Below are 72,089 nucleotides of genomic sequence, written 5' to 3'. Positions count from 1 at the left end.
ATTTTCTCCTACTGTGGTCTGGGACACAAGCATTCTTTCAAATATCTTCCTCTGTGTTCATGAGAACAAAGAAATGTTTACACATTTGAAACAACTTGACGTTGAATATTTAAAATTTTTGGGAAAATTGTTCCTTTCAGGAAAATGCTGTTTCCTTAAAATGGATTTGTGTCTTTAATGATTTGGAAAAGTCATGTTTCAGCGAGTCATTTAAATAGATACGTGATTCATTCTTGAGTTCAAATCAGCCGTTTTGAACAAATCTTTTGCATGATTCAGTGCTGCCTTAGTTTCACATATAAGACAATTTTTTGGGATAGATTGCTGTTCGCAGATTGGGGATTGTTCAGTAGCAATTGTTGGAAACTAACATATATTTGCAGCTCCATTGAGTGACGCTAGAGGTGAAGAATTCAAGCAAGTAGTTCAACAGTATAATCTTTATTTGTGTCCTATGAAAAATAATGGTCAACCTGTAGAAAATAACCTTTTAACATCTCAGTATGTTATCCTATATATGCTTGGTAATGGATCTTTTGCGGCCCAAACTACCTTATTTTAGTCGCTTTCTCTAAACTCAGCCACTGAGTCCAGGCCATTAGCAGAGACTGTTAAGTATTCTTATAAAGCTCATATGTGACAGCAGCGGTACTGTGTCAGGGGCCACTTTTTGCCTGATGGATCGGTGCAACAGAGACCCCATGAGCCGAGGTGATGGCATGCATAGTAGCAGATGGGGAAAAAAGAAACAATTACCTCGCTACAAAAACGTTAAACCTCATCAATATTTCAGCTCGCTTCTCGTCGTACAAGACTGTTGTTCCTCTTCGCTGGGTGAAAATACTTTCTTTCCGGGCTGCTTTTTACCTGAAAAGCATCCAGCTCCCGTGCCACAGTGCACTCGAGACAGGAGGGCAGTGGAGTGCGAAAGTGGACGTACTCATTGGCTATTCCCTCCATATAACCCCCCACCGCCTCCCCAGCCCAGGTCCCACATCACATCACAGGAAACCTCCTCATTTTGGTGGTAATTAGCTTATTGTTAATTCATGAGGCTGTATGGTTGCCCCTTTATATCCACAGACCCAGTCTGCCCGTTTCTCCCCACCTCTGTCAGACCATCTAGTCGCCCGTCCTGCAAGCCCCACACAGGCACGCTTCCACGTTTTTGGGCTCTGAGGCGCATTGATTTCTCCATTAAGCAGCACTCTGAAGCCACTGCCTCCCCTCATGAATTCTGGCCTCTCCTCCTATTTGACTCTCCCTCGGCCGATCTTCAGGGACCCGCTTAGAGACAAAATTGCTGTCAACACTTTGATTCACGTCACATCTCCAAGTGCTCCAGAACTGATCTACAGTGTGCTGAACACTATAAAAGATAGGTTATGCACAGCACCACCTGGAAAGCGGTGGGGACGTTCAACGATTAATTGCGATCAATCAAATTCAAAATAAACGTTAGCATATTTATTTGTTATTTATTAAAACATATATATATTTATATATATATATATATCAGGAAATATTTGCATGTTATATAAACATTTATTCATTTTTACATTTTCCTTAATATTTCACAGTACAAATTTGTACAGAAATTTTCAGTTTTTAAAAGATTTTTCACGTTTGGGTGGAAAGCGGTTGGGCTGTTCAACGATTAATTGCGATTAATCAAATGGGTGGAAAGTGGTGGGGCCGTTCAACAATTAATTCTAAAACGATTCTTTTAAAATTAATCAATTCATTTTTATATTTTCCTTAATTTTTCACAGTACAAATTTTGATAGAAATTTTCAGTTTTTAAAAGATTTTTCACGTTTGGGTGGAAAGCGGTGGGGCCGTTCAACGATTAATTGCGATTAATCAAATCCAAAATAAACGTTATCATATTTATTTGTTATTTATTAAATATATATATATATATATATATATATATCAGGAAATATTTGCATGTTATATAAACATTTATTCATTTTTACATTTTCATTAATATTTCACAGTACAAATTTTTACAGAAATGTTCAGTTTTTAAAAGATTTTTCACGTTTGGGTGGAAAGTGGTGGGGCCGTTCAACGATTAATTCTAAAACGATTCTTTTAAAATTAATCGATTCATTTTTATATTTTCCTTAATATTTCACAGTACAAATTTTTTCAGAAATTTTCTGTTTTTAAAAGATTTTTCACGGTTAATGTAAAAAATTGTAATTTATTTTTCTATTTTTTTTACAGATTTTCATGAATTTTTTAAATATGGTCAAAACCATAAAATTACAGAAAAATTATTTATTAGAAAAACGGGGAAAACATGTGATTTTACAGGGGAAAATGATGTCTAGTTTCTGGCACCCCAGCCATTGAAATATTTTTAGGTTTCGGTAATGAACTGTAAACAGCTTCTACAAATATGACTGCTTACCAATTCTCAGATACATGTCTCTCTTCCTGCAGACAAACAAAACATTGATCTAAAACACATCCAACTATTCCTACAGTTACCTTCAAACGTGAGTAGTAACATCAATAAAAATTATGTTATTTTGAGGCATGTATGGAGGTTTTGAATAAAAATAGCTAATTTGCCGTAAAGTTTGTCTTTACCCTGCACGTTTATTTGGGTTTGGGGGTGAAACTGGGGCCCATAGGCTTTAATAGATTTTTGCTGAGGCATGTTTTCTCGTGCCGAGCCTGTGGGCCATCTCACTGTATCAGGGCATGACTCTAATGACAGCAACAGGCACGTGCAACAGCCCATCCAGACTGAGGGAAAATCAATACACACCTGCCGCATGGGTTTAGGTAAGGAGAAACATTCTCAGATATGTATCCCGGTGCAATATTATTTCTCCTCCTTCCTCTTTTTTCCCCTGTAAGAGTGATCATAAAATCGTGTGCCCTCTTTACAGTATTGATCAGTCAATAAAGAGCTACTCCGACCAAATGCTGAGTACATTACCAGGTCATAAGTACATTTTAGCAGAAATAAAAGCTTTCCACACTGAGGCTGGGTGCACATGCCATTTTTAAAAAGTCAAGATCATGGGTTTAGTGTAGTCTGTATTTAGGTGCACGACACATAGTGTGCGAAACCTCAAAAATTGGCCCTGGAAGTGCAAAAATGTGTAAACATCCGACTTTTATGTATCCGAATTTACTTTAATAAACAGTGTCATGGATGAGTCCAAACTTGAAATATCATTTATTTAATTAATAAATATAGTATTTATTACCAATATATTGAACCATCTGTTTATATTTTACTAAATCACTGTTGATGGAGTCAAGACATCAGAAAAAATGTCAGTCTATGCGCAAATATTCCATATAAAAATGTACACAGGATCTTCTGTCATATCCCTGATGTATCAGTTAAAAAAAAAAAAAAAAAATACACTCATATTTGCCTGCCAAAAATCCTTGTTTTTCCAAACGTCCAGAAATAAAACTGCCCGCACTGGCTGATCGAAAATCTAAAATGGCGGCTTCGTGCAACAAGCCTATTGAGTGGTAAGTAACCGATAAGTCTTATTGAGCTTTGATAGAGATGTTCTTCAGGTTAGCCAAAGGGCCCTCACCTCCAATTGGGACCCCTGCGCAGCTTTTTTACACAGTTCGCTTAGCAGATAAAGAGGAGGAGACAGTGTTCCACTTTAAGGAGGTGCTAATTTGCATGGCTGACACACTGGGATCACCTTCAAAGCCGCTGGTAATGAGACGGCTTGACTTGAGGAGGGAGGCCGGCGGCTGCACGCTGTGCAGGGGACAACAAGCGAATGCTCTGAATTATAAATGAGCTTTCTGCACAAGAAATGTGACAGTTAGCTTTAATTCTCCGTTTAGCTGGAATGGGCTTAGACAAGACTGTGCTAACAAATCAATAGATTCCAGCTGCAAGTTCTCAGTGATTCTCTGAGCGAGACTCTGAGACATGGAACACCCGCTCTGATTTGTGTTTGTGTAACTGAGAATGTGCTCAGTTTGTATTTTCAGTTCCAAAGTTTAAGAGATAGGCACTCCATACCATACCATTTAGCTACGCAAAGGTCACAGTTTCGATCCCAGGGACCACACATACTCATTATGCAAATGATGCATAAATGTAAACCCATAAGTGAAATAAGACATTGACTACTACAGTACACTGTAGTTTTTGCTGTAGTTTTACCGTACTGCAAATTACTTCTGTTTGTTGTAAACTTGAAATATACATGACAAATCCCGATTTAAAGAATGCAAATTTTATCTGAACGCTCCCTACTGTATGTGCTGTGTGTTTGATTTTATTGAAGGGTGTATACATTTTTCACAGTGTAGACTGACACCGTCGAGTGCTGCCAACACTGTACTGTGTTTACACGATTCTACCACACTGAGAAGCTTGTTCTTATTATGTTGTACTTGGGTGCACAAATAGCAACGTAGAATAATTTGTAAGGATTAATACAAAACTGTAAGGTCTTACAATGAAGATCTTTATCGCATTTAATTCTTGGCCCTAAACCCTTATTTTAACATCTATTAAAGCAACAATGCGAATGTATTAGATATAGTGCTTATAGCTGACGAGTTAATGAATACCCAGTGGAGTCCTGAATTTATCTTGCGTTATAAATATTCAAATGTATGTGAATGTTGCAAAAATATTCTGCTGGCAGAGTTTTAGAAGTGCTAACAGCTAATGTTAAGCATCACAATGTGTGTCAGCTCACCAGGTAAATGTGAGAAGCGAGGCCACAGAGTTCAGGCATGTCAGTCGTCATAATTCCTAAAGGAAAGACTTCATTAAAAAGTGTTTGACGTTATAAAGATTTTTTTATGGTGTTTAAGTAAGGGATATATACAGGCAGCCAGTTGTTATCGCAGAAATAAGCCCTGATAGTGTGATCATACTGAAGGGGGCATAATTTGCATTAACAGCCGGCTTGTACATTATCCCGTTTATTACAAAGCTTCTTGCGGCATGAGAAAAAAACTGGACATGTAATGTGAATTTGAAATATTTAATTAGCTCATTTTAACCGAATGCAGACCTTCCATGAGGAAAAGCCGTATAGTTTTGGTCTTAGGGTAAGAAATGACATTAAAATGTCACAAATGGGCGATTTGGTAGAATAAATTGGAAATAAAATGTCATGTTATTAAAAGACATTTCTATTTCATTTTAAATAAATAAACCTGTCCAAAGGATTTGCAGCATCTGGGTTACAGTGTGTTATTCGTTTTGAGAGGTTGTTATCTGGGAATAACGAACCTGCAAATTTTGTGACTGACCAATCAGAATCGAGCATTCCAATGAGCCGTGTAATAACATACAGCAACATGAACTAACAATGAGCAATGTACTATTTCAGAAATGAATCATCTTTGTTTATAATAGTAAACATGTTTTTCTTACAATCAAGTTAACAGTTGGCCAATTCCATGCAAATGTCGACCTTAAGATAAACAAATCACGTTTTTACCAAATGTTTTCATCAAGCTGATAGGTCAGGTGTCAATATTTGGTGGTTTAAATCCCCATGTCAAGTCTCAACGTTTTTTTTTGTTTTTAAACCATGATTGTACATAGTCAGTTAAATATATCATCACATCCATAACAGAATTGTCACATTCCTTACGGTCCATATTCCTCAAACGGGCACATGAAAGTTAAAATAAAATAACAATTTTATGTTCTATGAAGTGCCATCTCTTCTCTCTGTGTTAGATGTTATTGCTTTTGGTTTGTGCTATTAAATTCACAGAAATCCTACAAAGTATATTGTCTCTCAAAAAGGTGCATCCTTAAGCAATTTTGTACGTTAAGGAGTGAAATTTTGTTCATTCTAATTGAAGATTGTCGACCTGTATTAGAACAGTATTTGTTATGTTCCTTTTTGTTTTAAAACCGGGATGTGTTGTCATTACTTGGTTAATTTCAGTCTTTGGTCACAGACTACTGCGCCCTGCTTTATCTAGTTATTTGTTCACAGTCTTTCTAGAACAACTTGAAACCCTGTTCGCTTTAGGAAGGTATAAATAGGCCAAACATTCTTCATAGTTGGACACGCAAAGGCTTTTCTCTGACCTTGGCTTCATCAACCGGGCTTGTGGGTTGTGTTGTGGTAGGGGAGAAAAAACTTCATCAAGTCTCCAATGACTTGTGTGAAATTCAAATGCGCTCCTGCAAGAGAGATGAAGCGGACTGCCTTTCACAGAGATGAGTGATGCGGCACTTGGCGCTCTGATGGGACGCAGATCGATCCCTGCAAACCTTGTCTTTATGAAAAGCTCACAAGAAGAAAACGTTAAAAAAACATGCTCTAATAAACATCTCTTTAACTTAGCTTGCTTACAACAAAGCTTCCCTTTCTGTCAGGCTGAGCTGCCTCAGAAAAAAGATGCTCAAGTGATCAATTATGGATGGGCTGTCTCCTACCCCTGGAGTTGGCGAACACATTAGGTAATGCAGGAGCTCAATTTAACTAGATGGGCTTGTTAATGTGTCCCGCTGGGAAAGGCCGACGGTTCCTTTGAGTTTCCTCTGGAGCGGAGAGAGAAAATAATGTTTAGAGATTGTAAATAAGAGAGTGCTTTGAGTTGGCACGGGAGGGTCACCCTTCCGTGTTTGAGTCAAGGACTTTGGTTGTGCTGTTTTAGAGATTGCCCAGCGGTCTTCTCACTTAACTCTTTCAATGGAGACTTCAATTAACAGCATCCATGTTCAAGTGGGGGATTCCCACGAAATCTTGGTTTCAAAGATGTCAAACAAGATTTAAAGATTAAAGATGCTTGCATCAACAAGTTTCCTTTTTAGTCATTAAAAACAAGGTTTGACATGTTTAAAGGCATTCTTTTAAAACTTTACTGACAATTTGAAAAAATTCTAACGAAAAATCTCATTACCATAACCCTATGAAAATGTCAATACCATAGTATGTTTTGCAAACAAAGACAAGCCAGGATGGCCTAAGTTTTTATTCACCATACATAATTAACGGTGAATAAAATATATTTCTATAGAAATTATATTTATAAATTCTATTATGATAATATATTAATCTCGAGAATATCGAGAAAAAATTCAACTTTTAGCTAAAACTATGTGTAAGCAGTCCATTAAAAATATTGCAGAGGATAAGAACATCCAACCCAGTCTCAAAGCAGTTTGTGGAATAGGAACAAAATATGGAATCAGTCGATTCGTGTTCATGGACACTAATTTCCCCCTTTTTTCGTGTCCCGCCTTTTGTGACTTTTGTACATTTATATATTTATAACTTGTAATCAGAAGTCTTATATATTTTAGGTGGTGGTTAACCAACACCTTCTCTCACCCCAAACCATAAAATCACAGTCGAAAAGGCTAATTTGGCTGAAAACGCAAGTTCCACAAGGTGGCAAAGCAAGATTAAAGGCTACTCAAACACCGCCCCTAAACCTTCAGTCACAGGGGCAAAGACAATTAGTTACAAAACATACAAATTAAATATAAGAAGCAGAAATGAGTCGCCTTGTTAAATAGGTATGAAGCCGATCAGATTACATTGATATATATTTATAAATATGAGATATATTAAAATACTTAAAACTGAATGTCGTGCTGAATCACACGCAAAAAAGGTGAAAATTCGTGTCACAAACACAAATTAATAGTTTGTGACAATGTCGCAAATTCCCTTGAGAGTTTTCTGGAACATCAGTCTTGGACACTTTCTTTTTCCGGCTACTTCTTCACTTTTCTTATTCTTATTATATTTTTGGTATAATAATTTATGATTCTTGTTATCATGAATATTCAACATGCATATGATGCACTCAGACATATTGGACATATTGCGGTAATGAGATCTTCAGCAGAAAATGCAATAAAATACAACGACAATTATTGATTCTTTGTGCGAGGTTTAACACATTTTTTTAAATGATTTACTTCATTTTTCCTGAATATATGTTTTATTTTTAAAATCATCACCGCCATGGTGTTTTATATTTTTTTCGTGAGAATGACCAAAGAATGTGGTTCGATTTATTTATTGTTTCACTTCAACTAAGCAGCAAGTAGCCACCGCAGGGTCTATTAATAATGCAAAATGTGTGCTTACTGTTTGTGATATATTAAATCAAACATGCCTGCAAGGTAATTGTTGTGTGTTACGCCGAAGACATTCTAGCAGAACTCCAAACCAGATCTCGTATTCTCTAGTGAGTGTCTTTTCTACATCATATTGATCTTTTTGTTTTACGACAGCGTGACATAAAGGTAAAGCTTTCGACTCAAAGTGGTGACCTACTGTACACTTGCAGTGTTCAGCATTAAAAAATGTCTGATCTCTTTCCTGTGCCTGCGCTTCATGATTGGCCTTTGACGAGAATCTAAAAGCACCTCGATTAATGGGCCTGATGGAATGAGTTCACTTTAAGACTCCAGCTCGGGTCCGTGCCCTCGGCTCTAATGCGTGCCCTGCTGCTCTTTGAGTGACACGTCATATGCAAAAGAAGAGAACGAGATCGGCACAGTGGAAGCTGGTCTGGGCTTTTAATGTGACCGGTTCCTCTGGAGCCGGACCTGAGTGGTAATTGCCGCCTGATGGAGGAGAGGTGGCAGGTGTGGCTGTCATCCCCAATCAAGTCCTCGTGCTCAAAACCCATGATCCTTCAGCAACTGCAAAAGAATAGAAAGAAAATAGAGCGATTCCTCTCTCATCCGGTCCATTTCCTCTCATCCCCCTTGCATTTCCCTCGACTCTGTCCTCACCTTTCTCTTCTCTACCTTGCCTGCGCTCTTTCACCCTTTCCACACCTGTCGACTCGATTATGGAAATTAGCGTTTGTGACGGACCCCTAAAAAGCAGATTAGTAAGAGGAAAGCCTTTATATTGTGACATGGCTATTCCGCTGGGGGACCAGAGGGTGGAATTTGCACATCATTTGGAGAGGGTCCATTATGTTTGCTGATTCTGGTAGAGAGGAGAGGCGGGTTGTGAATGTTTTAGGACTTTTTTATTCCTGACGGGGCGGGACAAGGGTGAATGTGGAAGTCTGCAACAGGACGTCCCATGTGTCGCCATCAGCATCTCAAATCAGTGCAATAGGATGTGTGTTAATATTTTTTATAAGATGGTCCAGCAAGTATAAAATGTATGGTTGTAAAACAGAAAAGCTGATCTGCTTGAGTTTTGTTTTGAGCTTTAGCTACAAATTTAATGGGAATGCAAAAACAGTAGGCACAAGTGTCCCTAATAATACACAATGTTTTGCTATTTTTTTAACACGGTACGTTTTAATAATTTTCGATCATTAATGATTTTTATGGTTTGTAATCTACCTAAACTCAAACTATACTTGTACAGGCAAAATAATAACAAGATGCAAGCTGAAGTCTTGGCTGATGATACTATTGTGTAAAGCTTACATTTTTTACAATGACTTGATTTATTAAAACGCACTCCATCCCATTTAGCTGACAATGTATTAATATCATAACTGCTGTACTGTGAGTCAGACTACATTTCACTTTAATGTGGTCTAAAATTTGGAAGTTGTTTAACCCAGGGTTATTCAAGGACATCACATTGGCCTTTTTCCCACATCATTTTCAGCATCTGAACAACAGTGGTCTGGGTTCTGGCTCTCTTTTGCATCTGCTGGTGGCTTTGTGAAGCCTGCGCTCGGCAGGAGGGCTCTGATCCACTGGTGACTTCACCTGTGCATCAAACACACAGTTTGACTCTGACCTCACCATGCTGCTGAGTAAATGCTGACGTCACGTCAAAATAAAAAATCCAAATAAAAAGTCAGTGTAGTGTTACTCGGTCGAAAAGCGATAGGTGCCATTATTCTTGATTATATGGACTGCAGACATTTACATTTACATTACATTTAGTCATTTGGCAGACGCTTTTATCCAAAGCGACTTACAGTGCACTTATTACAGGGACAATCCCCCTGGAGCAACATGGAGTAAAGTGTCTTGCTCAAGGACACACTGGTGGTGGCTGCTGGGATCGAACCAGCAACCTTTGATTTACCAGTTCAGTGGTTTAACCCACTAGACCCCCCAAATATAATAAAAACTGTTTATATATCCAGGTTAAAACCTTTGTGTTTAGTTTAATTGCTTATGTTTAATTACAAGTTTTGAAAAAAATAACCCAAACATGCACACAGAAATTCTATGTTTATTATTATAATTCATAGAGAATTATTTTCACAGGCATAAACCTGCACTTTGGGCTTTTGTCCTGTTGAATCTCTTTCCTTCACACTGTCGCAGGATCAGTCCTGAGGGGTTTGGATGTCGGATTAGCCAGGCTGCTCATGTCTGGTGCTTCGGTGAGCTACATGTGGAGGAAAGAGAGCATTGTGTAGAATATTTTATTCTTCTGCTGAGAAAGCCAGAAGGTCAATATCTCACGGCTTTGAAGATATGGAGATGGTGTTACTGCCTTTTCTGGATTTGGTAAAGTTGTTGATATGTTATTTGAAAATGTAATGCATTGTTTCAACTTAAACTACACTGTAAAAAACGGTAATCAAGTTTAGTTTTCATTTTATTATCTATTGGCACTTGTTCAGGAAAATATTGGGAAAATCTTGGGGGGAAGATTTGGTACGACCAAATTAAACGCATAACATCAAATATTGGTGTTATAGTCCAAGTATTGGAAAGAGTCAAAATTGATGCCACAACAGACGGTTTTCAAAAAAATAGCTTTAAATTTTACCAAGAATATGTTTTGTTCAGCTGCTGATAAGTGGCGTTAAGGGTAAAAATACACTTCAAAATCCTGTTTTTCTTTCCTATTTTCAGTAGTTCAATGACAGGGTTACCTGCAGCCTTCAGAAAATATTGATTTCAAATTCATAATTGGAATTGGATTTTTTTTTAAGCAGATATTAATGAAAGAGCTCAAATGTATATACAATTTACAAAATAAATACATGCGTTAAATGTTTGCAAGAATTACACATTCAGCGGTTTATCTGTTATTTTATATGTATTTAGTTTGGGACCCAATTTGGGTTGTGCAGTAGATATTGATAACTTTCTTTACATTTATCGTTGATTTATAAATAACTTTACAATACGGTCTCATTCATTAACATTAGACAACATGCTAACATTAACTAACAATTAGTCACAGAACTCATGTTTATTAAGACATACAGTATATGTTTGTATATTGTTCATTCATCTTAGTTGCATTGACTAATATTAACAAAAACAAATGTTGTATGAAATATGTGTTAGTTAATTTTAGTTCATCCGTCCATCCATCCATTTTCTACCGCTTATCCGGGGCCGGGTCGCGGGGGCAGAAGTCTAAGCAGGGATGCCCAGACTTCCCTCTCCCTAGACACTTCCTCCAGCTCTTCCGGGGGGACACCGAGGCGTTCCCAGGACGTATCCGGGTTCTTGTCCTTTCGGTCATGACCCACAGCTCATGACCATAGGTGAGAGTAGGAACGTAGATTGACCAGTAAATCGAGAGCTTCGCCTTGCGGCTCAGCTCCTTCTTCACCACGACAGACCTGTACAGCGACTGCATTACTGCAGAAGCTTCACCGATCCATCTGTCAATCTCCCGTTCCATCCTTCCCTCACTCGTGAACAAGACCCCCAGATACTTGAACTCCTCCACTTGAGGCAGGAACTCTCCACCAACCTGAAGTGAGCAAGCCACCCTTTTCCGACTGAGAACCATGGCCTCAGATTAACTAAAAATATTTAGTAAAGTGAAAAAGTATAAAAAGGAGTTTAATGATTGAGCTTTATTAATGGAGCCAACACTCCATTTCTTTTTGACGTTTAATGACATTCAATGGCGTTTTATCTTATAATATATTATAATAGTTTATCCAACATACAGTCGCGAAAAAAATTATTGAGACAACTTTTCATTTCAAATAAGGATTTTTAGATGTATTCTGTCCATTCCAGTCCACTGTTTGTTGAATTTCAAACCTCAGGACTGATGTATAATCATCCAACAGTAATGTGAAAGACTGACAGCATGACAAGATGGATGAAAACTGTGATACAATTGAGGTGATCAAGAATCTTTTTTGATCAAGAGAATATTTTTGAACTTTTCTAAATACAGAAATACTACTGTTGTATTGCTTAAAATTGAATATGAACTTGTTTTCTTAGCAGTATTTGAGGTCAAAAAAAAATACAGAGCATGTTTTCTGTCATTTTGACCTGTTTCTCCAGTTTTCAATTTCTGAAAATAAATGCAAAAAGAAACAATATTTTTAACATTAGGTAAAAATATTTGTTAGTAGTTCACAGAATGAAACAAAAATTATCATTTATTACATTTGAAAATTTAGAAAAACAATCTCTGGACATGGCGTCTTTTTATTTTCTGTGGCTGTATAATATTCTAAAATCATATGTCTAATAACATAATGAATATTTCTTATGCCTACATGTGGAAAGTTATATAAGTTTTTTCAATGAAGTGAACTGGGAAAGTTAACACAATTTCGTCTGTATCCTGACCGCACTTCCACGGATGAGCGAAAGTTTAATGGATGAATCATAAATCCTATGAAAGAGCATTAGGAGCAAGGCGAGTTGGGAGGGGGGGAGCAACGACACGGCAGTTAATTTGCTGACATGAGGGTGACGGAGAGGTTGGCCTCTGATAATATTGTTTCTTGAAGGAGCAGCGCAAGCCGTGAGAGGAACAAAAGTAACTGTGCCCCACAAATCCTGTAGCCAATTAGTCTGTATCAATAATTAATAGGCATTGTCTGTATAGGCCACAGCAGATTGAGTTTCTCTGTGCCTGCCTAGATTGTTATGACAAGTAGTGACTACATAATGATATTAGCGATTAATAATTCAGCGCAAGCAGTGTTGCTTCAGGTGACGGGGCTGGTCGGGCCTTCTCCGCGGACCACACAGTTGTAGGGTGGTCAAAAAGTCAACGGGTGTGTGTGTTTGGGGTTTTTCTAGGTGTGAATGGACATAGCAAACCAGTGAACTGGCAAAGAATGAAAACTAAGTATTGTCTGTGTTCACATAAAACAAGCACTTAAAATGTGAAGAAGTGCAGTGATAATATTGGTTTGTAATGTTGCGTCCCTGACCAGAAAGCCCATGATAATGGCTTCTGTACATCAGACAGTCTTCTGGGGGAATCTGGGACCTGCCTTGCTGAACCCACTTATGTGCTCCACTGTCAATGTGACAGATCGGTCTATGGTTGGCGTCCCAATGGTCCAGCTCCACATCTGGATAGTTTTGGCTGCATCAGAGTAAAAAAAATGCTTAAAGTGCTCGAAAAAGGTTCCCAAAGTGACGGCTCTCAGATCAGTTTTGTTTTGTATGATAGTCAAGTCTCCGGATGGAGAGCTCTTAAAAGAGCACTATAAAACTTTGAGGTAGTTTTGCAGCAGGTTTGCCAGTAACTTACTGTAGATTTAATTGCTTTCCTATCGTACTGTTTTCAATTTGAATTAAACTTTACTTTACTCAAAATTAAAACACTTTGAGTTTTGAGATTCAAAATGAGCAAGAAGAGCCTGGTCTCTTTAGTGGCATTAGTACAGCAACACAGCAAAAAATGAAAAACAATAGCATTTGTGTATTGTCTTCAATATAGTACAAATATTTAAAACTTCTTGAATTACGATACATTAACATGACAAGAAAAGTGACCTGTGATATTCAGTCTTGTTTATGAAAGAAGTTTTTTAAAAACAAAATAGCAAATGATATAAATATAATAACTTTATTTAATTTATGTTCATATTCATTTGAATTATTATTTTATTGTCTAATAATTGTATTAAAAAAACAGTTTGTAGAATTTTGCTGCATTTTGATTTTATTAAATAAACTATTTGTTTAATGAGTCCTGTAGTTCGGCGCATTGAAAGAAATGTATGGTACATTGACAACTAGCAGTTGAGACCGGTATCGCAGTCTAAATTTTAAATATTGGAGAGACAAGTTTAGCAAAGTAACAGTTCTTCTCGGTTTCTTTTGCTTGTTATTAGAAATAATCTACAAGCACTTTATTGTTTGTGAATGTTTACCAGAAGTTCAGTTGGGGTCACAAAAGTGCATATGCCCAGTAACGGTTGTTTATGTTGTTAAGATGAAACCGTCTATTAAATTGTCTTTTGTGGTTATGAAAGTACAAGATCAAAGTTTTTGCTTGACCAATTTAGCATTAAAGAGAATGAAAATTAAAAATAAATTTGTTTCTGTTTTAAATTCCCTTTTGTTGGGAAGTAGCATTATAAACAATGCAATTACTTGTTTTACATTTAAGCTTATATTTATTTTTGTATTCATTAATTTTCTTAACATTTGTGGTTCTCTGTCCTCTCCCTTTTTTCTCAGGAAAATGTGCATTTAACTTTGCTCTCTCCTCACTGAAGTGGTATGTTTCTCTACAGTTTACTTCCTTAATAAATTAATCACTTCCTATGCGTGTGAAGAGCTCTGATATTGTCTGATTGACGTTTAACCCACTCCATTATTACACAGGGGGTGATCAATAAATAAATGAGTCATCAATGTGAATTAATTGCTAGGGGATGCATTATTCATCTGCAGAGTTCATCTGTGAAGAGAGGAGATCCCTAGTGCTGTTTATGAAGTTCAGAGAAGAGCCTGGCAAGTTGAAATGTTTCTGTACACAAGTTATGAGAAGACTTCAACTCTTCAGGTACTGTGTAGTGGAACTGGTCAGCATTTACATACTTGGTTTCATACTGTGAGTTGTTTAGTATGGTCGGATAAAATGACATATAGTCTGAGTGCCTGATGATTAGGGTTGTGTTGTTTTACTTTTGTTGATGCTTTTGAAGAGTCATTTGATGGAATACTAAAGTTTGTAGCCCAGCAACTCTATTTAAGAGACTTTACCTGTACAGTTCTTTTTTTCTATTGAAAATTGTTTATGGTTTTCCCTGAATATAGGGTCGGGTAAAATTGAAATAACTGAAATATCAGGTCCATTTCAGTCCACAATTCACCCTACAGAACGTTGAATTAAAATGACAAGAAGTCAATTTAGGTAATACCATATAAGGCAATGAAGTGTTTAGCCCTATAAAATTACATTAAAAATAGGACTGTGAAACGATTAATCGCGATTAATCGCATCCAGACTAAAAGTCTGTTGCATAATGTATGTCTGTGTAATGTGCATAATAATTTATGTACACAAACATGTATATATTACGAAATGTTTACATGTATTTATTTATATTTGCCAATAATTTAAATGATAAGTAAATGTTTACTAATATTAATATATATTTTTTTCTTAAATAAATGCATATGTTTTTATAAAACCAAAATTTAAAAGCACAGTAACCAGACATACATTATATTGACCCAAACTTTTATTCTGGATGCGATTAATCGTGATGAATAGTTTGACAGCCCTAATATTTTTTTTATTAAAATGCACATCTAGTTAATACTAAGATGACATTTCAAAATCATCTGTCTGAGGCCAGTAGATCACTTTGGAGGATGTAAATAACGCAACACAGTGCAACACAGGTCCAGAAAAACTTGTTTCTGTTTTTAATCATTACACAAACTATTGAACAAAATACAACCACCAGAACATTTATAACCCAAACAAAATGTTAAATGAATATTTTTAAGATTTTTGTATGAACATGTGTGTAAGAGAATAATAATAATATCAGTGTTAATATTAAATAAACACGGGAAGTGTTTACATCATTTGAAGTTGTCTATACGTGCTCTAAACATTCAGTAAATCTTAGATCTTAAAAAAAAAATTTTTTGTTCATTTCTGCATATTTAGTTTTTATATTTACAGTTAAAATATTACTGCAGTTATGTATTTCTTTTAAACTTCCTTTAAATTTAAATCCTTTTTTCCAATCAGAATTTAATTGGAATTTAAAAGGCATTCTCAATTCTGCTGAAAACAAAAAAGAAACAACTTTTTAAATGATACTGTAGGGTCGTTTGCATCACTTGTTTATATAATCACGTTTCACATCTTCATAAGATTAGCATTATATTAGACATTACAAATCATATTTGGAGTAATAGCTAGCCCTAGCAGTGTCTAACATTACCAACTATGAACTTGCATCATACGTAGCTTGTGTCAGATGTTTGTGTAATACTTGAAATTTGAGGTTGAGAACTTTGTCATAAACGTAACTTTTGCATCATCATGTCATAAATTATCATGTCTTCAGGATAGGCTTTTAGCAAACAACATAGTTTTTCCTTATTAACTCAACACCACCAACCTAAATAATGATGTCTGTGTGTCCGAACACCAAATTTCAGTCCTCCCAAATTCTAGCGTTCATCATTTGCTAAATGTATTATATCCATTTAGGCACAGCATGTTTACTTGGGCCTCCCACTACTTTCCTGATACTGAGCGATTATTGCATAACGCAATGAAGGCGTATCGCCAACACGTACAACCTACACGCCAGCAACATCAGACTGCACCGCTTCCCCGCTGTTGTTGATTTCGTTTGATTCATTCAGCAAGTGTATTTACTCCCTCCAAAGCGAACCGGGAAGAGAAATGATCCAGACGTGCTGTGCTCCAGCCGCCACTAATTGCCGAGGATCTCTCCCACCACTGGCTTTCTTCTGTCCCGAGTAGAGAAAAAAACACTTCGTTTGTAGCTCACTGTTCAGCTTTTATCTATATTTTAAGCCACACACAAGGTGTAGAGTTGAGCTGGAGCTTGTTACAGGGGCCTGCGGCTGCATAATTCATGAGCGGGAGCTGGTTGCAGCAGCGGCTACATAAAAGATCTTTCTTTCAACGGCAGGACAGCAGCAGCTACCTGTCCGTGCTGCTGGTCCGTGTCGCGGAACATGCAAGAAGATCAATACGCATTTGTGTGACACAAATCGCTCGGTCGAGCGCGTATCTTGAAAGTGATCAGTCCCCCATTGCTTGTCGTTAATGTGGATCCTGTTTATGACGCCAAAAATACTTCCTTGTTCATAGCGGGCTTCAATCAACAACATCAAGACGAAAACTAACATGTCCTTCTTTAAACTCATCTGTGAAGCCAGTTATGGATTTTTCTGATGCTTTAGCCATTCCACGTAGCATATGTTTGGCGATTGGTAGCTCAGCTTGGTACTGTAGCTGCTTAATTTATGTCCGTATAGAGCCTCGGTTCACTTTATTAGCCATTGGCATTCAGCCTGTTACAGAACACCCCAGTCTGCAAGACTCAAACTCCCTTCCACTAGATTGCAGAGGATGGTGGATAAGGCAAGATTAAAAAATCATGTCAGGAGAAAAGACTTGATGTGCAGGCGGAGGCATAAAACCGCATACGGAAGGCGGCAGCTTCAAATTGGACAGCAGTCTTTGCTGTATCTTTACAAAATGCATGAATCCACTGAAGACCCGAGATCAACCCCTCCAACCCCCCACCCGTCTGCCTATCTTGGTTTCTCTTTTTGGACAAAGATGCTGAACAGCAGCAATGGTTCTGATGAAGGGCTTTGGAGGAGCATCTCTTGCAGCGTAAGAGCGACTGATCATGAAGATAGACAAGAGGGTATGAGGGTAGAGGTTGGACAGAACCGGGGGTATGAGATCTAAAGGCGCGTGCGAGTCGGACTGAAGTGCGCAGAGCTTCAGCAAATAGACTCTGGCTATGATTATATTGAGAGGGGGGATGATCTTTTAAAAGCCTTCGTTCTCCACCAGTGAAATGATTACCAGTATGTGAAAACAAGGCTGGCTTCAGGCTAGCCACCCAGGAGAATGCTCAGCCTCAGGGCGATTTCAGAAGAAAGTAACTCAGGAGAAATAATGGGACTGGTAATACAAGGGAAGGTAAAGGGAATTTTTATTGGGTTCACTCATAGTCTTGGTTCCCTCTCGAAACTCCACGACTCGCACGCTCACCACCTTTTCTGTGGCTTGCAGTCCTTTGGATGGCCTCTCTTTATTCTCCATTCCTGTACACCCTGTCTTCACAGATGCATCTTGACCGTTGGTGTGAAGTAAAAGGCTTCACAGGACCAGAGACGCTCCCTCTTACCTTGCTTTGCCCATTCACCTGATCTCAGACCCGCAGGGTGTCTGTTCCAGTTTTTCCAGAGGAAAAATTATTCAAAAGGCCATACGAATGAGATATGTAAAGACTGTTCTCTGTGGTCTTCTTCTCACCACAACACGTTCAGTTATGCTAGATTCATTATTGTGCAGGAAACCATAAATGTTGTGTGAATTTCTTTGGGTTTTATTGAATCTGAATAAGCATTTTGTCTGAAGGATCACTCAGGCAGTGAGACCTGAAATATTTACTGGAATCATAGCTGACTCCCAGCAAATATAAATCTTGCATAACATCATGAAGCAGGAAGAAATCTATCTCTTACTCCTCATTTTCTGAATGAGTTCTGTTCATCTTTGACATAATACAGACAGATTTTTGTTGGAAGAAAAAAACAAGATAATGCAGATTTAACCACAGATTTAACCACATCATTTTTAAATGAAATAATGTGTAAAACATGTCTACGGTATGTTGCATTTGTGACTTCCAACTAGAGTTTCCACAGATTTTATCTGTACGTTTAAACTGGCTGCTTTCATGTGGCTGTTCGTGAGCTGTATTGCCCACACACACACTTAAACTTGTATAGTTGCACCAGCTCTGACTGATATGAGTTTTGACATGTCAAAGGCAAGGCAGGGTGTTAGCCTGTGGCATCCGGGAGAACATGCTAATAGTGAGATGCATTAGTGCACTCAAGGGTCTGTGATGATAAAAAGCATGTGTATTTTTCAGCAGCCCCATCTCATGGCCTTGGAACGGTACAACTCATACAGACAATTCCTTGCTCTCTCAAACACATTTCTGGTTCCCTAGGTCAGAGTAAAGTTAACTTGGTACGCTTAAAACAAAAATGACTAGAAGAATAGTGTTTAGGTGTAAACTTATGAGAAACATACAAATTTAAATTGTTATTTTGGCAGATTCCACATTAATGTAATTCAAAGTGGTTTATATAAAATTGATTCACAGAAAATAAGTAACATTTGAAAACCTTTTAAAGGGAAAATTACAATCAAAGCTGAGGGTACATAAAATAACAATATAACAATAAAAAATGTCTATTTAAAAAGAAGTTAATGTGAAGTTAGGGCACAATTGTTTATGTTAAAGTTCACCTAAACATAAAAATGTCAATGTCGATTTTGTTTTCACACAATGGAAGTCAAAGGGAGACAGCGTAGCTAGGTTAAAGTGATACTTCACCCAAAAATGAAAATTCTGTCATCGTTTACTCACCTTCGATTAGTTCCAAATCTGTATACATTTCATTGTTCTGCTGAACAAAGAAAAAGATATTAGGAAAAATGCTTATACCCATAAAGATTTTGTCCCCATTGACTTCCATAATAGGATGAATTACTTGATATTTTTTGGATCAAAAGAAGAATGTAGGAGAGCAAACAGTTCTGGTGCGTGTTTGACTACACTACCATTGTATTTTTTCATACTATGGTAGTCAATGGGGGGGCGAAATATGTCTGGTTTCAAGCATTCTTCCAAATATCTTTCTCTGTGTTCATCAGAACAAAGAAATGTATACAGATTTGGAACAACTCGAAAGTGAGTAAATAAAGACAGATTTTTCAAAGTGAAGTATCCCTTTAACAACATTTATCAAAAAAGATTCGTTTGTGTTTTGCAGAAGAAAGAAAGTCATAAAGGTTTGGGACGACAAGGTAGTGAGTGAGAGAATGATAAATACGAATTTTTCTTTTTGGGGAACCAAAATCATATGTGTTTCATAAGATATTCCATCTTTGCCTTATTATGTTACAATAACATAACATTTTATGCTCGGATTTCAACATAAACCATCTTTTATAACATGTTCTTCACATTTGCTGCAATCGCGTTGACTCAACATTTGCTAACCATGAGGAGTCCATCTATCAATACTGTCACAGAGAATTAGATCTCCTTCGTTTGATTCCATTAGAGCTCTCATGAATATGAAAGTGTCAGGCTAATAAAATCCATGAATATTAAATTCACCATAATACGCACACTCTGCTCTGGTAGGCTAATGGTCCAGATATCGCCGGTGTTAATGTAAAGCCAATGCGACCTGCGGTATTCCTTTAGGTTTAATTAAGAACATAGCTTACTTGAATCTTTGCTGAAATAAATAAATAAATGTATTGGTCATCATAAAACCATGTTTATTATTTGTTGCTGTGCAGTAGCGCACACTGCTACTGTACACGCCTTTTTATCTTATAAGACCTTCTCTAAAAAGTGACATAAGAGGATTTGCACTATCCTCCTCCTCCTCGTACAAACACGTGCTGCGTTTCGTTTAACATTAAAACGATGGTTGATTATATAACGTCTGCAAGTTATTCAGGAGCGAACTTAAATCGAATTGGTTTAATATATTTACTCCTCTACAGTTTCACAATAAATGTGCAATGACAAATGAACGCTCCTTTTCAACACAGTTTTATTAAATAGGCAATGGAAGGTGTGGAGGATTGTTCAGCAAGCGTTTTCTCTGTATCGTGCATGTTAGGGAATTCCGTATGCCTAATCCTGTATTTTCATAGGTGTGAATTTTATTAGTGCACAAAAAAATGGAGAGGGGTGCCGAGGGCTGTTTAAATTTTAATGCCAAACCAAACAGACTTTCGCACTCTCCGTGGCCTCAACAGGTCGTTGAGTAAATCTCCGGTGCCTGTCCGAGCAAATACACTTACTGAAATGAACTGAATCCTGCCCAAAGACTGCGCGTGCCTTAGGTTGCGCAATTCAGATTTCATATAGGGCCTAATTCTCATTTTGTAAACGCTGAGCAAATTCTGACGTATAGGCTACTACTACATGCCAAGCGTGGCCTTGTCACAATCTGATGTCCATCCATGGTATTGTAGATAAATTCTACAAACCATATAAATCAGTTGCGGGCACATCCTCTCCAAACATGCCCAGAGCTGGAGTAATTACAGGGAACGTCAAATCCTTTAGTCACAGCTGATATTCATTAATAGATAGCGTGCTCATTAATATATCCGACTGTTGATGCGCTTATTAGCGCTCATCAATTCATTATTCATGACCTGAGTGAATACAAAGAGAGCGAGTTTCTGCATGGGACAACGCGGCCAGCAATTACCACCGTCCTTCCGCAGGTCTATTTCTTCTGCAAACAAGTTCCCTGCAATACCGGCGACGCCAAATCGAGACGGAACCCCTGTGACTCGGTTCGTTATTATCGTGAGCAGTCCGACGGGTTTAGGCACATACTGGCCCCTCAATGCCGCGGGTGAAATGTGAAATCATTGTGGAACGCTTGTTGGTAATTCTGTTAACAAAAGGTATCCTTAGAATGAATTAAATATTTATCGGTTCTATGAATAACAATTGGTAAGGGACGAATGACTTTGTTTACTCTGTATGGCACATTTGGACTGCGCCTTTCTGTTTTTAGAATTGAATGTGGGATGCGCGCTCATGTCTAGGGAGGAGTAAAGTTTGAATTGATGGTAGCTTTTGTAAAACTTGCGTGTGGTTGCGTTGCACAATTACGACACGATTATACTTGTTTATTCAAATATCCACAGTTGTTTGCATTTATTGTGTATATTTTGGTATTATCCCTATCCATTGACCTACGCGTATTTCGATGATTGCTTGGCAATGTTATAGGTTGATCGGGTATGTCAAGCGCATACACAATGTATCGGGCATGTAATGTGATGGAGAATTATGACATACATTTACGATCGACATATAAATATTTTCATATAGGATTACCGACACCAATGCTTTTAAGTGTTGTTCATCTCTTATTTGCAGAGCACCCACTTTAAACGATTGCTCTCAAATTTGTGTTGATGTACTAGTCGTGTTTTTATTTATCATTTTCCATCTGTGAAGGTGTTAACTCGCTGTTAATTACTTACACAAACCACCCAAAACTGGAGCGAGTAAGGCTGGCGGAGGATGAAAACACTGGTTAAGCAAATTGGTATTTAAATGTACTCGCTGGCCTTTCATGCCTTGCATTATTTATTGCCGATACAAAAAATGTTGCACTTCAAGCCGGGGGTTTACAGCAGGCGGACATGAGGCCCGTCTACAGGGAAGAGCAGAAATGTAGGGCAGAATATTGTGGTCTGTATATATACAGACACGAATGTTTTCTCCTCACTCCTCGTCGCACTGTAAAGACTGATCGCGGATGTTTAACCCAAACACGCTATTGACTTTTAGCAGATTTAGTTAGTTTATGTCCTTAAACTATTTGTCTCTCTTGGTCGGAAACTCCTGATGGTGTTGACTGCAGTTCGCTTGTGTGTCTCTTATGAATCAACTGTAATTGTGAAATGCGCCAGTGTATTTAATTTCATTAATTTTGTACCTCCGCTAAACGAATATGTTTAAGTGTGTCCGGTTACTGCGGGATTTTATTTTGTAGTACCGGACCATGCTAGGGTATCTTGTCAGTTTAGAATAAATTATGTATGGAACATGATTAGAAGCTTATACACATTTCTTTGAACATATTGCTTTGAATTTAATGGGAGAAACTCATTTTATCTATTTTAATTTACATATGAAGTGGAATATTTTTATTGGCATGGGCCTATAGATCTAATCACGGATCCCTTTTTGAATGATTGACAATCGGGAATAGAACAGTAAAGTGCAAAATAATGCAGAACAGCGATTTATTTTTTCTTTTTCTTCACCCATATTTTATTTATTATATGTTTTATTTGCTCCTTTCACTTGATATATTCTAAATATAGAATCTTATAACGGAGAATGCCTGCTCGCTTTTATTTGTGTTTTTCTTTAGGAATGTATTTTTGTTTGATACTTTCAAACGTAGGTTATAGTATTTACGTTCTGAAATACAGTAACTAAAACAGACAGGTATTGCATGGAAAAACGTGTTATCCTGACGTATTTTTGTCTTCACATAATATGGGAAAATAACATGAGAGCTGTCCGTGGTCCTGAATGAATAAAAAATGCTGAACGACAGTCAAGATAACTAAGCAACTTATCGACCAATGTAAATAGTTAATAAATGACGTTGTGTTTTTAACAGAATTAAATGTTTTAATATCTGTTTTTTTATTCATGACGATTTCAGCGAGACTGTAAAGGTTTAGCAAAGACATATACCTATCATTCAATTGCCCAACGAGAAGATGTTGAAATGCTAAACGTTATTTTGACAGTTGAATTGTAATAAATTAGGAAAAATATCGTTGTTTAGGTCGTAACTTTCACTACGTAACCCGCTTCACAGTGTATAGGAATGATCAAGATCTTCAGTGTTGGGAAACATCCCGCACCGAAGGGTTTCCGTATATATCGTCATTAAAAAAACATGCTTCCCACGCGCCTTAACTCTTGAGGACTCGTAATGCAGACGGTCAAATTCTAGTGTCTCCATCATTGGTTACTGCGGATAAAAAAATAGATGTTAATAAACTAAAGAATTTAATTAATTTTGTTAATACTAATTTGACGAACGGATAGCTTTGTTTAAACAGTTTTTTTGCGTGCCGGTTAAAACATAACTGATTTAATGAGGATGTAAAGATTTTATTGCTTTAAATGTGTTGACTAAATTGATTGATTCTGTTTTTTATAAATACACATTTTATAACTAATTTTGAAGTCATTTTATAATTTTTATCCTGGCAAATCAAAACTCATCGAGTTATGTCTCATATTTCTCTTTATTCCCCAAGGGATGAATAGAGTATCCCATATTAAATGTGTTTGAGCTATAATTGTCTTTGATTTACTGGAGCTGACATCTCCAATATAGTATAATGTAAAAGAAGAACACTTTACTTTGTCCATTTTAATTTAAATATAATTTACAATAGCGATAATGTTATAAAATATGAATATTACTTTAAATAATTATCAGAAAACAATACAAGCAGTTTCACTTAACAATTGCATATTAATTTGAATTTTGTTCATTTGTAACCTATTTCTAAGCACTCTACTTTGATGGCACCGAAACAAAAAGTCTGTAAAATGTGAGCGATATTTTAACTATGCTTTATTTTTAATTGGGGTTAACTAAAAATGAATTGATCATTTATTTTGGTCATGCACAGCAGTTCAAGGACAATGATCAAATTACCTGGGACATTAGATTCTGTTTATTACCTTCCCTTGACTGTTTTGATGGTCTGTCAGTCCGTTTGTCTTGGTGTTAAATATTCAGACATCTCTCTTTTGATGAGCCCCTCTGGTTCAGTCATTCATTAGTCTTAATTAAGAAAACAAGAATCTTAATTACAACACGCGTGTTCTAATCATTGTCGAATATGCATAATTTCAGACTGTCCTGTGGCATTCTCAAATACATTTTTATACATTAAAATACGCAGTTGTTGGCTATATTGAAAACTCTGCAGTGATCGCACCTCGTTCACTGGCCATCCCTTTGATTTCATTCAGGTCTTGTCTTTGAATTTATTAATTTAGCAGTATCTTTAACATCTTTTGCATCTTATACATTTTATAAGTGTGTGTGTTCTACTGGAATCGAATCCACAACCTTTGTGCTGCTAACGCAATATTCAATTCATTACGGGAGTACAAATCCACAGGAACTGGCGAAACAAAACCAGCAACTGTTAACAGCTGTTAAGAGCCTTAGAATGCTTTCGCTTCTCTCGACGTAAGCACTCTGATATCTCGAGCGCTGTATTGGCTTCATATATTAACTCGGTTGATAAATATTGCATTGTACTGATTTAGAGCTTCCAGTGCCGGAGGTGTGATCTGACCGTCAAGCAAATAGAAACATGGAGAGCGCGCACACGCGCGGGGAGGGAAGTTTGTTTACTCGCTGGTCGCGCTCGCAGTCGTGCTAAAAGATAGAGAGTGCAAGTCTGTTAAATAAATGAAACATTACTGCAGTAATTCTTGATTTTTCTGTTAGAGCTCATGATGTACTCTTTTCGACCAAACAATGGACCGAGCCGGTTGATCAGGCCTTGTTGCTGCAATGTTTGTGAGGAAAGAGGGAGCCATAGTCATGTACCAGAGAGCCGATTCTCCAAGGCCCTCTGTCGAGCTGCACTCAAGACTCTGGCTTCATTAAAATTTTATACGCAGCGCTTGGCCAAGGTCTATTTATGAAAATGCGCTTTCCGCTCCACGGAAAACACAAGACTGTAAGGAACTATGGGGAAGAATGTAAATCTAAGAGTGGAATTATACACACTTACACGGTTTTCTCCCTTCAAATGCTTTTAACAAAATAAAGTAGCCAGTGCCACATTGAAAATATGGCATCTCGTTTGACGTCTATATGTTTGGTGGATTCCACGGCTGATGAATTATGCAGATGGTTTGGTGAGAGCTATGCAAATCCTCAATTGTAGGCATGCATCGCAGACATTTCAGTTTACTCGTTTGCAGGTTTCAAGGAAAATATTACTCCTGCAAAAAAATAACTTTTTAGTCTCTAGGATTTGTATTTCTCTATGGGCAAACGGTTTTGGGAGATTTGTACTGAATGCATGTTTTCAACAAATAACTGTTGCATTATATTCTGCTCAACTATGTATCAAATGGCAGTTTTTGCCAATGCTCCCGTTGGTGAGTCTTATAGTATGGTTGTCAAGATAATTCTCACTTTTGTGTGTTATGCAACTCCATATGCGGTTTTAAAGTCACAAATAGGTTTTCACTGAATTTAGAGTGTATCTGCATATGCGGAACACATCAGATTTACGAAACAAACATCTTGAAATACAAAAGGAAACGATAATATTTTGCATGTGTAAATCAAACAATTGACGAATATCGTCACGAGGAGAGGATCACGGACCACGTGCACCACCTGCACCAACTGCGAAGTTCAACGTGAACGAACTTGTTATAGCCTAGAATAAGATTTAGTTGGATTCCTAATCCAAAATCCACCATTTAATTTTGCATTTGTTGATCACTCTTTTGTTTATTTACAATATATTTATTTGAAGATGTTTTTGTCGTCAATAAGACTTAATAAATTTTAATAAAAAATTATTATTTATAAATAATCACAAATGACGATCAGTTGTTTTGGTTATTTTTCTTTACAGTGTTAGACTTTAAAAGAGCTGCAAGGGACTCGATTTAAAAGTTATATTCCCATTTATTTTAGGGATAATGAGTTACTAACCTCCACGGAGGAAACGACTAAGGCTCTTGTTGTACAACATGAAACATTCGTTCAGCAATATGATATCTTACTCTTAACAAACACTTGCAAAAATCAATAGTATCATAACACTTCATATTTATTATTCATAAATAACGAGTTTTAAAGACACAAAACCACCTGCTGAACAGCAGAGAGAGAGCGCAAATACTTAGTATCTTAGTCAATAAGTAACTTTGTTCCTATCTTACATCGACGACATCCCACACATAAAAATATCATATCGGCAAGATTGATAACATTTAAAATCTCCCCATATATTCGCAATAAATTAAATGTTATAATCTAATACATTTTTCGTTGTGAGGAATAACTATGCATATTCTGTTATAATAATTATTACTAAACTATAACAATAACAGAAGAACATCATTTTGAGTTTTGTCGCAGACCTGAAAACAGGTGCAGTTAATTTAACAGGTGCACAATAGTTTTGTTTTATATCTTATGACAGATTAAATTAATTCTTCCATTAGCAATAATCAATACCCTGAATAATAAAGGAAGTTTAGGGACACACCACTCACTGCAGTAGCTGAGGTAAGACGTGCATGGTTTATTGAAAATTCTGTCGCGTACACAGACACAGTTAAGCACACTTTCACAAATGAAACGTGGTATTCAGAATAAATTAAGATCAAATAAATAAGTAAACGACAAAATCAGTAGAAATATAAATAGACCAAACAAATAACAAATCGGAATCGTATCTACAAAGTGCAATGAATCTCTGAGTATGCAATGAAATGTTCCCATCTACAAATGTAGTCACTTATAATAATAATAATAAAATAATTATAATATAAATTAAAATAAATAAAAAGTGTAAACATACTGTAGAAGGGGCTATCACAACATAATTATTTGAAATAATTTGATTGTCAAAGCATCGTTGAAGTGAAATTAAGTTTCGTGTTTTCTTTCTAATCTTCCCAAAAATGTGTAAAAATGAAAACTATAAAAGTTGTTTTTATGCCCAATTTCCAAAATAACTATGAGGGTGTCAAGACGTCAGTTATCATGAGGTAAGACACAGAAAATTATACTAAGTATGTCCGTGTGTACGTGCGTTCGTCTGTGCGCGTGTTCTCTCTTATTGCAATACATCAAAACGAAGGGAAATTTTCAACTGTAAATGAACACTTAACGCCCTGTAAACCATGCGATGGATCACAGCAGAACCTTCATGATTTTCTTCAGAAGCAAATAGAATAACACTAAGGTTTCTAGAATGGGAATTTTTGCACAACTGCGTTTTTTTTTATCTTTTATCAATAAAAAACAAAATTTAGATGTGTTCTTCACACAAATAGGTGCGGTGTATTCACAGATATGTACACAGATGAATATAAAAGAGTTATTTTCAGTTAAGAGAATAATCATTATTATTCAATTCTCGTTTTGTACAATAATTGCAACGTTCAGTTGGTGACTTTTCCTCTCGTCCTCAATTTTCCAAAACGTTTGTCGTCACGTCTTCTTTACCCGTTGTTCCTTGACAAACTTTTGGAACACTATTGGTCTCCACGATGTTCACAGCCAGCTCCCGTTCCTCTCGAAGAGTTTGGTCGCCCTATTCAAGGTTGTGTCTGTCTGATGGTTGAGTTTATTTAAATACAATATTCTGGCCTAGTGTGTCGCAGAAAACTTCATCCTTTTCTGCTTTTGCCTTTGATTACAAAACCACACCCGGACGACGTTCTTTTTCAGGTCCAGTTTCTCGGCTATGGCAGCTATTTTCTCCGACGAGGGCCTGGGCTGGACGGCAAAGTAAGCCTCGAGCGAGCGCTTCTCCGGAGCGGCGATTGAAGTGCGTTTTCTCTTTTTGTCCCCTCCGTTGAAAATCTCCGGCTTGGCCATTTTCTCTCTCTGCGCCCTCTCCGCCTCCTCTAACCACGCTTCGAGGATGGGTTTGAGGGCCACCATGTTATTGTGAGACAAAGTGAGGGACTCGAATCGACAGATAGTACTCTGACTCAGGCATCCCACCCCAGGTATTTTAAGATTGGCTAAAGCCGAGCCCACGTCTGCCTGAGTGACCCCGAGTTTGATCCGCCTCTGCTTGAAGCGCTCGGCGAAAGACTCCAGCTCCCTCGGATCGGGCTCGCAGTCTACACCGCCGCCCAGGGAGGTGTGAGACCCAAGACCGTGGGGGTGCATGCTCATACTTTGGTGGTGATGCTGCATGTGGTTTATGGCCGACATGTGCGAATGCGGGTGGGAAGCGCTGGAACAAACGTCAGTGCCCGACATGCCTCCGATGGAGATGCCAGGGGCGAGGTGCTCGAGCAGGTCGCCCTCCAGGCCCTGTGTCGACTGGTGATGGGGATGATGGTGGTGATGAGAGGTCAGCACGGACGGGTGATGAAGGTGCCCAGAGGAGGACGTGGGTGTGCAGGTCATGCTCGTCATGGTGGTCATGGTGTGGTAAGTGGCATCTGGTTTGTACGGATGGCTCTTTTGAGCGACGATGTCCACGGCTGCTAGCGCCTCGGCTCTCTGGAGCAGGGTCTCATCAAAGCCGGCGAAAATATTACCCTGAAGCTGAACAAAAGAGGGCAAGCGTAAGTTTCAATGCAAAAATCTGGTCTTTAAATTGTATGCACGATTTTGTATAACCAAATTGAAGAGTCGATTATTATGTGCGTTTTTTTTTGTGTTTTAATACATAAAAAAAGCAAAACTCTTTACAAGTCATTTGAATATCTAGTATTTTTACAGTGTAACCAAAACATCATTAAACGGGCTATTCAAACAACACCTTTAATGTGTCGACAGGTCTCTTTTGTCATTCGATGTCAAATAATTGCAAAACAAAAATCAGCGAGATGCCAACTGGGTGACAATTTATTAAATAAAGTACATGAGATTTATTACAACGAAACTTCAATGAAAATGACAATAAACTGACGCACTCGGATTTTTTACGTTGGAAAAAGTTTTGTCAATGCAAACGACTGCGGTGACAGCAAATCGCATATTCAATTATTAAAAAATTTTGAACTTACCGAGTGTGTGGGCAAACATGCTCTCCGGATGGCCTCCGAGCTGGAATGCAGAGGTGAGTATTTCGGTTCGTGTAAAATTGGATGCATACTAAAAGGCTGTTTGCTATTCATGGACATCATGATGGCAGAGGGGAGAGAGGGTCGTTCTTGTCTTCCTCGTTTATCTCCGTTTGACCCCAATGCAATATCAGTCTCGGACCGAAGTGCAGACACGGAATGATAAAAAGTGAAAAATATATGCCCGGGAACTCTTCTTTCCTGGCTGAGCTGCAGCCAGTCGCGAGCTGTCAATGTCTGTGATACAGTAGGAATTTACGCAGGCACCTAAAATATAACGCCGTCCACTATTGCCCCGCCCAGACAGGTACAGACACCGCCCACCTACTATGACAGTACCCTCCAATGTTATTGGTAAGCGTGGGGTCTATCTTGTGTGGGGCGTGGCCTTCGATGTGAGACTCTCATGCTGTAGTTTCATTGGTGCTGTGATTTTGACAGGTTGCGTGAGATTGGCTGTATTGAAGTCCGTGTTTTCTCCAAGCGCATGCCGTTTAACTATCTCTCACATCAACAATGAATTATTATGAATCCTTAGAAATAATGACTTTTTTAAATCTCCAAATAATTGTTATATTGTTTTAAAATGGTACTATTTAGAGATGTTTGTGACTTAATATATTAAGTTATAATAAATAAATATCCACAAGTAAGATTACTGTGCTCTTCTGTGTAAATCAAGCGATTTTTTTTCCTCCACATGACAAGCCTTAACAATTTAGTACATGAATAAATTATTATTCATTTACTTTGTGGTAGCACCACAACGTGGATTCCCAAACAGAGCATGAACAGTCTGGAAAGATAACAGCACATGTACAATTAAATATTGATAAAAAAACAGGTCAAAAACGAGAGCCCTCAATCAAATACCTCATCTGAAAAATTAAACACTGGCACTGTAGTTGACTGTCCATTTGCATGAATGAATGAAAGAATTTAACACGCATTGTGGTTGATCAAAAGACGCAATGCTTCCAGTAGATAAACACTCGGTTTAGTGGATACACCACATCATCGTTCAAGCAGACAAGCTGCCAACTTAAGAACTTCATCGCTGGAACTATTTGATCAGTGCCTCTTCAAAGTGGGTTGTGTGTTGAGCAGGTATTGTTTGGTAGTGCGTACAACCTGTTCTGGGTTGCCTTAGAGCCCACATATCTATCACCCTAATTGATGCTGAAACCCCAGACACGGACAATAAAGGCTCACAATGGGAGAAGGAGTCTCTGCGAGTGTGACTCAGAAACCTGAGAGGCAGACGCGGATAGCAACATCGTCCCCTCGTGCCTTGCTCTCCAGAAAGGCCTTGGCACCCGCTCATCAAATATGCATCAATGCTGCCATCTCTCCCCCAGCAACCACTGCCACTGGGGACTCCGAATGCTGAGGGACGGACAGATATAGGCACAACGAAAGAGACAGAACAGAGAATGAAGAAGTCTGAAAAAGAGAAGACGGCTCAAAGTTTGTCAGAAATCGACATACAGCCTGTACTTGTTGAATCTATTGAGTTGTTCCAAGACCTGTCTACGTCCCTATATTCCTGTCATCCGTTCCTTCTCTCCCAGGCTGTTTGCATTGAGCTGTAGTCATTTTCCTGATGAGTTTTCTGCAAACAAGCCCGGGGAAGTGCTTGATTATTGCTAATGGAACATTTTCCTCAATGAATATTAATGCTGGAATGGGGAATTGCTTGTATTGGCTGTTAGGATTCCAGCTTTGTTGGATTGGTTGCGGTGTTGAGGTTGTTTTTTCTTTCATCGTTCACAGAAAATGTTTTTCTGCACAAATCTGTTTTTGTAGATTTATGCTTGTATCAGGTTAAGTTCAGTTAAGTGAACTTTTTTAAAAGGTGCTAAAACAGCGATGCCATGGAAGATCGATTTTTGGTTCCCCAAAGAACCATTCATTTAAAGTGGGGGTATATACTGGTATTGACAATAACTGTGAAATTAACAACCACAATATTAATATTGTTTTATTTTGCACATGATAATATCGTAAATGATGTAGCATCAATTTAAAATGTTGCTTTAAGAGCCACAAGGGTTGCAAACTCTCCCTGTCTTCCAATATAATCATATTTTGAGTGTGATTCATTGCCTAAAAGAGCGGAAAGATGAAATAATCCAAATTAAGAATGAATTTGACTGAAGGCATTTATTGATTATTTTATAAACAGCTTCAAAAGGAAACGTGATAATATGGTCATTGTTAATTCTGGTGGCCATGACAATTATATCGTAAAAATCAGATATTGTGACAACCCCCATTCAAAGGTTTTTAAAAGAAAACATTTCTTTACCTTTCTCCTCTTTAGATCACCTCACACGATGTAAACACCAGCCCAGAAACACTTCAGTTTTTTATCTTGTTTAGTGTTTTTAACATCTTAAATACATTATAAAATCTTCAAGAAAATTGTTTAATGTTTGATTTGGTCATAAATGTTCTCATAAAAAAAAACAGAAACAGGAAGTTCTTCTGGACCAGCGTTGAACCAGCTTTGTTTACGTCTTCCGAAGTGCATAGTGACATGAAGAACGTTACGTGCAGTGGTTTCAAGGAACGTTTTTGAAACCTTTATTTTGGAAACCTTGCTGTATATTTCATTTTGTTATTCTCCTTAACATTTTTTTAATATTTCAGGAATCCACTTTAGGCGGTTTATCCCTAGACTCTTATATTTTTTTCTTATCTTCTATACTTAAATGGTTACTCACACTTAGTGCCCATGTGTTCTGTTTCTGTTGTCCATCTGGCTTTTATTGTACACTGACCATCTGAGTACAGTCGTACTGCGTGATTGTGTGAGTGTATGGGCATCATGAGAGTTTGGGTGTGGTTCAGTAGCTCTGACAAGAGGGTGAAAGCAAAACATTTCCAAGTAAATATTTCTGGTACGTTAAGCAAATGGAAAAACTCATCGTGCACATGAGCATCCCCCCTTTTGCTTTTCTTTATTCCATACTCACCCATCACTCCCCCATTTTGTGATTGGTGAATTATTGATATTGTGTAAAATCTAACATTGTATATATGTGACCATTCACCATATAAGCCGGTTCGCACTGTGGGCCTGCCAAAGGGAAGGGGTGTCTAAGCATGCACTTTAATGTAATTGCCTTTAGGGTTCCTGGTAAATATTTTATTGTCTGCCAGCACAAATTAAAGGTACAAAGTTATCGAAAGGGGGCGATTCCTCCTTAGCTCTGCTTGTCATTTGGCTTTGTAAGTGCACTTGGCGACCCAAGAACCAACGCTCTGGTCACCACAGTCCAGGTTGACAAAATGGGGCTTGGGTGCATGATACACACCTGGGAAATGAATGCGATTGTGTTTAGAGAAACTACAAGCAGGCATGTTCTTCAGACAGCTGTGTGCGGTGGTCTTAAGAGTTTGATGTTTTAGCTCCCGTTCACTCAGCCTGAAAGTGATTTCGGTGGAATGAAAAGGAAAAGAGGGGTGGGGAGACTCGTACATTGCCAGTCAGAGAGGAAAGTAAGCAGAAAGATGGGATAGAATGTGAACAGGAAAACTTCATTACCTGATGGGGCTGTGGCCAAAAAGACATTAAATATGAATGGCTGCCGACACAGATGGTAAGCTGACCTGGATGGGATGTGAAGCATTGGTGGGAAGATTTGTATCTTTTCTGTTAGGCCTACGCACTTAGAGAACAAATTCACAGGTTTGTTTGTTTCTCCGGGGAATTCCGTCTTTTTAAGTTAAATCGGACACTTATTTCTTTTTTTAAAGATCCAAACAGTCTGCATCCCTTAATTTCTGTAGCACTTGTATTTGGTACAGACTAGTGTTTTTGTGTACCCATTTTGTTTCTTCTCCAGTTTCCACATATCATCACCGATCTAAACCCTTCACTTTGCACCCGCCGTTCTTTTTGTACCGTTCCGCTGTTACCTGCCGTTTGCCCTACAAGCGGGATGGGCCTCACTACAGTAAGTCTAGAAAAGCATGGATCAATAGATTAACTGAGTGGTTATGAATTATGCAGAAGAGCCCTACAGCAGTTTGACGTAAAGAGCTTGTGCTCTCGAATTGGCGTGTAAAAGCTAAGTACAGGCCTGTTTACTTGTTCTCCAGCATGCTGGGTGCTGTGCTGCGAGAGCCCCCCCTTCCTCGAGACCCCCGGGACGTAAGTAAGGTAAAAATAATGGGATGGTATTGACAGGTATAATTTCAAAGCAGAATTCAAAAGTTAGAAAAGGATTTTTATTTGAGTTATTAGGTCCAGCTGGGATTCATTAGTTTGTGTATAGTTGTAAAAACTAGTTAGCTGGTAGGGTTGAGAAAGATGAAGAGCAAGATGAATACAGTCTCGGTAAAGTTTGCTCGGTGTCGTACAGCTCTCAAACCTCTGAGGGACGGATACATAAACAGCATTAGCCTGATGTTCCCCAGCGCTTGCCATTTTACATCTACATTTGCATACAATCAAACTTGCCATCACTTGTGTGTCTTTTTTTGTTCTACAAGAACTGACAACAGTAATACAAAGAACGAAGAAAAAACATGCAAAATGCTGTAATGTATGATGATGAACTGATGAGGGCATATTCATGATATGTAAATTTCAGTGTAGCTTTAGCCTACAACACTAAAGTAAAAAAAGATTTTTATAGTTCCACTTCGGTGCCTCAGGGATTTGTTTCGACTTTATGTACACCAGTGACTATTTTCCAGAGAACAGAGTGTTGTGTGGCTTTTACATAACTGTCAGCCGCTCGTTCGGAGGCCAAATAAGAAGCTGTAAAAAGAGGAAGAGGGCCAGAAACTGAAACATTTGTCTTGGATCTTCTTTCTTCTTTATTTATTGAAATATTAATATCGTTGCTTCAGGCCAAGTGTGTTTATGCTGCTCGGAGCGTTGACCGAAATGCAAACTGATGCTCTCTCATTGATTTTTCTTTCATTGTGGGTTTATTTGTCTAAGTAGAGGCGGACAGTCACCCCAGCACCCTCCCGTTCTCTTGTTCTCGCTGGTTCCTTTAAGTCCTGGCCCATTGCTTTTCTTCATGTGCCCTTTTCGTGCTCTTTAAATAGAGGCGTTAGTACTCTCCAGGCTCGAATTGTCAGACTCTTCAAAGGATGACTGTGTTAATTGTTGTTTTGTTTGGTGTTGGATGTAGTGGAGCGTGTGTAGGAGATGGTGCAGACATGCTGGAGTGTTGATAGTATAAAATAATAAAGAGAATGCGGGAGATAAAGTGTTTTTTTTAACATGTAACTTTCCGACGGGAGGATTTTGAGATGGTTTCCCAGGTTTAAGGTCAGAGTCAGGGTCCAACAACTTCAGGATTATCCAACCTCCTTACGTATTAAAGGAACAGTTCACCCCAAAATTTTAATTTACATTTACACCCCCTCTTGTCATTTCAAACCTGTATGAATTTCTTTCTTACGCGGAACACAAAAGAAGAAATTTTGAAGAATGTTGGTAACCGAGCAATGGCGGCACCCCTTCACTTGCATGGTTTTTGTGTCCGTACAATAGAAGTGAATGGATATCGCCATTGTTCGGTTACCAACATTCTTCAAAATATCTTCTTTTGTGTTCTGCAGACTTTGGGTACTTTTTGTCCATTAGACAACACAGATGTCTAATCGTCCGAGTCCACATGTAGTCTCACTCTAGGGGTACTGGTGAGGGTATTTGCAAGTGGCCGAATAAGCACCACAACACACTGTGGAACACCGAAGAGCAGGTTTCCGAGCCCTCCAGGGACCCGTGGGGCTTTGAATTGGGAAGGAGTGCTCGGGACCCCAGCTGGCGCGGGACGGGGTGCTATTGTGCTCCCCAACCCTCCTCCTCACAGTGCTAACAGGATTAGGCTACAGAGCACCCACTCCTCACAACCCCAGGCTGTACCTCACATGTCCTGTCTGATCCGGGGCTCTAAGGATCCTTTCGTCAAGCTTTTATAAAGCAAAAATCTGTCCCAGTGGGAGACATTGAGACTCCGTTTTTGAAACTGGACTGAAAAGAACACTGCGTCTGATATACAGCCACGGAGACCACGACGGTTTTGGCTTTAATCTGCATTTCTCCATGTATTTTGGCCATTCCAGTCCAGTGTATGTTGCGTTTGAACAGAAACAAACCCCAGCAATGACATAAAATCACACAACAGCAAAGACTGAGAGAATGCAAAGACATATTTAAGATGTGGAAAAAATAGACTTAATTTTTTTTGAACGGATCCTAAAATGTAAAACAGCATTATTGGTTTGTTTGAACAACGAATATGAACGTGTTTTTATGCAGTATTCCAGATCTGCAAACATTGCATTTTTTGTCATTTTGACCAGTAGTCTCTCAATTTCTGATCACTAATCCAAGGTTGGTGCAGATCTAGAATCACAGTACAAAATGGACACGCTCATGCGTCCTGACCTCATTGTTCAACATCCTCCCAAACAGCCACACTACAAAGTCTCGCCATGTTCCTTTGCAACTTCTGCCTTCACACTGTCTTTTCAACTTTCACTCTTCAACCCAAAATTTAGCCCAACAAAAGTATAATTGGCCTTCCTCTACACTTTTTAGTTTCTTTGCTCCGTTAAACACGGTTATTTAAGCTCCGATTGATATCAGTAAGAGTGTTGTCTGTCGATCCTGTGTAAATGCAGAGGTAGTCCTGCTGGAGTCTCAGCGTTTTTACCTGACAGTGAAGTGGGGCGCTGCTCTCATTACCACAACAATGAAATAATTATGAATGCCGCTGCGAGACTTCATCAGAGGAATATCTATTGTATTATTTATTCAGTCCCCTGGTTCAGGGAGAACACATATAAACTTCCACCCATGCTCTTCCCCATGCACACACTCTTCTGTCTGCCTTTCAAAGGAGCGGCTTGCTCCCGCTGCCGTTTCTCGTTCTGTCTCCAGGCCCTGGGATGCTTTGCTTGGACGTTGAATATGATTTGCAACTATGGCTGACCCCAGTGCTCTTCGAGGATTATTCCAGTTTGCAAAGTACCAGTTGGAGGACATTCATTCATCAGTAAGCATTCAATACTCTGATGGCTTCATGGCTGCAAGGATTGACTCGATGTTGGACCGGCTGCCTTCGCATGGCAGGCCAAACCACAGGCCCAGTCCAGCTTGGAAACCGATGCCTGGAGAATAAACTCTATTAGAGAGAGCAACAACACCACAGGGCAGCCACGCTTAACACAACAGGTGAGTGAAGCTTTCTAGTTTGCTCTAAAGGCTTTTGTGAGAGGGTGCGAATTGATGTCTCATCTTGCACGTGGTGATGTTTTTAACTTGTGCAACAAAGGTACGTTTGGTTGTTTTGCCGTCGCGTATGTTCCATGGGATGAGGTTGCATGGGCATGGTTGCGAACTCACAATGCAGAGCATCATAAATAATGCAGCGCCTGCTTGGCAACGCCATATCTGATGCTTGGCAACATCGTGGCGCTTTGAGATGGGGAAAGTGGGTGCAGAGGGCGGAGTCAGGCAGGTGCTCTGCTTCTCTTTCTCATCTTTCTCATCCGTTCATTCGATCCCTGCCAGGGAGAGGGCAAGGTGCGGAGCAGATGCGCGTCCTGCTCACTCGGCTGCAACAGGGGAGGCCTTTGTTATTTTACTATGTGTCGCATCGCACGTGACGGGTTGGCCAACATGCTCCTCCCAGTCCAAACAACAGATCAACTTCCTGTTGTTGTTTTATTGACATTGCATTGAAAACATATGATTCAATCTCTCTTAGAAACTCTGCAAAGCATCATGGGAATATGTGATGTATTGTGAAATGCAGTGCATTTCTATTAGAGTCGCAGAGGTCTGGTGATATGCATGTCTATCATGTATATCTGTTTTTGGACACATGATCAACAAATATTATATCAAACCAAATGTTTCAGCCAAATTTATTAAATATATGTTTATTATATTATAAACTTAAAACAATATATAAAAAAATAACAAGTCTCTCATATTAAGTTGTATAAAGTTGTGTAAAAAAAAATCAGAATACATGATTTGTGTTATATGTCTCAACATGTCATGTATGAGTGATGGAATTAATTTTGTGGTTTCAGTCGATGTCTTCTTGCAGTTTGTCAGAATTGAAATGTGTGGTCTTCTACCTCCCAAACCCCACAGCTTTGGGCCAGAGCCCTTGCGCTCTGGTCCGTTTTCAGGAACCGTTGGGCCAAGGTGTGCAGCTGAAACATTAATAACTTACCACCTTCCCTGATTTGTTCATGTAAATTATTAACCATCAGCTCATTATCAATTATTTAAATATCAGACTTTGTTCTTTTTTCCCATGCTCTCATTCACAGAAAGAATCGGAGTCCCTTGCTTTTTTGCATTCATTTTTTGAGTAAGGAAGGTGGAACTTGTCTATAGTTCTGTTCTGTTGCTTCCGCCTCCTAAAACATGATTAATACTTTATGGTAAGATGGCAGATATGGTACTGGAGTAAGTAATGCTCCTGGGGCAGAAATGTTCCCCTGTTCAACAGCTTAATGAATTCAAGCCCAATACCTGCCGAATGTGCTGATGTAAGCTATGGAAGACATCACTTATAACTTTACAAACCACTTTAAAAGTTGGAGTGATCAGTGGAGTTCTGAAATGAAAATACATTACGCCATATTAATCTGTATATTATTTATTAAAACATATAATACTGTCAATTAAATATTTGATTAAGTTAATCAAATAAATGGCTGCTGTCTCCATATTTCATGATTCAATTTTTTGCCATAAATCATTATTATTAGTCACTCTTTATTTTTGTCACTGGGTTTTGCAAATATCTAACCAATAAAAAGAGACTTTGACAACCCAGTATTTAATAGTTTAAAAAGTAAAACCGCGAATTTGGACATAAGAGGTTTCAGAATGACAAATAAAAAATTGTTGGAAAGTTGTTTGAAACTGGATTGTCAGTTTTAATACTTCAAATAAATGTAAAACCTTGAATTACCAAATTCATAGAGTTTCACTGAGTTTCAAAAACACTGTGCTTTTAAATCATTACAAAGTTTGCAAACAATTTTGTTGGTTAGATATTTGCAAAACCCAGTGACAAACCGTGGGTGACTAATAACAACGATTTATGACAAATAAATAAAAATCTTTCGGAAGACAGTGACGATATGTATAAAACACTACGGCCCCGTTTCACAGACAAAGCTTAGCTTAAGCCAGGACAATGCCTTAGTTGAATTAAGCTATTAATGTCGCTTTATAAAATGCTTTAGAAGAAAACATTACTGGTGTGCAAATTGAGACAAAACAATGGCACTGATATGTTTTAAAATATTTCTGGGCATGTTTTATTCAGTTAAAACAGGCCACACATTCAGTTTAGTCTGGGACTAGTTTTAAGCCTTGTCTGTAAAACCAGGCCTTTATATAACATTATTTGCAACTTAAAATTTAATATTAATATAACCTGTAACCACATGAAGAAATTCTTAAAATTCTCTCCACGTTTAAAGTTAAACATCTTCTTTCTCCACGTTTAATCTTAACAAAGTTATTCCATGTATTTTCCAAAATCCGGGTTAAAAACGTAAAATTGCTGCAAATATACAACAAAAACATCTACTGTGAAGTGTGTACCTGCACTTGTGTTTCAAAGGTCAGAGGTTAGAAGGCATTTTGTTCCCCCACTATGCCACCCTACTTGCTTTTCTTGTTCCTCTTCTTCTGTAAAATTCTCTGAATTTGTCATAGGACGGAACATTGCTGTCGGCCAGTGCTGTCAAAAATCGACTGTGCTGGAAGTTTGTGCGCGCGGTTAAGTCTTTCGGCACTCGTGCCAATTTGATGTGTTTATCATGTCAGGAGATGCTTCATGTATTTTGTATGACATTTGATGTTTGATGGTGGTTCTTTTTAGATGGAGACCGACACTGAGGTTTAACAAACCGCACATTTTTTCTCATATCTCAAGATGGAAGAAGAAGAACAAAATATAAGTTTTGTGGCACACCCCACTCTCTCTCATTCTCTGTCTGTCTGTCTGTCTGCACTTCCTCTCTCTCTTCTACTATCCCTCTGCATTAAGAGCTGCCCGGGGGCATGCGAGCAGGACTGGGGGAGGGAGGGTCGGTTAAGAGCTGTCATTTAAATAAGCGTTTATAGAGAGAGGAAGAGAGCTGGGGGAGGAGAATCATAGGCAGGGAAGGCAAAGAGAGAGAGATGAAGAGTGAGTTTGAATGGGGAGGGGGAAGGGGTGGGGAAGAGTCACTTTAATGTGTCTCTGATCTCTCGCACCAGTCCACAGCTGCTGCAGCAGCAGGCTGCCCTGCTCGGCCATATGTTGCCTGCGCTGCTCCAATTATCCTCCCTGGAGCAAGGGCCCACTCGCAGCCTGTGTGGTTGGCCCGCCGGGGTCGGCTACTGTTTCAGCACAGCTCTCACTGCTGTCATTGCCGGAGCAGCAAACCGCCCCCCCACCAACTGAACTGCACACACACATCGCTCTGTCTTTCTCTCACACGCCATCAGTTGATTTTTTTTAGATGCAGATATTAAGTTTAAAGCCGATGTGAATATTAATGTGTGTGACCGCAAGCATCATGCCGATTCAGAGTTTGGCATGCAACCTCTACATACAATTTTTTTTGAGTTTACAATGTATGTGTTTATAGGTAAAAGTATCAGTTTTTTAATTGTGTACACTACTACTAATCTTTCTCCCAATTTTCAAATAAAAATTTAGTTTGCATCTATATGCAGAAAATGGAAACTGGAGAAACAGGTCAAAATAACAGAAAAGATGCCCTGTATTTTCAGTCCTCAAAAACTGCAAAGAACACAAGTTCATATTCATTTTTAAGCAATGGGGGTACATTTGTAAATGTAATATATTTAGGTAAGCTTTATTTTAGGTTGAAATTCACAAACACTGGACTGGAATGGCCAGAATACATCTAGAAATCAAAATTTATCTTAATGTTTTCCGCAGCTGTATATCATACCATCGCCATTTGTATCTATTAAAGTGTTTTTGCTAATTATGAATTTGTATGATCTCATGTTTAAGTATGTTTAAGTGAAAACCGTTTTCGCAAATAATGAATTTGCCTGATAAAATAGTTGCAAATTCCTGTGAGATCAGGCTGGTGTTGCATACATACAGTACATACACTATTGGTGTTATAATGCCCTCTCTGCAAAATATGTGGTGTATGGTAGTACCATAATGGTAATTTGTTTTACTTTAAAACAAAGTATTGAACATTAAATGTATTTATTAAAACGTCATATCATGGAATATGGGTTTGATTCAAATAAAAAATGCAAAGAAATCTCCAGCTGTCCAACATGAATACAAATTGATGACAATTTTAGACTTTGTATTATATATTAGCGATCAATTTCGGCGTGTTTGACCTATATTTTATTGCTGAGATACGGGTTAAATCACGTTCATGATTTAGCCAAGTGAGATGCGTCTTCTGCTTATCAAATGCAACCTCTAGACTTTTTGACTTCTTTTTTATTGAGTGGAAAAGAAGTTTATCCTCAAATTCTCAAAGCTGCCTTTTCAGTTCAGAGAAATGTATATATAGTTGAAGACATGATGTTTAACTGAGATAATAAGCTTCAGTATGCTGTTGGAGACTATACTAGCATCCTAAATATGCTAGATATGAATTGTGAAATGTTTTGACTTCATAAAGCACGTAATTATAAAGTACGATGAAAACAAAAAGGCCTCGATCGCAAGTGTAACATTACAATAGAGGTTGCTTGACATGAAATCACAAGACACAAAACAAATCAACGGATGACCTGGATTCTAAAGAAGTTCAAGAATTTTCACAAGAAGCTAAAAACTGACTAAAAGTTTTAAGGCAAAACAGAGTTGTGTATTTTCTCATTAAGACCCTGTGCCTTATGAACGAAGCTGAATGAGTAAAATGAACATGCTTTCAGCAAAATCGTGTCATTTCAAACAAGTATGTGTTTCTTTCTTCTGCAGAACACGAGAAGATATTTTGAAGAACGTTGGTAACCAAATATCGTTGGACCCCATTCACTTCCTTTGTATGGACACAAAACCACTCAAAATATTATTTTGTGTCCACAGAAGAAAGAGTCATACACATGTTTCGATGTCATGGGGGTGAATAAATAATAACAGGATTTTTGTAAACTATCCCTTTAAAGCATTAATTGAGATTTACTGTTAAGGGGATCAGAACAGAAAATATGAGTGACACAAATTGCTTGTGGAGGAGGTTGAAGGTTGTATCACACCACGGAAATTCCCAAACAGCCAAACCTACCACACGGGCTGATCCACACCCTTAACCTGTTCTCTGGGCGACTGGTCTCTCCAACAACTCGCACCCCTTCATGAGTCTGTTTACTGAACTTTCCACCCGTGAAATATTTATTAGAGAAGGAAGCATGGTTGAACTAGGAACGAGAGAGATGTGGAATAGAGGCCCGCGTTACACGATAAGGTGTAGAGTTTCTGTTGTGTTACTTTCTAGATTTCTTTCTGTGATATGTCGGTAGTTAAAAAAACACGCTTGGTTGTAGCCTGAGACGTTTCTGTATATTTCTGCGCTGGGTGGCTGTCAGTCAGAAGTAATAATGCTTTATGGAAGTTGAACAGAAAACTTGAAACACACACATAGCTTTGGAGTCGGTGGTGTTGTAACATCTTTCTGTGATGCGGTCGTCACTACTTTATGTCTTTCTGAGGTCACGGGGTCACGGAGAGCACCATGTGCCGATATTTAAGATGTATGACTGCGAATGGGGTCATAGGTCAAAGGACACAAGAACAATGTCACACACAGTGTCGTCTTTAAAGTTATTCCTTTATTTTGTTTTTCATGCTATTTTTTAATGTTTGGTACAAAGAGCAAAAACTGCAAAGCTTGTTTTTCCTGCCAATCCTCACAGCGATGCATTGGACAAAAGAATAGGAAATAAGCCAAGCTGGATCCTCATGAATCTTTAACCGGGAGTTTGTTTTGTCTTATGAATGTAATTAATGCATAATTAATATTTAAAGATTGCCTCATTTATCAAATTTAACCACTTTACCCACTCACCACAACAGAGTTGACTAATAAAACTCAGAGAATTAACAGCAGCGAGAGACGGTTTGGAGTCTGTGAAGACAGGCAGAGCAGAAGAGGAATGAGGCTGGGTCTTAATTAGCGGCAGGTTTCTTTTATTGAATGCCGATTCCCCTGGACCTTCAGGAAACAGGTCAGTAGACCAGCGTTCTGTTCTGCTCCGAGTCTGACGCAGGAAGAGCCAGAACCAAGTCTCCGGTGGCCCTCTTGTTCCGTCCCCATTTGACAATACTGAGAACAGTGACACATTTATTGTCCCCTTTCACATGTGGCTCTTGCACAAGGATATGAGGAAAAAATGTGTTACTATAATTATAATAATTGTTATTAGTAGTAGTATTAATTCTATATAAAGAACATTCTGCAAAAAATATTAATAAATTGGTATTTTATCTGTAAAATGTAATACAGTTTTCGTAGTGTAAATGAAATATTAATAGTGAAAAAAAACAGGACCATGTTTCAATTTCTTTGGCTATATAGTTTCATAAGCAACGTTTAAAAATCATCAAACTTTAACATAAAGTCACTGTTGTAAACTGTAAATAAAAATCCTGAAAAAAAGGGAAATTTTCTGGCGGCTGGAAACACAATCACAGTTTTTCTTATACATTTGTGTTTTTTCTGTAATTTTATTACTTTTCAAAAATAAACTGTAAAAAAATCCTGTCAAAAAATAGGCAGCTTGGGTACCAGAAACAAACCTTACAGCTGTAAAATTACAGCGTTTCTTGTAAATTTGCTGTATTTTTCCTTTATTGACCATATTTCATAGTTTTTTGGCACAAATCATTATTATTTGTCACCCTTTATGTTTGTCACTTGGTTTTGCAAATATCTAACCCATAAAAGTCTGTATCAACTTTGACAACACAGTATATAATTATTTACAAGGATTTTCCATTTCATAAAAATTGCGAATTTGGACATCTGAGGCTTTGGAAATATACCAACGAATTTTGTATTTCAAACTAAGATGGTGTTAAAAAAGGTAAACGTAACAGATTGCAGGTTTAAGAATATGGATTTAAAGAAAATTCATTAAATGACTTCACATTTCTCACTTACAGTTTACATTATTTCTACCAAATTACAGTTTTTTATTATCGCCATTATATATTTTCATATTTAAATTAGGTTAAGATCACTGAACGTGACACAAGACTGTCTGTATGCAGTTGCCTTATACCTTATACAAAACACTCCCTGTCAAGTCACTGACTGGGCAGCAGGGCAGAAAAGCAGCTGACTCAGTTTGGGACGCAGGCCATTTTGACCTCACAGTGAATCATCTGATGTTCTTCTCTAAATCCTTCTCTTCTGGTCACTAGAGACCATCTTGAGGGTTCTTCCATCAGGCCGGCTAAAGTGGGGATTAAGTAGAGCATTTCTCCCTGTCAATACATAATCGTTGAGCTTAGCTGAACCGACATGGATCTGTTTCCTGAGCGGGTGAGGGATTGTGCTGATCCATCAAAGACTGTGATGCACCAAAACACAGATTTATCCCCATCTTCCGTCACCGTTGTCGCTCGTTTTTTCTGTGTGTTGATGTCTGGGGAGTTGTTCCGTGTGGCGGCGTGCTCTCTCATGTAGCGATCAGTGACAATGAACTTACGCTGGAATTGAATAAGATCACTGAATTCCCAGTCGTGGTGGCACGTTGGGGTGCTCGGATGTGACCCAGTTTACCAGTTTTTCTGAAAGAACATGATGGAAGGTGTCAAGAGTGATTTTCGAGTTTGTGATACAAAGTGTTAATGTGCAGTTTTTACCTTCTGCTTGATCTGATGACATTCTGATTAGATATTTTTATAACCTAATGTCCACATAAAGTAGTTTTTGGTACAATTCAACACAAACTATGTACATATAGCAGTCAGATATAATAAAGAATATGTATGTACATATGACAGGCAAAAAGCCTCAAATGAAACAGATAGAAAGAAGAAAAAGCCTCGCACACCTATACTGTAGGTTCTCTGAACTAATGGAGACGCGGGCTAATGGGTTAATTTCATTCCGCTAGGCAGCACACTCCGTCTTGTTGCTAACAATTAGCTGGGAATGGAGTTGTTAATTTTTAATGATGAGCAAGGTAAAGAGAGAAAACTGAGGAAAAGCCTTCTGCACTTAGCAGAGCTGCCAGAGGCTAATTTGACGTTCGCTGTGTGCTCTCTGTATATCCCATCATGCATTTCACCAGCTTGCCTGACCACAAAACATTAAAAATAGGTGTTGTAAGTGTGATTTTATTGTTAAAATATAGCCTGCATTTGTGAAGGTCTTCTCTTGTTTGTGGTTCACTGCAGGGTGATGTCAGAATTATGCCATAAGATGAGATGCTTGAAAGTAAAAGTTCACCCAATTATACGAATTCTTACATGATTTAAGGTCTGTTCACACCAAGAACAATAAATATAAGGATAACAATAACAATATTACATTAACATCTATAAAAACATTACAGATGATATTGTTGTGTTTATTTAAAGCTCACAAACTGCAGTTTCTGGGTCACCAGACTAAACCGTTCTGGGTCACCACCATTGACTACCATAGTAGTTTATTCCCTACTATGGAAGTCAATAGTGCCCCAGAACTGTTTGCTTACAAACATTCTTCCAAATATCTTCATTCTTTTTGTTGAGCAGAATAATGAAACTCACACATGTTTGGAACTACTTGAGGGTGAGTAAGTGATAACAGAATTTTCTTTTTGGGTGAACTATCCTTTAAGGGATTCCTATAAGGTCCCTTATCCCTTTAAGGTCAATGTCTTGTTCTACTAAAGCAAAATAATCAATAGTATCTTATCAGTATTTGGTTCACTGATCATTTTCTCAGCACTCAGGTTTTGGTGAGAAAAGACAACTCTATATTGAGGCTGTTCTATGAAAACTTTGTGGTGGCGGCCATGACATCTCATGCTGTAACCCTTCTGTAGTTTCCGTAGTATAAAATGGCAATAAATACAAAAAGATTTTATTGCTCTTAAGTAGAACCGTAAAGAGCTTTTGATTTGTTGATGCACTTTCAAATATAAATGTGTGTTTCGTACAATATGATGATAGATATCACAAATATGGATTAATCGTCTCCTTTAGGAATTTCAGTTTATTACAGCCCACCTAAGAAGCATGTACTCATCCTCTCATTGCTGACATATCAATGTAACACTTTCCTTTCTAATGGTCGCTATCTCCTTTCATTGGAATCTATCTCTCTCAAGAACTCAGTATTCTTGATTTGTGTTACATCCACAGTGATGCTCAAGCCCCTTCACTCACTGGTACATTAAAATGTTTGTTATTGTAGATATCAGCACTTCAGAGACCATTAAGAGGGAAGCACTGACAGAAGCAGTTGGACCAGAGAGACGCTCATTTCTCCATCCTCTCTCTTGATTCATGAAACATGTGTGCCGGAGTGAGTTTACTTTTACAGATCATTTTATAAAGTTAAGAAAAAGATCATGTAACTGAAGATACCTATTTAATAACACCATTAGAGTCATATTTATTTGTACAAAGATTTTTATGCACATCTCAAACATCATGTGTGATGGCAACTTTAAAATTACTGCATCTGGCGATGTACAAAAAGCGGTAGAATACATCAAAAATGGTTTTGTGAAGCATTTCATTCATCAAATTAAATAGATAAAAACATTTTGCAGATATGTTGGAATGCGTCTTAAAGGGATAGTTCATAAAGGCATTGTCAACCAAGGTAGTAAGATTACTGGCATTAAGCAGACTGGGTTATCTGATAGTTTAAACGGTTTCCCTTACAGAAAGCTATTATTGTACTCATCCACTCTTCCATGAGTTTAAAATGCTTCTTTCTGGTATACGTTATAGTGCCTAAACATAAAAGCAATCGGTATAGAAACTCTTTTATTCCTACTGCTGTAAATTTGTGAGATGCTAGATTGTTGTTGTTTTTTTCAGTTTTATTTGTGTGTGTTTTTTGTATGTTAATGCTGCATGAAAAATCGCCCTTTGGGATTGTAATAAACTTTGAACCTTGAGTTCACCCAAAAATGAAAATTCTGTCATAATTTGCCCACTCTCTATTTGTTCCAGATCAGTAAACCTTTCTTAGTTTGGATGAATGCAGAGAATGACATTTGGTCGAATGCTTGTAAACAAACACTTCTTGTCCACCATTGTCTACCATAGTAGGAAAAATGAAAATGGTACACAGTAAAATCGATAGTATTAAAAATGTCAAATTAACACTCACTGTATACATAATCCACGCTTTTAATGTCTGGATTATATATACACTGTGAGAGTTCATTTGACCTTTTTTAACACTGGCGATTTTGATGTATTAGTCAAAAGTTATTCTATTACTTATTTTGTGTTTAACAGAACTAAATAATTTTTCCTACTATGGTAGTCAATGGTGGCCAAGAACAATTTGGATACAAGCATTCTTCCAAATATCTTTCTCTGTGTTCATCAGTACAAAGAAATTTTTACAGATTTGGAACAATTTGAGGGTGAGTAAATGATGACAGAATCTTCCCTTTACTTTCTTTATGAGCAACTGTTTGTGTCTCATAAATAAATAAAGACTTTACAAGTCTATTGAAAGTCTATGTCTTCACGATGCCATAGAACCTTATTTTTCTAAATGGGTCCATGAACAGCTTTTAACATCCGAAGGTTTTTTGTGGCAAAAAAAAGTTCTCTTGACATAAATGTCACCAGGAAAAAGCTTGAACTCTTTTACATTTTATTAAAAACGTGTTTCCAGGTGTGTAACTACCCCGTGAATCTTCATTTGAGATTTGTACCCATGTTGCATTGCACTATTTGTATAATTGCAACTTTTATTAACCACAGACCTTACTTCAGGCGTTTAACCAAAAACCCATTAACTTCAGGACGTTGAAACTGGAAGTGCTAAAATGCTTACACGCTTCCATGTTTTGCATACAAAATGTGTCATCTCTACAAACCACGCATGAGCACATAACACCGACATCGAGCACTATTTAAATTAACCAGTAAACAAACAGTGACTTTATCGTTTAGTGTAAATAATTCATGCCGCCAACTTACTGTATAGAGTGAGATGTCACCAAAATCTCACCGAACACAAATATCTGTTGATAGGAGATACTGACAACGTACTGAACCAGTTCACACAATACAACAGATATTTAACAAATGTCAGCGTGCATAACACACCGATAACTCTCCTGCTTTCTCCTGCACACACACCCAGGCCAGTGTCGATCAGAGGCTGTTGAAGTGTTTACAGACAGACAGGGCAGATGAATAAGTTATAGTGCTGATGTATAATAAATGGCACAGCTTCGTTACACATTCTCACAATCAGGAGGGCATTCCAGAGGGCAGCTGGAGATGGACGCTGAGCTAACATCATCAACACGCGCCCTAACAAGTGATCCGCTAGCTGTTTAAACGCCCGCGGTCGGGCCTAGAAACCTTGCCATTGTTACCAGAGGGATTTGGACTGTTTGAAAAGGTTATAGCATACTATGTAAATATGTTGCCCATGAAGCAAATAGTATAGTAAGAGGATGGTACTTTGTGAATATTATGGTGATTCATTATTTTTTGTTACATTAACAGGGTTGTTGTTATTTTCTGTGCAACATTTGGAAATGTTGAATTCATTTTATATTATATAAACTTATTTATTTGTGCATTAATTTATTTATTTTGTATTTATTTATTTAGAAAATCATAAATCATCATAATCTTCAGAGTTCTTTGCATAACTTTTTTCCTTATGTTGGTCTTCTTTTCAATTCCAAATACTTTTTGCTTCCACTATTGAATTAGTTTGTTCATGTACAGGATAGTAAAATATCTTGAAAGCAACGTTTTGAGAAAAGGCCAAAACAACATTTTTTTATTGCTTTATTTTGCATTTTTATAATAAAAAAATCATCACAAATGTTATTTATCAGCATAACTATTTTCTTTTTAATTGATGTGATTTCAGGCTTCCACACGTTTGTTATGCAAGCAAAGATATTATAATATAATATATGTTGTACTGAATTAACATGTTCAATGTCACAAGTTTCCATAATTTGGATTAATTTGCCTAAAAAAAGTATATTTTCTCAATTGACATCACAACTTTTTCCTAATCCTAAAATGTTCGTTTAAAAGCATTTTAAATTGATGCCCAGCATCGCCCCAGACTTCTGTGTTTTGTCAGTTTGTCCCTGTTTTTATTCTCCTTTGATTGTCTATTGATACATTTATTTACAATTTTTTCTTCTTTTGTCTTTTACTGATATCTCCTGACAGGTTTCTGTTCCAAGAGAGATTTGAATCCTGATGAGTTTAAAGGATAAATAAGATTTACGAGTTATTTTTTGTTGAATATATGAATTTAGTCATCGGATGTCTTACGTTGTGGCATGCTCTTCTGTAACGGCTGCTCATTCTGTTGCTGTCTATGGCTGGAGTCTTTAATCTCTCAGCCTGCTGTTCTCACCCTTTCCTAATCCTCTTCACCAAAAGAAAAGTGGAAACTGATATTCTCTTCCCATCTGTCGGCGGACTAAAACTTCTCAAACGCTTGAACACAACATTTTCTTATAATACAACTGATGACAGTGTAGAAGTCAGCTTTTATCAGAGAAATAAAGAACGTTCAAAACACTTTCAACATAAGCACACATCAAACCAGTCTAACAACTGCGCTTTTGGGGGTAAAATGTCAAAGTATAGATTTGCATGTGAAATTCAATTTAAAGTGACAATTTGCACAGCAGTTTAAATATACATAGTCCGTTTATTTTCCTCAGGATGAGAAGAATGGAGCTGTTGTGCTTTCATCCTGATGAATATCAGTCAATCTGGATGATAAGGCTGCTTTGATGCGAGGTAAGAATCGTCCAAAGCTTCTTAAAAGAATTTCATGGGGGCTGAAATTATTTCATCAGACATGTTTTATTGGTGGGTGCTGTTGTGTTGTTTCTCTCTGAAAGTATTGAAACTGGAGCGCCGCTGTAGCACACCTGTGCAGCATCTTCAAGCAATCGGCAGTTTGTGTGTTTTTTTGAGGGGGGGAATTAGTACAGCATCTATGCCGAGACATTTTATTTGATACATTTTGACCTAAAGAGAGGCAATGGTGGCACCCATTGACTTGCATTGGTTTTCTGTCCGCACAATAGAAGTGAATAGGGACCGTCATTGTTCATTTACCAGCATTCCTTTAAATAACCTTTTTTTTTGCAGACGAAAGAAAGTCATGTGCATTTTTGATAACAGAATGTTCATTTTGGGGTTAATTAACACTATAAAGACAATGTTTATCCAAAAATGTCCTTATTTATTCACCCATGTTGTTGCAAACCTGCATGACATTTACTATATGTTTTATTTTTTACCTTTAACTTAATTGAATCGGCACTGAGAGTGTTAGTCAGTAACATTAGCTCTCATCCTTCATGTTGCACAATCTTATCCAGAATGTTACGGACCAATAACTTCAGTCGCCATTCACTTTAACTTCATAAAAAAAGAGCACTGCAAACTTCTTTAGAATTTGGAACAAGAGGGCAAGTAAATGCCGTTTTTGGATGAACTAACCCTTTAGAAATCTCGTTTTGTTGCCTAACAGCAAAGACCTAGTGTTTTAAAGTAGGGGTGTAATGATGCCCTGGGGGATATCGGGGACTGTAACTATCTCTATTACTTTTATAATCCTCTGTCTTATTCCACCCCCTCTGCCCTGCCATATGATGGGCGTCCAGGGGGCCTCTGCCCCAGGCATGCTCAGCCAGGGTCACGTGGGGCCCTGTCAGCTGGGAAGCCTGCCACCAGTTGCCTGGCCGAAGTGATGAGGCTTCAACCATTTCCTCACCTAATTAGACACTTAGTCTAGTCATTACACTACAGATGAGCAAGCACAGAGTGTATGTGGTGTTTTGGGTATTTTCTGAATGCCTGTGTGTTTATAGGTCGCTGTTGAAAGGAACCCATGTGTGAGGGGTGAAGAGGGTCAGCTGTGGAACAAGAAGTTTTTTTGAGAGTCGTTTCCCCTTTGACCTCGGGTCCTTATTTCTCAGCGGTGAGAACGGGGATATAATAAGAGCTACCGGCCTGTGTGAGCAGCTACAAATGCAGAACAAAACTGTGACGGCAGGAGTCCATGTGGAGCTGTTGTTCACGCTCAGATTCAGGTTCACTGCTTAATGGGCCTTTTATAGTCAGGGTGTGATCATTGCGAACGGCCTAATTTGCTTTTATTGTTGGGTTCAAAGTTGTCTTCGTGTTATTAGTATTCATAGATTTTCATGAGCAAACTGAGCAAAACTGTGTTTTATATCAAATGTCCTGCAAATTTCATATCAAGACCGTTTTACAACATATCCAGGGTTATTGTCGCTAACTTCAACTATCGGTGGGGGATTTCTATCGAAAATAAAATAAATCCATTGCTCTCTCGTCTCCTCTCAGGCTGGGACTCTAAACAGTGTTCTGTGCTGGTCTGTGCAGCCAACAATAGAACAGTTAGCATGCTTTGCTCGAACTTGCCATGGTGTCGGAACTAATACACGCTTGCAAAAACAATAATGGCGGAAGCCCCGGTTGGAAACGTTCAGATTAAGGGGAGGCAATATTATGATAAGAACCCCTAACAAAGTCAGAAAGGGCGCAAAATCTGACCAGCTTGTTTTCTTACAGGCTTGCAGAGATAGGCTCACCCATACAAAGTTACTGGGTTTTCAATTTTCGCATTTTCTGATCTGGTAGATGCGTCAGATACCCGATTATAGCACTTAAACAAGGAAGAATTCGGAAGAATTTTCATGAAAGGACCCCTTTAAATGTTGTTGTCATAATGTAGGCCCACTACAAGTTATAGATGGTTTCATCGGACGCATGCGCCTGGCCCGAAGTTAATTTACTGTTGTGTTTTAATATAACAACGTATTTTATATTCAATATATATTGATATTTTATTGTATATTAATTCCATTAAATTAAAACAACTCAACAGTTATTGAATCTTTGCGGAGCTCTACCGGAAGTTAAGTTTGGGCCACATTACATTTGTCTTTAAATAAACATAAAATCAACTGCAATAAAACAAATTAAGCATGAACAGCAAAATTAAATATAATAAAATTGATTCCAAAAATTATGTATATTTTTTATGAAGTATTAAATTGAAATAGTAAAATTATTAATAAAATATTAAAGTAATACAATGATATAGAAAGATTTCAAAAACTATAAAAAAACTATAAAAACTATAAATGTAAAAATTCAAAATACTTGTGTGCTTGTCTCAGTGTCTGCTTGTTTGGATTTATTTGATAATTTGTAAGTGTTTAATCAACACTAGTAACAATACTATGTTAGAAAACAACATGCATATCCACAGATACAGGAAACACATTTGTGTAACTTTTGTTTCAAAAAATACTTTAGTTAGTGAGAAATAAACTTCATGACTCGTTTCTCCTACATCAGTTTGGATAAAAGTTTTAACAGCTGGAAGAATGAGTTGAAAGAGCATGAGATCCTCTTTAGTCTTGATGCTCTAATCACTACCCTTGAGTTGATCCACAATCCATAAAACTCTCCCTCTATATCTAAACTTCATGTATAAATGGCCTCGGGGAGTTTATTTCAAATACTGTGGACAAAACAGAAAGAGTTTCACAATTAGAGAGAATGGCAAATTGACAATAAGATCATATCAGTTTTGTTTAAAAACCGCTGCGGCAGCTGTCACAGACGCTGGAGAACTTTGAAAGCTGTCACTTAAATGAGTCATATCATCTGTCTTTTCCGCATGCTCTTTTTGTGTACTTCACTCTTTGTGCGGGCAAACCGACAGTGTGCAAAGTTACACCCGCTGTCTTGCTGCGCGTGGCTTCTTGCATTGTCTTGGTTTTTCCTTTTGTGAAATATGGAACCGAAGTGTTGGCGGGCAATTTGAAATGTGCGTTTGAAGGGCCTAGTCCTCTGTCTGTTGTACAGTGTCATGTTTGTTTTACTATTGTTGGGCCCTCAGGGTGAGGTCGATTAACTGTAACTGTTGGTCGATTCATGTGTATCTTAAGGTGGGTTTAGTTCAGTTCATCTTTATAATCAAAAACCTTTGTGACTTTCAAAAAACTTTAAACCTTTTTATTTAAAGAGCTAATTTATAAAAAAATAAAAACAACTTTTAAATAATATATCAAAAAGCTGTCAGGGTTTATGTTGAGAAAATTATGATAACATTTATTTTTCGTGTGAACTTTTCCTTTAATACAAAATAATTTATAACAAATTATATGAATTATTTTATTAACATATAGTACCAATTTTTTTGATCCATTTTATTCCAGAATGATTTAAAGACCCACTAAAATCAAAATGATTTTTTTTCCTTTTGATTAAATGCATGTTAGCCTTAAGGACATCAATAGGCTGATATTATCATAAGCGCTGACAAAATTTGCACTTGCAAAAGATTTAAGCGTTAATAACTGATATGTGCGCTCAAACAAATCTAGAAATTCCATGACATCACGCTATATTTCGGCCTCTTGTTTAGATTTTTTGTACAATCTAAAATGCGCAAGAGTCCGTCCCCTTCAGTATGAAAGCCACTAAAGCAGTGTGTGATATCAGCCATATATATTTATAACTAGATGTCTCATTCAAGCACTCCAGGCACGTAGACGTGTCAGCCATTTTGGAACGGTCCACTGACGGCACTCACAGAGTGAGTTAGCACAACACATTAAATATTTTTTCATTATCATTCTCAGTCATCTTGCTCTTGAGTGTGAACGGACCAACTTGGCAGGGTTGCCAGATCTGTGAAATAAAATCATTCATCATTAACGTAACTTCCCTAGTCAAAATAACAGAACTTAACATTCATAAATGAAATCATCTTAAAAGAAAAATTAATCACAAAATCAAGACTGAGTTATTTTTTACTTACCCACATGATGCTCAACATGTTTTAAGACCTCCCGGCGTCTTCAGAACACAAATAAAGAAATTTTAGGCACAGATCACATCCAAGAGATTTCCAGGCCTCCAGAAAAGTACTTAAAAAAGTACTTCCAGAAAAGGCGTTGTTAAATTGGTCCATCTGCTCATAGTGAACAAAAAAAAACGAATAAAAGCTTTAATCGATATATCCTCCCCTGTCTTGTCGGTCTATGGTGCGCATTCACGAGAGCACTTCGGCGCATTCGGTGAGGGAAGACACCGGCGTTCTGACTGACAACCGGGAAGCGCAACCTTGTGTTTACAAACAGACGACCACTGTTAAAACCAGTAATTATCCGCAAACAATACTATACTATTGTAATTAATTGCAATAGTACAAAAACGCATTAATAATGATGTGCAACAAAAAAACGATGTTTTTAATTGATTGATTATAACAAATGAGATTTAAATAGTTATTTCAACCATTAAAATAGTCTGTAGTGTTCATATGACACTTGGGTCAACTGAGAGTAAAAAAAAAATCAATTAGTTCCGTATATTTTGATGACCTCTGCAAACTGTACATATATTAGCGTCCTTCAGTCAGTTTCTGAATGGCAGTACCTGATTGGTTTAAAAACTTGTACTGTGAGCAATGTGCTAATGTATGGCATTTTAGCTACAAACAAAGGACCTCGTGGTCTATAACTAAAAGTGATTATTCACAAATTTCGGAGATTCAGTCAGTTGTTAAAAGTGAGACTGGAATCGCTCCTGACCTGTGGTCAGTGATAAAGCGTTCTGATTAATGGCACTGTTTTTATTTAGATCCACTCATGCAGGTCTATTGAAGTTTGTGTCAATAAGCACTTATGCATCTAGCCGTTCTAGATTATTTGTGACCGCTATCGACTGGCCACGTGTAATTTGTCTGCTTTAATTGTAGTTTGCGGCTCGCAGGTGCTTAGCACAAAGTCCGGTTATGCAATAAACAAGTGCCTCCAGATCACCAGCCCTATAAATCCCAGAGCATTCCCTGTCGTCTACGGGACAAGGGGAGACATCTCCTGAGCATTGTCACCACATGGTCCCCGAAAGGAATCCGTCAAGGAACAGCTTTTCTGGGAGTTACGCCCCGGCTGGATCAATAAGTCTGTGGAGCACTTCCCAAGATGGATGACATAGTCCCTTCTTGTTAGCGAGACTCCATCACCCAGCCGTGATCTGGCATTACTTGGATCACAGAGCAAGATCCTGAGGGATCTGAGATTCAGCAAAATGCTGATCAGTCTTCAGTACTTGGCAGTCATTTACTGTTTATAATGAATGTTGGTGTTGACAATGACAGATCTAAACATCAGGGAATAGATTAGACCATGTGATTATAAGATTTTGGATGCTGAAAGTAGGGGTCAGTGAGTCTTGAATGAATCAGGGGTTGGAATTGTGGCTCTTTACCCAATCTTGTCTTTAATCATCAAATAATTTTAACATGTAACCTCAAACGTTCACTTACTGAGCATGAATATTGTATGCTGAACGCATTATACAGTAAGTTGCTTTAGATACATTTTTGGATAAAAACTCAATTAAAGCAACATTTACAGATACTTTTAACGCTTTCATGCACACATTCAGTTCACATAGCATTTAATAACTACAGATGGGGGATGGATATTCTGCGTATTTGGGGTGCTGTCACGGGGAGAGGGACGTAATGCTACGGTAAAATATGTTGGTGGTGAGGAGTTGGGGTGGAGGAGGGATGCTGTGAAATTGTAGAGAGAATGAGGGTAAGGCGTCTTGTCTGTATGTAGGGGTTTTTCTCCCAGGATAAAAGATGATTGGTGAGATTAGTTATTGGAAGCCAGTCGGGTTAATCGTCTGCACGTCCTCCCAAACTTTGTAAATAAAACTTTCGAAAATTAAAAATTTGGTCCAGACAATTTTCAGGAGATTTTCTTTTTTTCTGTTTTTATTGTTCGTAAGGTATGTAAAATGTTTCATTTTTTCAGATGTACACTTGAGTGGACAGTTTGCATTTTGTTTATTTAAGAGATACTGCAGTGACGTCTATCCATAAAATGGTTAATGAACTGCTTCCAGATTTGTTTTTGTAGCGTTTTTGTACGTTAATTAAAATTCATCTTATAAATAAAAGGGTAATAATAAAATCTAATAAATCAGGGTAATATTTTGGCGGCTGGGTGACAGAAAAAAACGTAAAATTATATTATATACATATATACATGTTTTTTATATTATTGTACACCAAGCTTTTTCACTGTGGTGAAAATAAAACACGAAAATTCCATAAAATAAAAGTTTTACTAGGGCACAATATACTATATAAAAACGATATAATTTTTTCCTACATTTTTATATTTTTTTTGCACTGCGTTGTGTTTATGAGTTTACAAAAATATCCGTAAAATAAACCAAATTACTGGCAGAAAATTACTGGTACATTTTCTGTTATTTTTTAAAAGCGTAGGCCACAGGTGTAGGTAGTCATATTATTGATGGGAAGTGTTTACATAATTATCACAATCTGTCCAAAAACAATAAATACAAATACACTACAAAAATTATATGTTTGTTTTAACCAATTGGTTGGGTCAAAGCGGGAAAAACCCAACTGTTGTATTAAAGATGACCATGTACTGTAAACCCAAACAAACCCAGCACAGTTTTATGTACCCAACACTTGGATCCGTCCCTTTTTGACAAGATTAAGAACTACCCAGAAATGTTAGAGTGCATTATGCTTTAAAGTTTACATTGAATTTTATAAAAAATAATAAACAAAAGAATAGGCTTGTGAAGATCTTTCAATACCAACTTATTGTCTGGCCTCCTTAGAAAAGAACATGTCATGTTGTCATAGTGATTCCTATCACAGCAGGTGTGAAATATAACCCGGGTGGCATGTGTACACACTGAAGCCAGTCAATCTCAATATGCATAACAATTCAGAGCAACATAATTGCCATGATAATATTGTTGGAACGATGGCAATAATCCAGTTTGATGAGAGATAAAGATTAAATCCCACAGAGAAGCCAAAAGAGGAACTGCAAGCACATCTCAGTCATTCCCTGGAACACCCTGACAGTTCAATGTAAACTTTTATGCAAATATGTTGGTTGATAACGTTTTTTGGGGTCTCATTACCTTTATTGTAGTTTATTTAGCTACATGTTATCTGAATGTTTCTTGTTTGGCCGATGGGATAATGTCGTCTGATGCCAAAAGATTTGTCATGAGTCAAGTCTTGGCCAAAGAAGAGTAGCAGTTTGTGATGTCTTTATTAGCATTAGTGTTTATATTAAATGACACAATGTACATTAAATATAAATACACTATTGAAATCATATATAGTTTGTGGCTGGTTCCAGCTGTCTCTAAACACCTTCTGGTAAGACAGTAAGAGAGTCGCCCGTCGGCACAGTTCATTTATTGATCATGTGATGGCAGGATAATGACACTAGTGGCTCAATAATGAGGGATTGATGAGGAGACCTGCAGAGTGTCTGTATAGACACAACAGAATGGGGTTAAGCATACAACCCGTGGAGGGCCGATGACTTCAATGAACCTTACACACAGAATGGAGTGCAGAACAGTCAGGGGCCAATAAAGCATATGCTGAGCTGGTGTCTAAAAGCATTGTGTGGTTATCTGACACACCTTTTATTCGTGCTTGCCTCACTAACCGTTCCATCTCCACCCAAACATGTCTGTCATTAGCATCTGTTTTTGTGTATTAAGCCTAAAAAGAGAAACTTTACTTTTAATCTGCATGTGAAATGCTTTTGGAGTATTTTATGTTTTGGGATTGGTTGAACACATCTGGCTTTAAATGAAAATGTATAGCTTAACTTGAATTCTTTAATCATTAACCCTATAAATTTGTTAGTTTGAAGTGGGTGTTATTTATTATAAGGTAATATTCAAACACAATATCATGATAGTTTGTTACTTTTTTACAATGGCGAATTCATGAATTCCTACGATGTCTTTCGTACATTTTTGTACGATTTGGTTTTGCGCCAGTAGATTTAGGGGATGGGCTTCAAAGTGGCATTTTTAAATAAGTGTATATTTTTGTACGATTCACATACGATTTTATACGAATTAGTCATTAATAACATAGTTACGAAATACAAAATCCTGTGGGATCAGGCTGGATATTCCTTGAACCAGAAGTTGGGAATTGAATTGTTTAGATTTATTTCTGTGAATGCTGAAAGTTTCTATCTTTGTTTTTTATTCTTTTTTGTCTTGCATTTAAATGCATGTTGAAATTTCAATATTGTTTTTTGTTAAATATTGTTAAATATTATTAATTGTTGAATACATTATTGAATGTAACTCTACATCCTTGCTTCATTTAGTATACCAGTATTCATGTAAATGCAAATTAGCCCTCTCCTCCATTCAGTCACATGAGCTCGGACATACACCATACTTACATCGCATCCTAACCAAACGCGATGCGATGAGAGATTTAGTCTGTCCATATTGAACACGAGAAAGAAACGCCAGTTGCGCAGTGCTGTAACTCTGATTAACATGGAAAAAGATACCTTTTATCTCGTGTCCTTGCATCTCATTGCGTTTGGTTAGGACAGGGTGTTAAAGTTACAGTTTAAAACCGCCGCAAGAGGGCGCACGAGAGGGCGCATGCATTTGTCCACGACACATTTGATCGGGTATGACGCCATTGACAGGCGACTGCACAGCCCTGTGTCACTCTTCAGAATGACGTTTTTTTCTCACAATTTACAAGTAGTTGGAGATATTGTAAGTATTCAGCTAATCAAAATATATAACACCAGCCTAGTGGTTTTTGGATATTTTACTGCAAAATTGTTACAAACTGCACCTTTAAATATATATGGCTCAAATCTGTTGGCGTGATTGGTTACAGATTTATGATATCATAAACAGAGCCAGTGTCAAACTGCATTTTTAAACTGTCTTTGGTAAACTGCGGTATGATGGAGAAAATACTCCGCAATGTTGTTTGATTTTTATCACAGAGGGACTTTAAAAAATTTGCACTACCAACAGAATTTTGAAAAATAACTACCCCCTCTTTCTGATATTAGTTGGAAGAACAGATAGTCCTGCCTCAACTTTACATGGTTGAGTCAGTAATGTGCCGTTTGACTCTCATACAAACAAAGCAACATTTTGAAAGCGCCAGTACTATAATGTACTCATGCTTTAGGAAAAACAAACAAGTAGGACAGTTTCACTAATGTGTGAATGAAATGAACAACGTCCGATGGATTGACAAAAGGTGTCACATTAAAGGTCAAATTTGGCCTTCTAACAAGACTCAAAACTTCTGGACCTGTGTGGCTGTTACTTATGGGGGCAGACAGCAGAGAAAGAGAGAGAGAGAGAGAGAGAGAGGTGGAAATGATTCACTCTGCTGTCTATGCAATATTTAAAACCCTCAGCCTGGGTCCCATTAATGGAGGCCTTTCGCTGCTGTTTTCTGCCTCTCACTCAAGTTCAAAAACCCCTCTCTGACATGAATTACATTTACATCTCTCCAGACTGGACTCATAAGCAGCTATTCAAGCTTCTGCGGTGAAGCAGAAAATGATTTTCAGTCTTATTAATAGTGAAACTGCTCTGTGAATGTTTTTTTCTGCTTTTGCGTTGTGAGGACTTGATGCAAAACACCATTCCGATGTGATCTTCGATCTTCCTATAAACCGCTGGCTGAAATTTCGTTGACTGACACTATAATGCTATTTACTTTAAATGAACAAACTCAATAACTTGTGTCAGTACCTAAATTAGTGTTTCATTTTTTGTGTCCACACTTTGAGCCCCATCTAGTGTTACCAAAGCAGCATCTGTGGATATGCATGCAGGCGCTGGTGTGGCAGCATGTCATGTCCACGCATGGATTCATTTTTGATGATGCTCAGCGAGTCGGTTCACTCAGCTGTCACAGTTTTGACAGGCGGCCACGATGAGCTACGTCAACTTGTTTTCAATTTACAAGCACCAGCACCACAACTTCACAACCAAACGTGTTGATTCACTCCCCCGCCAATACCATTTTAATATTACAGTGCAAATCCGCTGAGAGCGATGACATCGTAAGAGATCATTAGGCCCGGGTTGATGGACAAGTCATGTGATTTTCTTCCACCGAAATCCACAAGGCAGTGACCTCAGCACCCAGTCTTGATCTCGGGCCTTCGGCCCCGTTCTTTTGAGACTGCCGAACAAGTGGCTCTTGGTGTTGTGGAAGAGCGCGACTTTAATATTTAATACTTCCTCTTTTTTTGTCCTCCTCCTGCCCTTCCCTCACATAATCCTACGGTTCCAATGCCCTGCAGCTATGAGTGACAGAAAAGGCACATGGTGCCCTATGAAAAATGTATCTTCAGAAGCCGACACTGTATGGGTATTTTACTACAGGGACGAGGTTTGATCTTGCGATGAAATAAATATGTTTCTCTGGCTTCGTGCCGTAGCAGGTCATGCTTCGCGGGATGCCTGCGCAGGTGTCGAGTTGGACTTATGTAACACAGGATACTCTCTGTGCTGGAACAAAGAGGCTCTCAGTCTCCATCTTGGTTCGCAGACGTATTTAAGGATGGTTGTTTTGAAGCATTGCTTTTTAAACTGAATACAATGCTTTGGGAAGCGATGGTAAGATTCAACAAAGCAGTGAAGTCTATAGTGAAAGGCTGTCACAGATTATAGTCCACTTTGGAAAACGTAAGCAATGCTGATCCAACACTGGTCCAGAAGAACCGTATCAAAATGTTTAACAAATATCCTAAAGATTTTATTATATGTGTAAGATTAAAGCAAAAATAAATCAAACTGCATCCGGAAGTGCTTTTGGATCGGAGTTCACATTTTGCGAAGTGGTCTATACTATCGAGATGTAGATCCAAATCTATATACTAAGTTAACTGTACTTAAATGGTATTTAACCCAGCGTTAAAATTCGCCTCTATCTAATTGTTCAATCATTGCTTAAAAAACTTCTGTCAAAAGAGCTATTTTGAGAAATGTCCCAGTGGTTCTGTTTCCATACAGTGGAAGTCAATTGGTTCCAGTGTTGTTTGGTTACCAACTCTCCTCAAAATATCTTCTTTTGTGTTCTGCAAAAGATAGAAAGTCATAGAGGTTTCAAATGACATGAGGGCGAATAAATAATGACGTCACTTTCATAACATCATTTTGGGGTGAACATTCCCTTTAATTCCCAATTCATGTTGTTTCCTGTCCTCATATCGTAACATATAAGTGCCTTCAATCTTAACCCCACTTTGAGCTGTTCATACACACACGCACGTGCACCTGTTCATGCTCTCTGTGTGAGTAACTGTCTCAGAGGTGCTCTAAAGAGAGAGCGAGTGGAGGAAGATGGAGAACAAACGAGGGCTCTAATGGATCTGTGCTAATGGTGCTGGAGCGATTAGAGCAGGAAAGACTCACATGATGGGACATCCAGTCTTATAAACCCTCACAGGCTCAATGTGCCATGCATCTAGAACTTGGAGTGAATAGGAGCACGTGCTCACATTTACCTGTGCAAAATTATTCAGCGTTTCTATGTGTATGTACGTTATACTTTAAATAATCAGTTTCGCAAACTGTCATGTGTTCATTTGGTACCTCTCAAGATTTCAGGGAGGAAAGGAGGAGTGAAATACTATCTGTTTGTTTACATGTGTGTGTGTGTTTGTTTGTGTGGGGGGTGGTCTTAATTAAGCAGCACACCCTAATGTTGACAATCTGTACTGTGATGAAGAGTATCTCAGTGGGACTACTGGAGTGATGTTAATGAAGAGAACATCAGGTGCTAATTAGCCCACATTAAATGTCACTAATATAAACATGGCTGTTTGCCAAGTGTGTTGTACAAGAAAGAGGTAACTTTGTGTTTTTACACAGACCACTGATATCTGGGGGACTACTGCCATCCGGTGGTGATGGAGGAGTAGGGTTGTTGGTTAGCCTATGGTCTTCTGTTGATGGACCAGCACAGAACATCTTATGTATCAGTGAATGCTGATGTCAGATATGTTATTGACAGCTGTGAAGGAACAGTGGATAAATACAAAGAGAGCTATGCTTTAGAAGTTGCGTATACACTAAACTGATGCTTTAAGACACTTGAGTGAAAGGTTATCATTAAATGCTATTTAAGAGGAATAGTTATTTTTTATAGTTTCGCCAAAGAAAAAAGCAGAAAAGAGCTTTAAGAATGTTTTTAATAATAAAAGTATTTTAGGACTCAGAGTTCCTATTTAAGAAAAGAAGAGAACTCATTGGGTGTTGTTCAAAATGCAATATTGTCAGGGTGAAATGAAAAGAACCAGCTTAAAAAATGACAAAATAACATTTTTACAATGAAGATAGAATAAATATACAGTATTATATACTGTAAAATGTTTTTTCAAGGCTAGTTCTCTTTGTCATAATTTATAGTTTTGATGAGTTTGCTATTATTTTGAAATGTGGGAACAATATTAAGAATTGGTAAGTGATGTGTTCTAAAACTTTTGACCGTAATGTGTAAAGACACTCATATATAAGCATGTTATTTATAGCCTACTTGTCCTCAGTTGGTACCAAAATTTTAGGGGACTTGGATTCCCTGATATACCTTGGGCCTCCCCTTACGCCTATAGACGATTTCAGCGGCAATAATATAAACAGACATTATGGTCCAACGTTAGCTTCCGGTCGAACTATTCATTTAGTACAATTCATATACAATAAAATATTGATATAAATTAATATAAAATAAAATAAATTATAATTGTAACCAACAACAGACCGGAAGTTCCCTTTTGGGAAGGCACTTACGTCCGACAAAACCTTGTACATGAGTGCATTTATTTGTTTAATTAAACTAAAATCGATGATAAATATTTCATTTATTTTCCTGTTAATTACAAGCCAGGTGTAAAATCCTAATTTTCCTTCACAAGAGGTTTGATTTTGTTTGTGTTTAAGCGTTTTAATAAGGGCTGTCAAAAGATTAATCGCGATTAATCACATCCAGAATAAAAGTTTGTGTTATCATTATATATATATATCTGTGTACTGTGCATAATCATTTTTTATTTATTAACACACACATCCATGCACATATTTAAGAAAAACCCAAAAAGTAATAATCTTTTATATTTAATTTCAATTATTGGTAAATATAAATAAATACATGTAAATATTTCCTCAATATGTATACATGTGCATGTGTTTGTATTCATTAGCACAAAATTAATATGCTCAGTACATAGACATATGTAAGGTAAACACAAACTTTTATTCTGGATGCGATTAATCGCGATTAATCTTTTGACAGCCCTAGTTTTATTTTTTTTATTAAAATCATTTCTCTGATAACTCACAGACCTACAATCATATATTACTGGATATTAATTCTAAATTGTAAACGACCCAAAGCCTGCCTTTTCTCTTTTCTCCACACACAATGAAATCAGATGACGGCCCATCATCTGCCAGATCCCTCCCACTTGAATCCCAAGGGGGGGGGGGCTGCATGTGCAAAGGGGGTGTCCAGAGAGGGAGGCGGCAGGTCATTGGATCTTTAGATAATCAGTATGGGCTAATGACCCCTCCAGAGAGACCGTGTCTAATCCATTGAGCCTTAGGGAACACTTCTTTCTACTTCACCATCGCTACTGAATACTGAAAGTGCGGTGCCCACATGCGCTGCAGTGGGGGGTGTTTACATTTAAAAACAATCAACATGTCTTTACTGCAAGAGAGGGATGCAATAACACTGGGGTGTCCATGTTACAAACAAGAAAACTGCCAACATCAAATGAGCAACAGCTAAGGTCAACTAAGGTTGCAAAGCAATAAATGTAAAACACTTTTCTTGTTAAAATATAGTTACATATATGTTACAATAAGTATATCTTACAAAATAAGCTTGTATGTTATAAAAAACTCCTTAATCATGGTTCGACATGTTGTTTGACATAATGTTAACAAGCCTTATGTCTAGGCGACAGCATAGTCAAAGAAGTTTTACAGGCATTTTCACAGTTTGCGTTGTTGTAAAAATACATTTTAGCCGAGAAATAAGAATAAAAATAAGGTAAAAAAAAATAGACAGCTATAGACGCTTTTTATCGGACGCACGCGCCTGGCCCGAAGTTAACTTCCGGTCTTTGTTTGTTTATCAGTCTGGCTAAGGGCTCCTAATATAACTATTTAAATATTTTATTTTTATTCATATTAATTTATATGACTATTTTGATGTATAATAACTGTATTAAATAAACAATTTGTTGAATTTTATTATATGTTAATTTGAATAAATAAACAAATTGTTGAATGAGTCCTTTGTGGCATTTAAGTTTAGCCAAGTAACGGTTCTTTTACTGGTAACCCAAAATAATACTAGCTAGAGATACTTTTAACTTGCTATTTTATGTAATTTAGTAGTTATTTATTCTGTTTGTCATCAGAAATAATCTGCAGGAACTATATTTGTCGTTAACGTTTGTTTATGTTGTTGCTTTGAAACAATCTATACAACAGATGTCAGGGTACACAGTTTTTTGAGGAGTTTAAATTAATGCACATTTTTGCATTAAACAAAATATAATTTCGCCAAACTGTGTTTAAGTACGCTTTCAGTTATATTCAGTTAAGACAGCTCAAATATTAATTTTAGTAGGGAACTCGCCTTAAAGTTTGTCTATGAAACCGGCCCATATAGGCTACTCTAAACACATTTTCAACTCGTGTCTAATGAGACTTGTGCACTCCATAGCATCACATTAATGCAAAACAATATTGAGATTGTCATTTAAAGTATCTTGTTTTAGCTAAAATAATCGTCAAAGTAGACCAGCCTCTGTGCCAATATTTGAACGTAGGTGTGAGACAAACTAACCCTTCTTATAGATTAGACAGCAGGGCGGACTGACCGGTAGGACATCCGTCCAGAACGGCCGTCTCAGGAGGAGATTGGGCGGACGTATTATAAACGCGAATGCACATAACACGAAAGCATTAGCGAGTAAGACATGTGTGCATGTAACGCAATGAACACATTACAAACAACACTACCATCCCACTACTCTCCCTTCGACAGAATAGATGGAGGGCCGATGCCACCGAACACCATCGACACCCCAGTCCCCCTATCAATCCCCCCCAGCCCCCTATCAATCCCCCACATCCCCCCCGTCGACAGAATTGTTGGATGGTCGAATTTGCTTACCAGTCCACCCCTGCTAGACAGACTCCTTGTTCTTTACTTGACAGCAAACCCTTATGACAAAATGTATTGAAAGAGACAGCTGATTTTTCTAAATAAGACGACTAACACACTGAAACACCAGCTAATCAATACTCAAGTGTCTGGCGGCAATGATCTGCTTAGAAAAATTCGACATTGAAGGAGAATGTGGATCAGTCAGTCACTTGACGCTTCACAGCAGATCAACCAGTTTATCAAACCGCGTGCCCTCACTCTGTGCTGTTTTTTTTAAATTTCCTTATTTATTTACAAATAACACATAACTGAAGCGTGACATTACGCATGTGTCTGTTTCTGATCCTTTTCCCGCACATTTTATCATAGATGTGCGTTTTTTATTATTTGAACCTCCTCATTAGCACGTTTTAAATGAATCATTAACTGAGAGATACTGTAAATCTGAGTTTTAAATAATGGAGCAACAGAATTAAAGTTCATCTAGATTTAATATAAATTCAAACCTGGATCAATCGATATCTTCAATGTAAACCTGATTATTTTTAAACAAGGTTTACAGTTTGGTGAAACAGAATTATTAAATAAACCTCAATTTAATCTATATTTAAGACTAATCCTTGATGGTGCAACCCTAAATCTTACGGTATGTGTGAACAGCTAACATTTCTTTTCAGTTTGACTTTGGACGTAAAACCCCTTTTTTGCTATTGCATCACACTGTAGAGCTTCTGTAATACAGTTTAAGGTCAGAATTTTTGTCAAACGCCCAAAGAGAAAGTGAATAGTTTCCTTTGATGAGCACAAGCACAAGCATTTCATTGCTATTGTTTTCCAGCATTCATGTGGGCTGTCTGATTGAAGCATGTTCTGAGAGTTTCTGAATGGTATGAATTGAACACCAGTACCCGTCTCAGGAATGAACAGCCTTATTGTACATTTCAAATTAGTTTTGGCACAAATTTGTACTGTTGCAATGCTTGTCAGTTGGTTTGACAAGTTGACTCTTGGTTCCCTTCAATACAAATTAGCAATGATTCGTGTAAGAACAGTTTCTTCGTTAAACAGTAGAGGGTGGTGTCAGCTTTATAGAACCAATTCTAAAGAAATGAGTAGACTCCTTCTGTTTAATTGTCAAGAAATTTGAAACACAGTCCTCACATTTTTCTATCCATGATTCTAAAAGTTAAGTGATAATGGTAATGAATTTAAAGGGACAGTTCACCCAAAAAAAAATATTCTGTCATCAATTCAACTTTGATTTGATCCGAATCTGTACAAACTTCTTTGTTCTGATGAACACAGAGAAAGATATTTAGAAGAATGCTTGTAACCAAACAGTTCTTGGCCACCATTGACCACCATAGTAGGAAAAATTGCATTGTTCTGTTGAACACAAAAGAAGATATTTTAAAGAATGTAGGAAAGCAAACTGTTCTGTGGCACTCTTGACTACCATTGTAATGTTTCCTATGGTAGTCAATGGTGGCCAATAACTGTTTGGTTACAAGCATTCTTCCAAATATCTTTCTCTGTGTTCAACCAAACAAAAAAAGTTATACAGATTTGGAACTAAAGATTGAATAATTCATGACAGTATTTTCATTTTTGGGTGAACTATCCCTTTAAAGCTAATCCAATTAGCCAGCTAGCTAACACTCACTTCCAAATGCTAAGAGGAAATAATTCATCTCTTACGTCCCAATATTTGTCCAAATATTTGCAAACATTAGTACATAAGTAACCGATCAATTATATAAGTATGTATCCCTGTCACCGATAAAGTTGTATAGTATTCAAATTTTAATAATATATGAAAAATATAAGGAAAATGTTATCCTGATAAAATCCTTACAAGGTATTTCTTGTTATGCTGTATTCTCATTCAAGACAATGCGTTCAAAACATGTGAACGTCAAATCTGACTTTTGTCTGTTCTCCATTCAAAACAATATCAAACAAACAAAACAAATCATGTTTTCTGATTTGACTTTCCACTACGCAAGATTCACATGTTTTAAACACGCATGTCCATGGGCTAAAAAAAACAATACTGAAGACACTTAATGACATCAGTTTATACAACAAACTAACATTTATAAGCTTCTCTTGCCTTTTTGTGGATTAACTTGGTTATGAAAAGCCCTTTGTGATCATATCCTCACAGCATTACGTGATACTGATGTTTATAATTCAATCTGTTATAAACATGTCTTGGGTTTACTAAGTCAGGATAGATAAAGCGCAATCAAACACAAAATTGTACAGCAAAATGAAAAACGAATTAGATAAAAGACACACTACACATTTTGTTAGATCAAGTAATGTCAGTTAAGAACATTGCAGTTCTATGAAGTCCGTGCAATACCACGATAAAAGGGATGCTTCTTTGTTTTAAGCATATTTTGCATTATTGGGCGTTCCCAATACACATGCCGTGCATTGTTTTATAATGAAACTCTTTCTCAAGAAGGTTTTTTGAGGAGGCTGAGGTGTGGCTCGGATTTGTTCTTTACATTGTGCAGTTGAATGGATTCAGCATTTTATTAACATTAAATGGGTACAACCCAAGGGTGGTGTATTCGTGGACATGAAGTTCAAAAGTTTAATACATGACATCACATTACCATGGCAACAAATCACACAGTTTCAATGGATTATACATTAATAATTTAAATAGTAGTCTTTCATATAAGTTTAACTTCAGATCAGAGGATATTAAAATGACGAGCACAGTAATATCAATAACTTATCATAAATAATAGATTTATAATAAAAAGTTATATTTTTAGTATTATATCATTCATATAGAACATTATATATAATAAATACTAAATGAAAAATGCACACGTTTTGAGGTATATTAAACAATTGTTCATCATACTTATTTTATAAATATGTTTTATAAGTCCAAACTTTTGTTAAATAAATTATTTATTAATTAAAATATTTGAATACATATTTATTCAATACTCAAACACCGAACGATTCAGAGGTTCATTTTCAATGTTAATGTACAGCGCATATATCTCTTACTAAAAAGTTATACGTGTTTTTGTCGTCATCTTTTCTGAGAACTAAAAGGTATTTCATGAGTGTTCACAGTACAAAGCGTTTTGTACCTGTAATATTTTAAATACCCTTTACCACACATGTAATTGGCTTTGTTGAAAGTATGTTCCATACTACACATGTTTGTCAGCGGTCTTGTAACCATTAGGAATGTTCACACACATTATTTGTGAGTCTTCATGAAGTGTTCACATTCTCAGTCTGACAGATTTAATGCACTGGTATTTCTATGTTGTGTATGAGTTCAGCAGGTACAGGAAGAAGGCGTGGTTCTTTTGCGATGTAAAGTTTAGGGTACAAGAGGGCTATGTCTTAAGGTGTATGCTTAAATTTCCGAAATTACTTTAGTAAACAAAATGTAATTGTGCAAACCAACTTTTTTCATTACAAAATTTATGAGTTTGACTGAACTATAAAAAAGAGCAAAGATGGGAACTACTTCAATTTTGTTTAAAAAGCATCTTGGTGAAACCCGAAGAAGCAGTTTGAAAGAAAGAGCAAATTCTTGGCAAAAGGGGACCACACAGAATACTCTAAAATGTAAAGTATTTTTTGCAAAAGTTGCAAAATAATACTCGTAGTTCCCTTTGTGTTATTCCACAAAGCTTACTATTAAAAAAAAGTGGAAAATATGAATAAGTAAGTAAGTGTTCTTATTATACAATATATTAAGTTATACTAGCCTAATATTCAGGCCCATGTCAATATTAACACGGATGCACATTTTTTATAAAGCCGCAAATATTTTTTCTTTCTTATTTTCTGTATCTTACTGCTTTGGTAAATTCTTAATCTTCATTTTCTACATTTTTCTCTCTATTTTAAATCTCTTGTTGCATATGAAATTAAACTTGAAACTAAGGACAAAACTCTATTGACTAAACTCAAATGCGACTACATTATATGAACCATTCAACACATTGTTTATTTAATACAATTATTATACAAAAAATATTATAAACTAAAATGAATATAAAGTGATTCAAATATAAATTGTTATATTAAAAGCCACTATCCAGACCGATAACCAAACACACAGGAACAGACGAGATCTTTTTTGTATGTGGCTATGGTAATTATCTCACTGTGTGTAAGTGTGTGTCTGCACCTCGTCCATCTGCACCTGCCGAAGTTTATGACCCAACAGCATCAGTGCAAGGGGTATACATGCCTGGGCAACACAACAATGAACTAAGAGGTCTGTGTGCGTGTCCGTGTTGTGAGGACCTCCCAATGGCCGTTTCAATGAAAACAGCTAAATAAAGAGAAGAAATACGTATTATGTATTAGTATTAAATTCTCACAATAGTTAAGCTCTCCGTATCACAATACGTAAATACTTGTAGTTGAATACAGAGAACAATGCTTCCACAATATTCACAGCAGCTCATGCTTCTCTAAAGTTGACTTGTCTGATGTCAGATAGTCTTGCGTCAACAGCGCCCGTCAGTAGGTCGTGTTAATGCTGTCTTGTCATTGTGGGCACAAAGACGGCTCAGTTTTCTATAGCTTCTGTCTCCCAAAGAGGGTGACCCAACCGAAACCACAGCCTGAAATATCCTGTTATCCTACGATGTCATTGCCAAGATTTTCTCTCCAGAATTGCGGTTGAACCTATGACAATCGTCAGCATGTGAAAGACGTATGCAAAGCGAAGTGCGCATGATCTCAGCATGCTCACCTGAGGAGTTTTCCATATGCGCTGGGACTAGATAATGTTAGGGACTACAGTGGCCGTTTAAAATGATTGTCCTAACAAACATAGAAAGTTTCTGTAACGTTAGCAGTTGGGTAATTTCTTTCGGGAACCAAACATTTTGTTTAGGCTAAAATAAGTTTTAACGGGATAGTTAAGCCAGAAATGTCATTCCAAACCTCTATGACCTTCTGTCTATTGCAGATGTCAAAAACATTATTTTTGAAGAATGTTGGTAACCAAAAAACACTGGCACCCATTAACTTTCAAAACCATAGAGACATTTCTTTAAATTTCTTCTTTTGTGATCCACAGAAGAAATAATCATACATGTTTTGAACGACATGAGGGTGAATAAATGATGACTAAATTTGTATAGTACTTCATATTTAAGCTTAAAGTACTTCATAATATGCTTTAAATGCTGATTCACTCTTAATGTTGTTCGAATTAGTTTCAAAAATCTGAGATCGTAAATTTTAGGATCTGCCTTGTACAACATATAATTTACATATAGACTAAACATAAAACTGAATCTATGGCCCAAACTATTAGAGTATATGGCCTAAATAGGTTCAAAAACTCTAAATGGTAACAATAAATTTGGTGGACATTTCAGACTTCGACTAACATTGTCACCGGGAAGGTTAGAGTCACACAAATCCCAAAATATCACAAATTTTAGTTTAGATCTGTACTTGAATTTAGCTGGTATATTTTTTTTGTGTAAAGGATTCGTTCACTCATTTCTATAATCTTAATAATTTAATAAGGTGTGCTGTAATTTTAGATTAATCAATAAATTTATCAAAAATACATGTAAATATCCTTCTCAAAGTAAATACTTTCATAATACTGATCATTGTTCCTCATACCAGTAAATATGGTAAATATCCTTCCTGTGAATTAAGGAACAGAAACAAAAAATGTCAAAGTCGGAAATTAACAGAGGTTTTGGGGAGAAAAAAGTACAACAAGGTGAATAAAACTGCCCTCCAAATTCAAGATAAAGTGGGAAAAACGTCCCCTGCATCATTAAAACTAACTACAACAGTCGTAATCTAAATAAGATTAGGTGAAAATGAATGAAAGTATATGATCGCATTACATTTTGCTCTGCTACCAATCACACTTCATTGTATGAATATACTGGCCAATCAGAGGCGGTTAGTTGATTCAACGGTGAAGAGGAGTTGTCTTGAAGTGCGCCACGCTCCCAAAGTTTATCATAAAGGACTGCGTACAGATACGACGTAAAAATTGAATTCATCATGTAGAGTATTCAGACTCTTTCATGTATAACCTGAATTTTTAGTTTTAGTGATGTTGAATGTTCTTTGATTGTTTCTATGTCTTCTGATTGAATAATTAACTGTTTTGATTTACATGTCCCTAAGAAAATAAATGTGCACTTTGAAAAAAGCGCAAATCATCAATAAAATCATCCATAAACTCTCTTATTTTGTAGCGTGTAAAACATTTTCATGTATTCTAATATTTGAAAGTAATAATCAAAACAAGATTACAACATCAAGTGCAATAATCAGTTTCACATTTTTTATATCGTTGTCCTAGGAATGAGTATGTTCTTTTATAACATCTGACTCTGCTCTGATTCACCTCAGTTTAAAGTTACTACTGACAAGATCCACCGGCACTGCACAGATTAGTTCTGAATTCCATCAATTTTCTACTCGTTCTATCCTTGAAAAAATATTGTGTATAATGTGGTAGGCTATAGGAGACCAGTTTTAATGGCTTATGCTTCTTGTTTTCCTTATGTTGTTCCAATTGCTTCCATAGTTTAACTCATTTGTAAGTCGCTTTGGATGTTAAAATGTTATGTAAAATGTACTGAACTGTTTGCAAAAGAGAAACCTGTGACCTGTACTAACATATCCACTGCCTACAACTTCCTTAAAGGATAGTTCACCCAAAACTGTAAATTCTGACATCATTCTTAAATTGTTCCAAACCTGTTTAAATGTCTTTGTTCTGTTGGACACATAGGGAGATATTTGGAAGAATCTCAGTAACCACACAGATCTCACCCCCCTTGACACCCAAAGTATTTAATATCTTAAATACTATGGCAGTAAATGGGGGACGGGATCTGCTAGGTTACTAACATTCTTATAAATTTGGTCCTCTGTGTTCAGCAGAAAAAAAGAAATGTATACAGGTTTGAAATAACTTGAGTGCGAGTAAATGATGAAAGAACTTTAATTATCGCGTGAACTATCCCTTTAAAATCAAAGCCTACACAATGACACAACTCTGAACTTAAAGAAACTAACCTTGTATTCAAACTAGTTTCTGCACATTTCTCATTTATGCGTTAGAGTTTTTATAATTCAGATGATCTTAATCATCTTGACGTCTTTGATGCTATCTACTGACAAACTGAGTCATTTTAAAGATGCATGTGTCACCAGTGAGACTTTTAAAGTCACATTTCAATCAATTTCTTCCTGTATAACCTCATTTTCCTTCTGTGTCAAATCGTTGACCACTAAAAACATTCTCTCGGGGATGTTTGAATCTGAGTCTCATACTTTGGTCACTTGAGTTATTCTGCTCAAATCAACATTCAATGTCAATTCATACCTTTTTCATATGCAGCTATGTAACAAGCAGTACACTGTTAAAAAATGTTGCTGTTATGGCTTTCACAAATCAGCTTTTCACTACACGATATCTCCAAATGGATTCACAGTAA

General features: G+C 37.3%; 1 protein-coding gene across 1 annotated transcript; it reads right to left on the bottom strand.

The window, feature by feature from the left end:
- Window positions 1–26,873: 26,873 nt before the first annotated feature.
- On the bottom strand, window positions 26,874–29,519 carry pou4f4 (POU class 4 homeobox 4). The gene is made up of 2 exons (XM_056731462.1): window positions 29,248–29,519; window positions 26,874–28,783 (listed from the first exon to the last, which is right to left on the bottom strand). The coding sequence occupies exons 1-2, from the start codon at window positions 29,365–29,367 to the stop codon at window positions 27,869–27,871; spliced, it is 1,035 nt and encodes a 344-aa protein (XP_056587440.1). The 5' UTR covers window positions 29,368–29,519; the 3' UTR covers window positions 26,874–27,868.
- Between the last annotated feature and the right edge of the window lie 42,570 nt (window positions 29,520–72,089).

Source organism: Triplophysa dalaica, chromosome 19 (genome assembly GCF_015846415.1).
Source record: "Triplophysa dalaica isolate WHDGS20190420 chromosome 19, ASM1584641v1, whole genome shotgun sequence".
Lineage (NCBI taxonomy): Eukaryota > Metazoa > Chordata > Actinopteri > Cypriniformes > Nemacheilidae > Triplophysa > Triplophysa dalaica.
The sequence above is the reverse complement of the archived record's forward strand: the minus strand, read 5'-3'. Positions and strand labels throughout refer to the sequence as shown.

Excerpts from the sequence above, each read along its gene's own strand:
- pou4f4 (XM_056731462.1), bottom strand. The coding sequence starts at position 29,367 with ATGATGTCCATGAATAGCAAACAGCCTTTTAGTATGCATCCAATTTTA. Across the intron at positions 28,784-29,247 it reads CATGTTTGCCCACACACTCG|CTTCAGGGTAATATTTTCGC; the intron begins GTAAGTTCAAAA and ends TCTTTTGTTCAG.